Below are 72089 nucleotides of genomic sequence, written 5' to 3' on the forward strand. Positions count from 1 at the left end.
GACACTGTTTGCCTAAAAAGGAAACTTGAGAAACTGCGTATATGCATCTCACCATTTAACCTTTTACGAATTATTCAGAAACATACTATGCTAATTAGCTTATAAATATTTGTTTGAAAGAGTGAATTCCCCACTGTCATTCATTCATCCTTTCAATCAATTCATATTTATTTTGCACCTATAATGCTATAGGCATTGAACAAAGATTTTGGGACTGGAACAGGTATATATATATACAGCATAAGAAGGAATTATAGTTTAAATATATAATTACAAAATATTTACTTTCTAACTATAATAATGCTATGAAGGGACTTGGATATATACCCTGATGCTTCAAGAGCATGAAAAGGCAGTCATGGCTCATTAGATGCCCAGGAAGAACATATGTTCACTGGGTAGAAGAATGAGGAGGCATGAATTGGCCTCAGTGTTTATAGTCATAGATCCTCATCACCATTTATCATACTTAAAGTTTTGAGAGTGTCACTTCAAGCAAAAATATTTGATTATTGGATACACCTTTCATATTCTTCAATATATTCTAATATCCTGAACTTCTTTTTATAGAAAAACAGTAAATATTCTTAGCTATATCTTCTTAACTACTCTTCTCACTCATCATCTTCTAATATTATTAAGCTTTTTATACTTCTTTGACAATGTCATACTAGTGAAGGCTTTCATTGTTTGTGTTTTCTCTCATTATATCTACCTGAAAAATGAAAAATATTAACCTATTTCTCTAATATTAATTCAAAAGAAGCCTCAGTTTTGCATTTTTTCACTAATCATAGCAGACCATTATTTTCCACTGGGTTTTCACAATTTTATATATCTCTCTATTAAGAAAATGATTTTTATAAAAAATAATGAACATTTTTCTGCTGTTTCTTATAAGCTTATTGAGAAACTTAGTGTATTTTTTAAATAGTTATGCTTTCACACACCATATAGTATCTTAGAAACTCATTCAAATATATTCTAAATTAATTAATTTGAATTCTTATATCAAATATAATTTTAATTAAATATTAAAATATTTATTTTCTTATTTGATTAAAATATCTTTTCACATTCATAAAAGTTATAAAGGCTGTAATTTAATGTTAATAACTAGGAATATTATTTTTCCACATTTGAATTTTCATATAAATTTTATTTATTTCTCTTTTTATTCAGCTTACTTTTTAGAGACATTTATTTCTGTTGGATTAAACCATTCCATCCAGAATCTAAATAATAAAAAATACATGCATGAGTTAAGCAGAACATGTAAGCCAATTTAAAGTGAGAGATTTGTTTATGTATTAATGTGATTTGTAGATATTCTTTATCTTCTCTAGTACAAAAAGTAACCCCTCCTGCCCAAGAAGGATAGTACATCCTATATCCCTAATGAGGTGTCTAATATTTTGCAATTTTGAGCCAAATAGCAAGGTGATATAATTGTGTCATAGGAAAAATAACGAGGCTGGATTAAATATCTCTCCTAGTTGGATTCTTTTATTCTTTTTCTTTGCTTTCAATTCCCAATAGCTAACCTTATTTTAAGGAGTTTTGCTCTTTAATGATATCTGTTCATGAAACTTAACTGTTGGGGCTTAGACTTCTGTAAGTTTCTGAGCTGTACTGCAGCTTAGGGAATAGTGAGATATAGAAAATAATGAGACAAATTAATTTTCTGTTCCCAGAGGTCCTATATTCCCCATAGCTATCACTGAGTGGACAACCTCTTTTCTGAAAGATTGATATAAAAATAATTTATGTCAGACTAAGAGGCAGAGCAAATCTATCTGCCTGGAAAAGCACATAAATGCCTTTAAGAAAAGAGTAGTAGTTTGTAGAGACAGTGCTTCTTGGTAATTAGGGGTGTTTATTATCCTTGTCAGGCTTTAGCAATCAATTCTGGAGTTATATAATGAAAAAGATCTCAGCATTTAATATATAACTACACCATCCAAGTCCCTGTATAATTTAGCTTCAGATAATTCAAGGGTGCTCAGATAGTAAGCTAGAATATTTTTTCAGTTTAAAATGCTGCAATGATAATTAGGAAATATTGAAAATGAATATCTTACTAAGCTCAATGAAGTAATAGAATTCTATACCTTGAAGAGCTTAAATGAGGTCATGTAATTCATTCCCATGCTCTTAAGTAATAATTACACAAAACCAACCATTAAAAATTATAGTTAACTACATTTTATAATATTACAGACAACATATTCTATATTTTTATAGTGTAACCCCAAATGAAGAGATGCATTAAAAACCTCATTCTAATGTAGTTTATGTCTATGGTTTTGAAGAATATCACTAGCAGGAATATCACAGAAATTAAAGTGTCAACATCAAATGACTCCAAATGAAATAAAGATAAGCTAACAACAGGGCTCATTGTGAGTTACTTGAATTCATTTTTCTTCAAATTGAAGTAACTTTTCAAATAAGACTACTGGCATAGTTGAATATATAAAAATCTTTGCACCAAAATGTTTGGATTATTGTGTTGTAACATATTGTAAGTAATAATATTGATTTACTTTCACACATTGAGCCAGAGGTCTGTTCACTCATCCTGTGATATTGAACATATTTTCTGTAAATGCCCAGACTGTAGGAGTTAAAGATGAAGATATCTACAGACTACCTCTATATTAAAGCTCTGTTTAAAATGTTCTCGGCCGGGCGTGGTGGCTCATGCCTGTAATTCCAGCACTCTGGGAGGCTGAGGTGGGTAAATCACCTGAAGTCAGGAATTCGAGACCAGACTGACCAACATGGTGAAATCCCATCTCTACTGAAAAAACAAAATTATCTGGGCGTGGTGAGGTGTGCAGGTAATCCCAGCTGTTGGAAGACTGAGGCAGGAAAATTGGTTGAACACAGGAGGCAAAGGTTGCAGTGAGCTGAGATCATACCATAGCACTCCAGCCTAAGCAACAAGAGCAATCTCAAAAAAAAGTTCTTTTTTTTTTTGTTGGTCTAATGTTGTTAAATTTATTTTTAAGCTACATCTAATAGCCACAAAATACTATCTTAGGTTCTGAGCTTAACACTGTATAAATATAAATCTTATTATTTCAGCACCTTTGAAAGATTATGTAAAGCTGTTGTGCTAGTTGTCTAGATCTTAATTTATTACCAGGTTAACAGCATGTTCTTAACTAGCATAATTGAGTCATGTAGCAAGTGAAATCTGTATCCATATCTAAGTTTTCCAGTTTAGTTGGAGAGAAATACAACAACAACAACTACAGTCATCATGTAACAAAGCCTTCATGGTATTTGGGAAGAAGTTGTTACATGGGAGTTAAATACTAAATTTTAAAGTCTACTCTCTACTACTGTAATATTCCAAAGTATTTGCCCAATTTTACATTCCTCAGACATAATTTAATCCTTAACATTATAGGAAATTTTTACTGAATAATCTTTAAATTGTTTTCAAATTTAAGTTCTAATGAAATAACAAATCAACAGAATATTTTTGTATATAATTAAATATTATTTAAATTCGTTGCAATTTAACCAATGTTACTTGTAATGGTGCCAGCATATGAATTTATGTCCAGCTTTTGGTTAACTTCCTGTTACAAATATTAGTTCTACAATGAACAGTTTTACCAATATTCTGAGTTATTTTATACAAATTGGAAAAAGTGAATGTCTTTCTTAACATTTCTAAATATTGAGATGTCAGTATATTATTAGCTTTGCATATATGTTCTTAAATAAAACTAAGATCATCAAAACTTAAAACTATAGTAGCATTTTCCCACATTGCCAGATTTCTTAAAACACCAATATATGAGGAAGATAATAGTTTACATCCATATATATGTGCATACTGTATCAGCAAAACCTATTAAGCAAAATCCCATAATTTAAAAAAAAAGTTTGATTTGGAAATAATTTCCAATGTTGCTAAATCTTGTTGGGTGCCTACAAAATAAGACAAGTAATTATTATAATAGGGAATGATTGTCCTTTAAGTATGACTGAGGAGTTAAATACTTAAAAGCTGACTTAAGATATTGCAAATACATTACAGATATACATACACAATCAAGATCTTCCAAAAAAGAATCTAGTGAAGTTTAAGTGAAACTGAAAGCTGACATATACTAATGACCTTAAAAATAGACACAACTTAAAGCTCTGACTCCTGAGTGTCTCAGAAGTGTGATCATTCTACCCAATATTCTTTCACACAAAGAACAAGCTGACATGAATATTAGAACCCATATCTTTCTATGTAATACTCATTTAATTAAATGAAACCAGAGACTTTTGGCAAGTAACTAATTCCATATTGAAGCAGGTAAAAATCAACATATAAAAACTCTCCTGCTCCCAATGATTAATGATGATTGCAAAGGTCGGGAGTAGGATTGAGAAGACAATGGAGACAACTTATAAGGAATATTTTTGGTAAAAAGTGACAATTTGAGAATTAATTATAGAATAATAGATGTGTTTACTTGGATCAATGTCAATCACAAAAAATCATGTATCTATAATATCAAGTAAGGTGGAAAAAATATAAAATATAAACAAAGTCCATTGTCTAAAAAAATAGCTTGACTGTAACATAATATATAATGGGAATTGTTACATAAATATATAATTTATTTGCTATAAACGGGCCTTTATGGTGTAAATTTATATTGTTTATATATCTATATATCAAAGTGTATATTTATTCCAAGATATCAAGTAAATGCCAACTAAAATTATTATGAGATAGGATTATTTACCAACAAGAACAGTCTAAATTAGGACAGACTGTACCAAGTATTGGGAAGAATCTGGAATTATTAACAGCTGTTATACAGTACCAAGAGAAATGTAAATTATTGTAATCACTTTGCAAAATTGTTTGATCTGATCTACTGAAACTAAATATAGGTTTAACCCATGACAGAGCAATTTTGTTCCCTACATATATATTTAACAGAAATGTGTATATGTGAGTCAATATACAAGAATATGAATAGCTACATTTTAAAAATTATAAACTGGAAGCAACACAAATGTCCATCAATAAAACAATGAATGCATTAATTGTATTATATTCATACAATTTAGTATTATACACAATAAAAAGAAATTATACCATTACTACAACAGCAACGTGAAGGAATCCCATTAACATCACTTAGGCAAAAGTGATTATAAAAATGCTGCAAAAATGTCCACTATATTATTTTATTTCATTATTATGATTTTTTTTTGAGATGATAGAGTCTCACTGTATCACCCAGGCAGGAGTGCAGTGATGTGATCTCTGCTCACCACAACCTCCGCCTCCCGGCTCATGTGATTCTCCTGCCTCAGGCTCCAGAGTTGCTGGGATTACAGGTGCCCACAACCACGCCCGGCTATTTGTATTTTTAGTAGAGATAGAGTTTAACCACGTTGGCCAGGCTGGTTTCAAACTCTAATCTCAATTTATTCACCTGCCTCAGCGTCCCAAAGTGTTGGGATTACAGGTCTGAGCCACCGCTCTCAGCCTATAATTTTATTTTTATAAAGTTAAAAATATTTGGTGTGAGATATTAAGATAGTGATTACTTTGGGCTGGAAGAAGTATAGTAACTCAGATGAGATATAGGAAGCACTTCTGGGGTAAGGGTGCTGTTCTGTTTTTTGTTGGTTAGTTGGTTGATTTCTTTTTTTAATTTGGGTAAAGGGTTACATTGGTGTTCTTATATAAACACTGAGAAAATGTGCTGAGCTATTATTTCATGTTTTGTATATGAAATACATATGAAAAATGTGTGTCATATTTCAGTATAACAGTTAAAAAGTAAGAATATTGCCAGTAGATTAATCTTAGCGGTTGTGATATTCCAAAGTGTTATTATAGAATTTTAAAATTATATCTTTAAAAATTCAAAGTTTTGGTACCTGGATTATGTTTCCTCAGTTACCAATGAGTAGTTTTTTTTTTTATTTCGTGTCTGGTAGCATATTATTAACCTGAGTAGTTTGTTAAAGTAAGTATTATTATTATACAAAGAATTTGAAAAATATAGATAATATATTAAATCTCTGATATAGATATATAAGCATTGATTTATATAGTGTTTCACTTTTAATATTTCTTTTTGTACATAATATTAGTATTTTTTGTTTATGGATTTGAAGTATTTGGGAATATACCAAATACTTAAATTTGTATTGATATTCATAGTATCTAAGGAAATATGGTTAACTTTGTAATCACTGGTTTAAAAACATTTTTAGAAAGTTTTAAAGCCTTTTAACATCAGATATATTTAAAAATACAGTTCCTATTCAATAATTCAATATAACCGTATATGATAAAGTATTGTTTTCAAAGTTTTCAAAATGATCATGTTAAGAAAAGAATGCAACATTACAGAGGTGCAAATATCAGAAGGGGAGGCAAGGGAACACAATTTTAGATATTGTTGGTTTCTTTATTATATCAAATATGCTTTAGTTAACCCAAGAGCAACATATTCAGGAATCTCATTGTTCATTATTTTAACTTTCCCCACTAAAGCTTTGAAAGAGTCTAAGTGCTAAAACTAGAAGAAATTTCAACAGAAAAATAAGGATACCATTAAATGTCACTTCCAATCTTAGATTAAATTGCTGCAAATGCGAAGCTTAAGCAAAACGGAGACATTATATAATGGGGGTTGAATAGAGGCAAGGTCATATATAACAAGAGTTCCAATTAGTGCCTATTTAACCAATACCAAAAGGAAGCAGTTTTACAATGACTGCAGGTTATTTCCTAGCAAATGTTAAGAAATGCTATTTTCAGATATAAATGACATAGAAAAGATGTGCCATGAAAAACTTATTCTATTAAGTTTTGGCTCACAAAGGAAAACACTTAATTTAAAATATCTTTTTTAAAAAGAAAGAAAATGATATACAAAAATTCAAAATATTGATTTAAATAAGAAGCTATCTAGTTTAAAACCATTGTAAAAATAAATCCTCAAGGTATTGTTTGGAAGCAGAAGACAATGTACAAATTTTTTAAATGAGGAATTTTATGAAAATGAAATAACAGTGATGAAATTAAGTTCTGTTGTCTCTGACTCTGAGAGAGGGAGCTGATCAGGAGTGACGTGTCAGAGCAAGGGAAGTAGGTAGTTGGCAGTGGACAAGTTTTGGAACTGTCCAAGTGCTGAAAGTGCTGAAAATTAATGAGCTTCTAGCAGGTATTGTGTAGTTTTGCTAATGCTAAGCAGTTGTCCTCATCTTAAATTCCTACTCAACTAAGATTTTTATTTCACACTTTTGAAAAATTTTCTCTATACAGGAAATATTTAGGCAAAAATTTAAATAAATTTTGAATTATTATTTATTTGCTTTATGTATCATATAATTATCATAATTATAATGACATCTAATTTTTACATGAATAATTGATATAACATGTTTTCATAAATTGCATATTTGTTTGAATATGGTATCACACAAGCATAAACTATACAAAACAATAAGCAGGGATCCATTTAAACTTAGGAGAGAGAGAATGTAATGCAAGTTCATCTGGATACATGTGGTAATAAAACACTACTAATCAGAATGAATGCTTACATCTTCCAGTGAAGGGCACTAGTCTCAATGACAATGCTTTAAATTATTCCAGGTTGACTAAAAGCTGTAGATTAGAAAAGATGAATTGGCATTTAATTTAAAGATTTTACAGCCTAATTACATTTTGAAATCCATAGAAATTAATTTGGTATGAAAATAGAATTATGTGAAACTTATTTTTGATATGTAATAGAGACTACAGAAAGATTCTGTTCAGGCTTTTTTCTTCTTCCTCGTGAAAAATGATACCTATATATAATAAGAAAAAAATGTAACTTCTTTAGACATAGAGATTTAATTTGTATTCTTAAATTTTTCTTGGCTTCCATAGTTAAAACAATACATAATATTCAGTAGAATGAGCAATATAAATTCAATACCATTAGAAAACATTGTTGCTTTTCAAGGCAATAAGTCTGTGTGTTGGTCACCTTCTTTGTCCCACTCTACTGCATCCTCCAGTCCAATTCCACTACCCCATCTTTCAGATATAGGTTGCCTGGCCTTCTGACTTTCAGATGGATTTGTACAATGGAAAGTCCCGAAAATTGAATGAAGAGAGAGAAATAAGATTGACATATTTATTTCTGAGATTTCCATCTGAAAAGCCACTGCAGCATTGTGCTCAATTAAGCTCAGACAATGTTTAATTAGACACATTTCTACTAGAGTGACCTTTGACATTTCTGTCTTCCCCAGTTTGAAGTAACTGTTTTCTGTACCTGCTGCTTTAGACGTAGACATTGTTACTGCATCCTGCTAATAGTTATCATAACTGTGTTATCTCATGTGGCTTCCTAATACTATATATTTTATTAAATTTCATTTTTTAATATTCCTCAAATTATACACTAGGAGTGTACCATCTGTTTTTTGCTAGGATCCTGATGAATACAGCCAGTTACTATTATTCTTTGAACTAACATAAAATTTCTCTGTGAGGAGTAATCCACTTGCTAATGGTGCAGAAAGGTAGTTGTTAAGCAGTTCTTCAAATTTGGATAAATTGTATAGAAGGTAGTTGTTAATCAGTTCTTCAGATCTGGATAAATTGTATAGAAACCATGTTAGTATAACGTGCATTCCATTTTTAAAGTTCTCATTGGTTCTATAATGTCAAATAGAAATAGTTTATTAATCTTTTCTAAGTCCCATTAACTATATTTGAATATAGGCAGGACAGCTTATAATACCTCACAAGCCCAGTATGAACTTAACTGTACTGCTAATGGACATAAGTACATTCAAACCCCTCAACCTTTCCTGGGACACAAACTATCAAAAGAAAATGTAGCTTTCAATGAAATTTTTAAAGACTTTGCTCACTATACTAATTTTGAAAGCCTTGATTTTATGATATTATCAACTATAATCACTTAAGAAAATGAATATGAAGTCTGGGTGCCCTGGCTCACTCCTGTAATCCCAGCACTTTGGGAGGCCGAGGTGGTTGGATCACCTGAGGTCAGGAGTTTGAGACCAATCTGGCCAATATGGTGAAACTCCGCTTCTACTAAAAATACGAAAGTAAGCCAGGCATGGTGGCGGACACCTGTAATCCTAGCTACTTGGGAGACTGAGGCATGAGAATCTCTTCAACCCCAGAGGCAGAGGTTGCAGTGAGCTGAGATAGCGCCACTGCACTCTAGCCTGGGTGATGGAACAAAACTGTCTGAAAAACAAACGAACATAAAAAAGAAAATAAATATGAGGAGAACTTAGTAATGTATATTTCTGTAAAAGACAAACAGCAGTTTAGGGAGGAATTAAAGACAAACATTTGAGTCTAAAATGATGCATTTGAGAAGTTTATTATTTTAAACATATATATCTTGGTTTGAAAATGTTAGTTTTCTTGGGACAAAACCTCCAATATGCTTAGGGAAAAACTCTATATTAAATCTTTGAGTTATCATGAAACAAGGAACATCATTAATCCTTAGTTTAGGCATGCATATCTACTTATCTGCTTAATGTTCTTTGTTTACATGCTATCTCAAAAGGATATAACATACACCTGCTCAGTCCTACCATAGACCAGCATTTCTTTTTGCTTTTTTCCACACGTAATCAATATACAAGATAGATACAGCTAGATGCCATGACAGATTAACTTTGAAATACTGTTGCTTTATACAATAGAAATTTATTCTCAATGAAATAAATTCAAGTGGCAGCAGTAAATGGAATGTGGCAGTGTGAGCCTTGCTTTTCATAAAGCTGGGGCAGTGGTATAGTGATGGTGGTTATATATAGTGGTGGGCACTATTTCTATTCACACTCCCTGGGCTTAAACTCATTACTACAGCCACTCTAACAACAAGGGAAACTACAAAAATACACTCTAACTCCCTGACTAGAAAGCAGAGGAAATAGTTTTAAAGAAAAGCTTTCCAAATCTGACAAAATCAGTCATAGTTCAAACAGACTTTTATTATCTCTAGTTAACATTTAAATCTCCTAAATGTTCTCCCAGGTTTTAGTCTTCAGACAATGTCTTCTGCAATTCATATTTTAAGTTGTCATGTTTAAAAAAGATACATCATAACCTTCTTTCTTAAATCATGTAAAGATTTACCTTCCTCCACTGAACACTGAGATATCAAAACTCCTTAGTATGATATCTAAATAAGGCTTTACACTGAGCAAAAATGCCTGTGTATCTACATGTCAGAAATTATTAAATAATAGAGCAGAGATACACAAAAGAAAACTAAGCGTAAACCTGGGATAAGCAAATGATAGCCTACTGCACATTTTTAAAATAATGACTAGAATTTTCCAGGCAGAGAAGAAAAGAACATTCCTGGTAGAGAAAACACACACACACACACACACACACACACACACACACACACACACTGTAAATGTGGATAAAGTCAGGAAAAAAATTGCCCAGCACATGAAATTGTGGTGGTAGTGATAATGTTTCAATATAGTTTCCAAAGTTCTATACATTGTGATTAGGTTACACCATCAATTTTTTACTGGCACATAAGCTGCATTGAATTCATTTTTAAAATATTTTATTACATTGAAATATAAATTAATACTCATTATGAAGGCTATTAACAATAAACAGAAAATAACAAGACTTGGCTAGGATGTGGACAAATTGGAACACTTGTGTATTGCTGATGGGAATGGAATATCATGCATCTGCTATGGCAAATGAAATGGCAAGTCTTCAACAAAAGTAAACATAGGATGATCATATTATCTAGCAATTCCACTTCTGGATATATACCCAAGAACACAGGAACTCAGTCAGATATTTGTAACTAATTCATGTTCATAGCAGCGTTATTGATAGTAGCCAAAACTGTAGAAGCAACACAAGTGTCCATCCATGGATGAATGTTTAAACAAAATGTGGTATATGCATATCATAAAATATAATTCTGTTTTAAAAAAGAATTAAATTCTGTCACATACTACAAACATAGATGAATTTTAAGGAAATGCAAAGTGAGACAAGTCAATCACCTAAGGACAAATATTGTATGATTTCAATTATATATGGTATTTAGTTTACTAAAATTTATAGAACAAAAAGCAGAATGGTAATTGCTAATGCTAGTTAGAAAAGGAAGTGGAGAGTTAGTCTTTAACAGGTATAGAATTTAAGTTGGAAGAGATGAACAGTTCTGATGATGAATGGTGCTGATGGTTGCAATTTGAATGTACTTAATGCCATAGAACTTTGCACCTAAAAATGTTTAAAATAGTAAATTTTTGTTATATATATTTTACTACAATAAAAATATTTTGCTTTAAATGTGTCAATTACTTTACCTTAAATGTGTCAATAATACTGTTCCTGTCACTGAGTAAAAATAACATTTTCATTTCTTTAAATTTGGAAAATATGCATGCTGAAGAATATTTTAATTAATTCTACTTGAATGATGACTATGGATAATGTATGTTATTGTATATTCAACATTTTCAGCAATAGAGAAATAATCTTTCTCAAATCTGCATTGTGGTATCCAAAAGGAGCATGATTTTAGTAGCTTAGGTAAATGGAAGTTAATAAATTATCAAAAACAAAATACAAGTAAATAATAATAATATATTTGTAATTGGGGAGATAAATATATTTCAGCATATTCTATATGCCTTTTGCTTCGAGGCACTCCTAAAACTGATCTTCAGAAGATGCACTCTACAAATACTTTTTATTAAAATTATATTCATCATTGTGCTTTCAGATCTAGAAATAGAATCCCAAGCATGTATTCATGTAGACTTCCAGGATGTACTATGTCTTAATTTTATTCTGCACGTAATGAAGAAAAGGCTTAAGAAAATGGAAATCAGTTTTTCAGAATCTTACTTCATTTAGAAAGTTTTGAACTTATTATTTATTTGCATTTATCCCATATAAGAATTTTTAGAGAAGTTAAATTTCCAAAGACCTCTCAGACTTGTTTAGTGATACATAAATAGTAAAAAAAAAAAAAAGTTTAATTTTAATCTTTATTGTTTTTCAGTAAATAGCTCAGTTGCTCCCTAGTGAATATTGGCACTTCTCTTGGCCAGAGAAGACAAATTTTTAAAAGACTACAGAGAACACCACTTTCTTAATATATTATTCACAACTCCAACATGCCACATCACTTTCAGATATCTTAGTTAGAATCTTCATTGCTTACTGTCTATTAGCATTTTGCCATTTATATTATTCGTACCCTGAAAATATTTTTATGGGTTATAAATAATGATCATCTTTTTTTATTTGCTTAGATTACTCTTCTCAGAGTGGAATTTTCCATCAATAAGGGAGAAAAATTATGTTTTATAGTTATATAATAGAAAGATCCTACTGTACCTATCTATTGACTATCACATATGGTCATACAATTGTTGTTTTATGTAATCCAAGGATACACTTAATATATCAATTTTCTCAGCTCATTATTCCCATCTTTAAATTACTAGTACTTACAAAAAATACCTTTCTTGGAAAAAGAAGGTATTTGAGCATTTCTAGTATTTAGAACATTTTTTCATAAAAACCATTTAGTCAAAAAATAGATATTTAATGAACAGTCTTGGCCATTTAAAAAGAATGATTAAGAAAAGACAAGATCCAAATGGTAGGATAGAATGTATAAGGACTTACCCTCAATTATAACAGGGTTTTTGCAATGTAAAGAAAAGAGAGAGAGAGTGTGTGTGTGTGTGTGTGTGTGTGTATAGAACTGTAGTCTCACTATAGGCTAATACTGGACAGGATTTGGGAGGTTTTACTTGAAAAGATCTGGAGGTGGTGGAAGAGCTACTGGCTGGAAAGTGCCAAGGGCTAAGGGACATTTAAGAAGTCGAGAGGAATCTTCAAAAGATGATGTGAAAATACAAGTACATCAGATTAACTTCTGTTATTTTTGCCAGGGCTATATACAAACTCTAGGAGATAAATATACATCTAAAATTTGAATTTCAGTTCACGTATTTGATCAATTCAAGGAATGTTACCATGGGGATGGAGAGGGACTTTGTAAGTAAAAGTAAAACAGTGTTTTTTACTGCAGCCTATTTTTTTCCAGTCTTCCTTCCTCATGTGTACTTGTGTTCTGTCATTTGTTCCAGACCAACTTCATGTCACAATCCCACTTGGGTTTAGGTTGTAGCTGAGTCTTAATTACAAGTTAGTTCCTACAAAAATAGCATATGACAAAGCTTAAATATCAACCAGGATATTTGCACTTTTTTATAGGAGACTCAACTCTAGTAGGATTGATGTTTCTCATCAGGGTATCTCGTTGTTTTAGTGCACACATTAAGGAATTCCTACACTGTTTTCAATTGCAGGTATCTATTCTCTTTTAATTTTATTTATTGTTATATAAATTTATAGTTGTTCATTTAAAAAATAGAAGACAAATAGAAACAAAATGAAAATTTAAAGTATTAACCACATCTTACTACTAAGAAAAAAAACTATCAATTTCAAGACTTTTTCATGTCTATGTTTGAGTGCCTTGTACTATAAATGTATTTAGCCATATCTGTATACTAGTTTATACATAATGTTTTATTTAATGATAGCATATCATATTTACCCTATATCCTTTATGTAAATACATTTAACTTTATAGTATAGTTTGATATTGAGATGACATATAATAATGTTTGACTTCACCACACATTTCTAAATCAATGTGATTTTTGAGCAATATTTTATAAATATATTTATTTTATTTTATTTCTTTATTATACTATCATAATAATATTATATTATAACAATCATGTTATTTCTTATAAAAATAAAACTTTTAACTAATCCAGAGACTTGAGATACACACACACATATATATATATATATATATGTATGTATGTATGTATATATATATCTTTATTTCCTGAGGGAAAAAAAGTAGATTAATTTCTGAGACAAAAGCTATGTATCACTTAATGCATTTTATTCACGTTCTCAAAGTTTTCATTAGCAAAGATAGACACATTTATAAATCCCATAAGCAATGTTTGAGGGTAACTGTTCTTTACACTTGCTTGTCATATTTGAATAAAAACCTTTTTACTTTTTGGAAATAAAAAAATACCTTGGAAGGTATGAATAATTGAGGCAAGTTCTGCCTCACACTGTTGGTTTAAATAATTGTGTCAACACTCCAGCTTTGTTTGTATTAGGGAAATAATGTGATGTTATTTATTGGTTAATATTTTATAGGCTGAGTGAGATTATCCCAAAACACGCAAAGGCATTTCTTAGAAAATACAAGATCTTCAGGATGTTGTATTTAGCTATCTCAGTGGATGGTATTGATATAGTTTATGCCAGAGAACAGTGTAGTAGTTACTCTATTATACATCTATGGAACAAAATGTGGTATGCTAGAAAAGAACACCCAAATTTCCGAGATTATTTAATATGAAATAATTATTTCTCTTCATTAATTCAAATTAATGAAATTAATTTTGATATATTAATGTTTTCACTAGTAATTATTTTTGACTTTCAAAGAAATAGTAAATCCATGATGTCACTGCTCATTTTTAAAGCTTGCTTTTGAATAACTTATTTTTTACAATCATCTAATAAAATAGAGCATTTGATTTATTTTTAAAATTGGAGAGCTAGATGGAAAAGTTTCTAAATTGCTTAAATTATTTTGTATAATAAAGACTTGTCTTAGAAAAGAGGTTACTTCCTCAAGACTACAAAAAAAAAGTTCATATTTCGCACACATAAAATAACGTGTAGATCATTGAGCTAGTTGTTTGTAATAATTGCTTGGAAAATGCAAGAATTAAATGATCAATTTAAAGAGATATTACAAAATATATGAGCAAAACCATGGAAGATTAAACATTCACAATAGCACATATTGCAACCCACTCATGCTCATACAGGCATTCACCCAACTGTTGTTCTCATGTCTGTCACATAGGATTGTGATGCTCATCATGGCACTGTTTCCCATGAATAGGAACGTCGTGGGATGCAAGGATGGTGAACTAATTACAGGCATGGTCTGTCCTTTGAGTAATGACCCTATCTCCAGCCTCCAGGGCCTGTCACTATTTGTGGCACCACCTCTTAGTCTTGACAGTCCAAACATAACTTTTACTCAAAAAGACCTGCACCACCTCTCATTTTTAGAATGCTGGCACTTCAAATTTAGCAATTTTTGTCATCTCTGAAGAATCGACAGGGATAGTATCATGTTTTTTTATTACTCTGTTTAATGATTTTAATGTTGAATGTGAAACAACTGCATTTAAAATAAAAACGGAAGCCATATAATTATTTTTAATTAAAATTAGACTATTTTGCTACTTTATTTTTACTCATATAACAATTTATTCAACATTTGTTCATTTCAGGTAGATATACAGGAAATAACCTGGCAGTAGAGACACCCACATTTCTTATTTATTCATCAGTGCACACTATCACACACGCCCCTCCAGAGCTCTCAATCATAACTGATCAACAATGTAATACTACCTGTCATTTAAAATGAAGATTTCCAAGCTTTTCTTTTTCTTTGTGACTATACTGAAATAAAACTGTCACTTGAGAAATAGAACTTTATTTCTGTGTTATGGCCTATTGGCAATGAGACACTATGGACCCTAAAAAGCAGGATTCTATAATGTGAAACGGATAATGTTTCATGTGATCTCCCATATATTAAATGGACAATAATGTATATAATGTCGATTGCCTTGAATACATAATGTTCTGTAAAACTCCAAATAAAATGGCTTAGATTTAGGATCAAATGTAAGAAATAAATATATCTTAAACTGTCTGCAGTAAACAACTTATTTTTCAATAATATAAATTATTAAACTCTGAGTATTATTCCTTTAGGGCACTATCTTTTGGCCTTTTATAGTCTCTGCAGTACCAAACTGAAACTCTTAGAGCATGAACACTTTTTTCACCAGCACTACTAGTCCCATTGCCCCCCAAATCTTCTTCACCCTCATAAGGGTTCATGAGCCACTTTCTTGAGCCAAGTGACAGGACAGCTAAAGAGGACTAAGGAAATATTAAATTGAATGATTTTTTTATCTCTCATTGGCTAGACTGTATGTATTCTGATCTAGAGACGAATTTAAAAATTAGTCATTACATTTGGTGACAAAATCATTGGGCATAAGTACTTAGTGATTTGCCAGTAAAATAAGTATAAATTACTTTTGCAATATAAAACATTTAGGTCATACTTGCATAATAAAATTTTTCTCTTAAATTCTAATGTTTGCCCCATCAACTGATAAGCTCTATGTTCCATGTTCTAGCATAAACAAGAAATTCTAAAAAGCATTTTCTTAGTAGCTCATGAAAATCTTTCCTATGTGATGGAACTAATTACAGTTTCAACATATGTTCTTATAATCTTCAAAAATGCTGTAGGGCTATGTCCAATAAAAGGATTAGAGAGTATAGTTTAATAGATTTTATAAAACATCTGATAAAATATCTCAAAATATATCTAAGTAACAATATTACTAAATGGAGAAAATTCAGTATATTATGCTATCAGTGTACTCACATACATATATGGATTTGTTATTCTTTGCTCTGCATGTTATAAATGTGTTAGTATAGAGTTTTAACTAATCCAGAGACTTGAAAATTGGCAGAGGTTGCTGCAATAAAGTTAGTCTTAAAATAACTGAAACTTCACAGCTGCCCAAAATATACTGTTGTAAAACTATAATCAGGACTTAGAAGAGACTTAATGTTAGATTGAAATTATTTGTAAAAGAGATATTGATGAGTCCATAAATCTAAGTAAGCACTTCTGAAACTTGAATGAATTGTGCATTAAAAAATTATAGTGTGGTGATGTGAAGATCTTATTCTGTTTTAAGGGTTGTTATTTAATTTTAAAGCATGTAACAATTTGAAAGCATAATGTGGATCAAGGTAATGCCAGGACATCTTTTTCTGAGAAAGAGAAATAATTTAATATTTTACTGTTATTCCCCAAAGTTGTATTGAAACTGTATGTTCTAAAACAGTGCTACCTTAATCCAATAGCACTTGTCTACTTCTAATGTATATTTTTTCTCTCTGATAAATTTTCTGGTCTGTGCTATTTTCTTCATTTTTCCACTCTCTAGTTCTAATAAGAGACAAATAAAGGAATTACTATTTCTTACTTCACAGAAATAATTCAGCTGTTGAAATAATTGTAATATTTATATAATTTAGATAACAAAACGTAGTACAGCAAAAATGGCCTAGTAACAGGTTTTACAGATAAACTGGTTGACTGTATAATAATGAGCATTTAAGGCTGACAGAAAACAGGAGAGTAGATGAATCTAACATTTGTTGTTTAGTAATTTTATGGGTGTATAACCTAATATAAACATGAAAGAAAACAATCTAAGAAACTTAACAACAAACAGAGTATACAACTATCACAGTAAGGTCTTTCCTTTTGAATTTACTAATCTAAATTCAAGGTTGAGCATGTAAAAAACACATACACCAATTTCAGTAAAACTTTGAGAACAAAAAACTAAATTAGGACACTAAATAGTGTACAAAATATTTAAATCGAATTAGAGATGCTTCCCAAGTTATGATGGGATTATGGCCCAATAAGTCCACCATAAATGGAAAATACAATAAATTTTAAAATGCATTTAATATACCTAACCTATGGAACATCATAGTTTAACCTAGTATACCTTAAATATGCTCAGAACACTTACATTAGCCTACAGTTGGGCAAAATCATCTAACACAGAGCCTATTTTATAATATGGTGTTGAATATCACATAATTTATTGACTACTCTATATTACGTAAAAATTGTGATGATTTTGTACCAGGTAAGGTCAAAATGACTGTATGTTGAACCATCTAAACTGGACATCTGTATTTCAATGGAACTGAACTGTAACTTTTTGCTATTACTCTTGAGAAATCTTTTCTTCATACAACACACATTCTAGACTGGCTATATCAAACAGTAATAGGAAATTTTAGGAATGTAAGCTGAAACCATTTATTTTTGATTACTAGAAAGCCTAACAGATGTAATTGGCCCATATATATTTTGTCATCTAATTCCTGATCATTTCCAAATAAGCTGTCATACTCTACAAAAAGTTGAGAAAGAGGAATAAATAAAAAATATTATATCATCTAGCTAATAATACTTAAACAAGCACAAAAAAGATAATGGAACATAATCTTGCTTTTTTTTTATAAACAGCAATACAACAACAAAGCTGTTTTATTATAAATCTGTCTTTAGAAAGAATAATCTGGTTAGGAAGTAAAATTATTACCAAATGTAGATTTGAGAGTTAGTTATCCAAGGAAAGTCTGCATAGAGCCATTGTGGAATAATAAATTATACAAATATTGGGAGATATATTCTCCTAGCTTATAATTTTTTTAGTGTCTTACATCAATCACAAAGTTATTTTTACCTACTACATTTTATCAAATTAGAAAAATACAGGTTAATCACAATAATTACAATAATTCATAGAGAATTGTCTTTAGAACCAGCTAAGAGTTTTTGGTGAATTATTTACCTTAATTGACTTGTGAAATAGAAAAATTCTGGGAAAGATCTTTGTCTTCTGTATAAAAGAAGAAAAATAGAAAAGAAAAAAATAGCCAGATCAATAGGCATTGTCCTTTATTGCATTAATAGAATGAATAATATGGAGACATGGCAAAGAGAAGGTCTAAAATAGGATTCAATAAGGTCTCATGTCTGCATGTCTGTTTTGGGAAGAGGAACGTAAATAAAGATAATTTTGAGAAAGAGCAGCCAGAAATGTATATAAAATCCTGTGACGTCTAGTCTCAGAAAGCCTAGGAAACCCAAGTCTTTCCAGATTGAGACTATAAACAATGCCAAGTATGGAAGATACTCCGTGTAACATATTGGTGATATTGATGAAATCTGGTTTATGAAATGTTGTGGGTGGGAAACAGCTTGCAGTCACATAAAAAAGAGAGAAATGCTATTCAGGCAGTGAATGATTCAGTGTAATTAGGATGTAATAGTAATGAACATGGGCTACTCTTTCCAAAACTTTTTCTATAAATAGAAGAGTGAAGATAACGGTAAATTCATGGGAAAATGAAGTTTAAGAAAATATATTTTATTTTTGTTTTTTGTGACTGATGTTTGTACAATTACAGAGATTTGAAAACAATGTTCAAAGATTGAATGGAAATTTCCAGAAAGAGGAGAATCAAAAGGTATAGTCTATAGAAATAAACCTTTGGTAGAATTGCAAGAAGCTATACTGGGAAACCAGGGAGTTAAATGTATACAAAGGAGTTACAGTAATTTCAGTGTGTTTGAAATGAAAAGACAATAATATTTGTGGAAGCAGCTGAATTTGTATGTTCACTCACAAAAAGAGAAAATTTGTGAATTATATTTCCTTAGTAGACAAATTTCATCTATAAAGAGAGGAGTGGGTTGTCAGGTGAAGAGTTTAGGGCAATAAAGGTGGCATGAATTTGTTAAGGCGATGAATGAGTAGAAACCTAACTAAGGAAGCTAAGTCTCATAGAGAGAAATTTGTGAATGAAAGCATAGTACTGAAATATAATTGCTTCCTGTATTCCCTCTCTTCCAACAATTAAATCACAGAATGATGCTGCTTTCTGAATTATTTGTGGCTCTACTGAATTTTAAAACCTTATGAAATCAAATAATGTAATTATCTTTTATACTGACTGTGTATGAGACCCTCAGTAAAATGCTGGTACCTGGTGATTAATATATTCTTTTTAGATTAAAAATAAATGGGTTTATGTAAACTGTAGATCTCAATTAGTTTGAGAAACAATTCCAAATAAATGAGACACTTGTAATAATAGGAAACAGCAGTCGGAAAATGGATAACTTAAATCTGAAATTTCAGATGTAGTGCTTTTCTGGATTGATAACAAAGTCTAAGGAATGTCTTGTCAGTAAGTGGCTTATGTGAAGTAGAAGGGAAAGTGATTGTAGGTTAAGGTGGAAAGGAACTTGGCAAGCTGTATAGGCAGCAAGTGTCTTCTATGAATATATAATTTTACATACAAAAAAGTAGTTGGGAATACATGCAAAATTTATATAATATAGAGGGAGTTCATTGACTTATGTGATAAAATGTGGCATTTTTTTTCCATTGTAAAATATGTTTTACAAAAGTTAAAATCTATACTATTTTGGAAGGTAAGAAAAAACCATAATGGGTATTATGGATCCCTGAGGTAATTCTATTGACAGAGTAATAGAGAAGGGAAAAGAAAGAATAAGAAAAACAAAACAACAAGACATAAAACAGTAACGGATTGAAAGAAAATGAATTGTATATTTGAAAGACTGCAGAGCTCATCAAACTAAAGTAAACGTCAAGTATGAGGAAAGTATTTTGTAGAATAAATCACAAAGAAAGGGACTTTTGGGAATTTTAAAAATAATATTAGCTATTCTTTGTGCACCTTAAACATGTCAGATACCATGCTAAGAAATTTGAATTTGTTAAATAATGCAGTGGTTCCACAAATCCTCCGAACGGTATATTGCTTTTTAATATTTTACAGATAAGGTAACTAAGGTTTGTAGTAGGTAGTTGATTCTGCCAAAATCTTACAATAAGCATGTGGAAATATTGGGAACTCAACCTTGCTTGGCTCGCTTTAAAGCATATATCCTTAGCGTTACCCCTAGTAATTTGTCTATGATTACAATGCTATTCTCTTATTACTTAGGCTACAATACAGGATCAAATAAATAGGTAGTCAGATACTTGGCAAAAGAGCCATAATTACAAACTCTATAGTAAAATAAAGGAAAGGTTAATAAGGAAATTTGTTACTGAGGATGAAGTGTTGAAGACTAATAGCAAATGAGCAAGAACAAAAGTAATGGCATTTTACATAAAATGAAACTGAGAAATATCCATAATGTTCAAATTAAAAATCTAACAGATGTGATTATATTATTTTGAATTCCCAAGGAAGCAGATTCCAAGACAAAAATATGAGTGCAAATAATTTGCTTTGGAGATTTTCCCCATGAAATGCCAGCAGAGGAGTGCAGAAGTGAAAACAAAAATAAAGAAATGTAATAGAAAATATGTTATTGTGAGCAAGTAGAACTCAGTGCTCCTGGAGAATTCTGAAAAACCTTGTACAATCCGCACCTGAGAAGTTTGTTATCTGATGGGTTAGGGAGCTAAAACATAGGCATAGCCACTTTTACTTGTCTTTGATTAAAAGAGACTTCAAAGGAGTGTTAATTCCCTGGTACTTCTGGCCTGCCATGCATGCATGCTGAGTGAGTTCTGTCAGCCAGATTAAGTGGATGCTGACATTGCTATTTGGCTAAGTACATCTGAAATAGTAAACACTAAAGTGATATGACTAGAGCATCAACAGTATATACTACAGTGATATAGATCCCGAAAGTTTAAAACATGTAAAAAATTTAACTTTACATATGGTTCTAGAAAATCTAAAGATTATTTCTCATATTTGAAAATTGTATTATAATATTTCACCCATTCATTGAATGAGATAATGAAGTGTAGTGTAATACCACTGCAATTATAAGCAACACTTTTTAGTGAATTTATGCAATAGGATGTGTCTATTACAGAACATATTTTCTTGCCAAAATAAATTACACTCAAAACATCTGACCACTTTTAAAATGTCTTTTTTACACCTAAGAAGCACAATTCTTTACCATTTCAAGGTTGTCCTTGCTAGATCTAGATAAGTGAGCCAACACAAAGTACACATATGCAGAATTTGCGGTAACTTGTGATAAAACACATATGCTGTATAGTTCGTTGGATTAAATAAAAGTAAACCAATACCAACAACAGAATTAAGCAACATATGCTAAACATTGAGGAAATATTGAAACAAAAGCGTCTTTCTTAGCCACAAAAATTGGCACACACTTTGTCAAAACTTAATATTAATTTTTGAATCTTTAATTACAGAAAGAGGAATCCATTTCTCAGGAGAACAAAAGTTGAATTTCAGCAATACATCCCGATAATGCTCAATAACATATAGTTTCTTCAATAATAATTTTATTTCAAGTACTGAAGTTGAGTGGTTATACTCATTTATCGTAAGAGAGACTTTGATGAAAGTTAAGGGCATAACGACATTGCAACCCAGTGAAGAAGCTAATTGGTAAGGGAATAAAGGCTGTCTTCAAGTATGCTGTTGGTTTGTCTGTGTGTGTGGAAGGAAACACTGAAAACCTGGAACCATAAATGGATAGATACAATACATAAATATATGGTAGCACAAATATATAAAAGATCTTCCTGTCTTTCTCACCGATAATGACATGGGGTGCTGAAATGTCATATGCTCTGATATTCTAACATTATTCTTTGCATCTCTCAACCTGAAACTCATAATTTTAGCAGTACAATTTTCCATAGTTTAAGGAATCTCATGTTTGTTCATGCTTTAAAATCTTCATATGTGCTATCCTTTTGTCTGGTATACAATTTTATTCTCTTCTTCTATCTACAATGTCAGGTATCTGCTGAAACCTATCTCTTCCAATAAAAAGACAATGTTAGACATTTAAAAAAGTTGTTTTATTAACTCAAAGCTCACCTTGATAATATTTTGACATTCCACATAAAATAACTTTATAGTATTTCTCTATTACAAAATGATTTTTACATAATACCTATAAAATTCTGCTTAATTCCAACAAATATGGGAATTTATTATATTGTCTCTTGCAATAAAAATTTTAAAGTACTAAGCACTATAATATTTTTGCTTGTTGTATTCTGACATACCCTCAGAGAAAATTTTAAGTGTATCTTAAAGTATTACTATGTAAGTGATGTTGTACAGCAGATCTCATTTATCCTGAGTACCTGAAGCTTTGTACCCATCGTGGCAACTCCCCGTTATCCCCTCGCACACCTTGCCCTAGGTTCCATGTTTGACTATTTTTGATACCTCGTACAAGTGGAAACATATAATATTTGTCCTTCTCTGACTGGCTTATATCACTTAGCATAATGCATGATGTTGCATATTACAAGATTTTCTTCTTTTTAAAGGCTGGATAATATTCCATTGTATGTTTATACCCATGTAATCTTTATCCATTAATCTGTTTAACATTTACATTGTTTTCACATTTTAGCTGGTGTGAATAACGCTGCAATGAACAATAAAGTGCAAATACTTCTTTGACACTTTGATTTCAATACTTTTAGATAAGTATCAAGAAATGTTATGATAGTTCATTATTTTTTTAGAACCCCCATGCTATTTTGCATAATGTCTGAAACATGTTACATTCAAACCAACATGTAAATGGGGTCCCTTTTCTCTACATCCTCACCAACACTTTTTACCTTTTGTTTTATTAGTAATGCCTATTCTAACAAAAGATAATGTCTCATTGTGGTTTTGATTTGTATTTACCTGATGATTAGTGATGTCAGGCACTTTTACATATACCTGTTAGACACTTGTCTATCTTCTGTGGAGAAGTATCTGTTCAGGTATTTTGCCCAATTTTTAGTTGGATTATTAGATTTTTATAGGTTATCCAATTTGTTAAATATAATTGTTCATTGTAACTTCTTGTGATCCTTTTTATTCCTGTGGCATCAGTTGTAATATTTCCTCTTTCATTGCTTAATGTATTTGAGTCTTCTCTCTTTTCTTAATCATTTAAAGGTTTGTGAACTGTGTTTATCTTTCGAAAACATTAACTCAGTTTCATTCCTTTTTCTATTCTTTTAATTTTACATTTCATTTATTTCTTATTTAATCTTTATTTTATTCTTTGATAACTTTTGGCTTAGACTTCTCTTTCTTCTCTAGTTTTTTGATGATTAAAATTAGATTATTTGAGTTTTTTTTTAAGAAAGTGATTTATTTAAAGAGAGATTGAAACGGGAGAAGGAAAGAGAAAGAAACAGCTAACTCTCACACTGAGTGAGAGAATCCAGAAAGATGGAATCCTGGAGAGTAAAGCAGATTCCACGAGAGTGTTAGGAAATAGAGAGAGGTGGAGTTTAGGAGGAGAAGACAGGCTTCCACGAGAGTGTGGAAGGGTATTTTTTCTCTCTTTAAGAAGGGATTCATTGCTGTAACTTTCCTAGTTAGTGCTGCTTCTGCTGAATCCCATTGGTATTGGTATATTGTGCTTACATTTTCATCTGTCTCAAGATGTTTTCTAACCTCCCTTTTTATTTTTTCATTGACCCATTCCATATGGTCAGAGAATATACTTGATACAAAAGTCAATCAGCTTAAATCTGTTAACACCTGTTTTGTGGCTTAACATAGGCTCTATCCTGGATAATGTTCCAAGTGAACTTGAGAAAGGTATATATTCTGTTGTTGTGAGTTGGAAAATTCTGTTTATGGCAGTTAGATCTATTTGATGTACAGTCTTATGCAAATTTGCTGTTTTCTTTTTTTTGGTTTAGATTTCCTGTCATTATTAAGAATAGGTTATTCAAGGTTTTACTTATATTAACATCTAATACTTACTTCATTTCTATCAACGTTTGCTTTGTGTATTTAAATTATCTGATGTTGATTTCCGATATATTTATACTTCTTATATCTTCCTGAGTTAACCATTTTATCATAAAATTTAGTAACCTTAGTTATTTTTGTGATAATTTTAGACTTTGTCTATTTTTTTCTGAAAATAAGCATAGCCACTCCTGCTTTCTTGATTACCATTTGCACAAAATATCTTTTTCAACCCTATGCTTTCAGTCTATGTATGTTCTTAAGTCTATAGTGAATCTAATGTGAACAGCCTATAGTTGGATCTCAGGTTTCTTTTGTTGTTTGTTTTTATCCATTCAGTCACTCTATGTATATTGATGGGTAAGTTTAACCCATTTACATTTAAAGTAAATGCCAATTTTAGAGAACTTACCATTACCACTTTATAATTATTTTCTTTTTTGTTTCTTTTTGGTAGTTCTTTTGTACCTCTTTGGCTGTTTTGCTGTCTTTTGCCTTTTGCTGATTTTTTTTTTTTGTATTGATAAGCTCGTATTGTTTTCTCTTTCCTTTGTATTTTCTATAGTTATTTTCTTTGTGGTTACCATGGGGCTAATAAAATTATCTTATAGTTATGATTGTCTGTTTTAAACTGATAACCACTCAACTTGCATACAAAAAGTATATTTTTACATCCCCCAATACTTGATGTTATTTATGTCATAGTTTTTATCATTTTATATTATATACCATTAACATATTTTTTATTTGCAGTATTTTTAGTAATTTTTTTGTTTTAAATTTTGTACCAGAATTAAAAGCAATTTAACCACCACCATCAAATTATAATAATATTCTACATTTGTTTATATATTTACTTTTTCCAACAAGTAATTGAAATATATTGTTTCAATTATGTACTTTTATGTTTTTAGTTATTGCTTAGTGTCCTTCTATTTATACTTGAAGAAATCCTTTTGCATTTCTTTTAGGATAGGCCTAGTGGTAATAAATTCTTTCAGCTTTTGTCTGACTTGGAAAGCATCTTGTTTACATTTCTGCAGAACAAGTATTATCAATACAATATTCTTAATTGACAATTATTTTTCTTTTAACACTCTGAATAGATTACCCCACTTTCTTTTGGTTTGCAAGGTTTCAGTTATAAAATCCAAAGGTAATTATAAGAGGAATTTTATACATATATATATGTATATATATAAAATATAAAATATATTATATAATATATATTTATATAAATTTATATATTATATATACAATATATATGTATATATAATATGATATATGTTTACGTAAATATATATTATATATGTATTTTTATTTTTTATATAATATATGTATAATCACTTCTCTCTTAATCCTTTCAACATTCTCTGTCTTTGAATTTTAATAATTTGATTTGAATGTGTCTTGCTGTGTTTCTTTTGAGTCATTTCATTTGGGATTTGTCAGGTTTTCCATATCTTAGTGTCCATTTCCGTCACTAGAATTAGGAAGTTTTCTACCTTTATTTCCTCAGTTTTTATGTCACTTTCCTTTCATCTTTTTATTTTGCTTTTGGAATGCATATATTGTTCTGTTTGTGCCCCATAAATGCTTTATCTTTCTTCACTCTTTTTCAGTTTTTTTTCTTTTTGCTCCTCTGACTGGATAATTTCTTTTTTATTGTTATTATTTTTCTTTCTTTTTGACAGAGTCTCACTCTATCATCCAGGCTGTAGTTCAGTGGTATGATCTCGGCTCACTGCAACCTCCACCTGCCAAATTCAAGCAATTTTTGTGCCTCAGCCTCCTGAGTAGCTAGACGTACAGGTGTGTGCCACTACACCCAGGTAATTTTTGTATTTTTAGTAAAGACAGGGTTTTGCCATGTTGGCCAGGCTGGTGTTGAACTCCTGACCTCAAGTGATCCACCCACCTCAGCCTCCTAAAGTGCTGGGATTACAGGTATGCGCCACTGCACCCAGCCAGACTTGATAATTTCCAATGACTTGCCTCTAAGTTTGCTGATCTTTTCTTCTGCTAGATCAGTGTGCTATTCAATTTCTCCACTGAAAGTATTGTTTCAATTATTGTTTTCCTTATCTCCAAAATTTTTGTTTGGTACATTTTAAAATATTTTTTATTTCTATTAAAATTTTTATTTCCTTCATGCATTGTTTCCCTGACACCTTTGAGCATCTTTATGACAGTTATTTTAAAAGTTATATCTTGTAAATTATATATATCCATTTCATTAAGATTTTTTTTGAGACTTATTTTGTTCCTTTGTTTGGAATATGTTTCCCTGTTTCTTTATTTTTCTTGACATCTTATGTTGAAAAAATAAACAGTTGACAAAATAACACTATTTTCTCAGGGTTCATAGAGAAAGAAACCCATTGTAGAGGAGAAATCATTCACAAATTAGCTTGGCCAGAGATTTGGGTAGCCTCGTAAGCTTTTCTATGAGTACAACTGCCTTCTTTTTTTCTAGTGACCCTCCATTTGCCTGTTCCTGTTAGTGGTCTGAGACAGTAAGCCAGTTCCTTAGGAAGCCTCCAGAAAAGTTGGATTGTTAGACTCTGTCTAATATATTCCCTCCCCAGAGAAAACCTGATATATTATCTTCTCTCCTGTTCACTCTTTGCTAAACCAATGAGAGGGGCTATGGAAACTTGTTGCTTACTAGAAGAAACCACCATCTTTCTTTGCAGTGATCCTCTGGGGTCTAGAGTATTCCAGGCTCCAGCGTTCTGAAGCAGTCAAGACAGAAGCCATTCCTTTGGACAGCACCCAAAATACTTGAAGTATTGGATGCACAGTCCAACTCTTTGACTCTTAAGAGAGAAGCTGGGAGGTGGATTTTTTTTTTTTTTTTTTTTTTGGGTCTACTTACTCTGGGCTAAGTCTAAGGAGGGAAGTATGGTAATTGTTAGTCCAAACCACTGTCTTTGTTATTATAGGCCTGTAGGTGACTAGAGTATGTCAGGTCTCATCAGTACTACAATACAGAAGTCAGTGTTCTTGGCATCCTTGGAATAGTTGGCAAATTGATCTTTTGGGTTGTCAACTCGTTCCCTCCCCAGGAAGAAACTGGGAGATACTTTCTCCTTATCATATGATGCTGTGCTGGCAGTAAGAATCATGCCTAGATGTCTTTTATTTATCTATTGGCTTCAATGTGGCTTGGTATCCTTACTCAGGATGAAGGAGCCTCTCTAGTAGTTTTCTGGATTACTTACAAAGAGGATTTTTCTGTGTATTATTGCTGAATCCATGTGTTCATGAATGGAATGAGGGTCCAGGGATTCCTATTCCCCCATCTTGTTGACATCACCCCCTATATTATAATTTAAATCCTGTTAGAATCTCCAGTCCCTATGTTAAGATATTATGTGGAAGTTTCCAAATATTCTCTTCTAATTCATTTCATATATCTTCAAAATAAATATTAGTGTTTGAGACAACAACAAAATATAAATTTTAAAGTAACTGATTACCAAGTTATTAGAATAATATAAATTATTAGACTATTATGTTATAAATGACAATTTCAATGAGATTAATCTTACCACAAGGTTAAGCATATATATCCCTTTTTAAAATGTCACTCTTATTTTCTCCTTTTTTACTTTAAATAATGTTTAATTTAGTATGTGCTATTAGAGAAAATTTTTATTTTAACATTTAATTCAACAAATAGCAGGCCAAACTAGTTGGTATATTTCTCCGAAATGATGAAGTCTTTAACAGACAACTAAACTTGCTATCTTATCTATATGTTTGAGACATACTGGGGAGGCTGACCAGAAAACAAAGCAAAGCTGCTGTATTAACTTTAATTTATACTCTTGGTTAATCAATCTATTAAATTTTGTGACAAGTAATATTTACTATTGCATAACTTGTAAAACTGTGTACGACTATTGTAGAGTTTATTTTATAATTCTCTAAATGCTTAAAGGAAGTCATGTGAAGTATTTTTAGGTATTTCTTTTAAAAAATTAACTATATCTACTAATAAAGGGAAGTCAGGTGTACTAATCTTTAGTTGCTGAAACCATCTTAAGTGACCCAGAACTTTAGAAAACTTCTATTAGTATGGCTTACTTCTTCCCCACTTTTTTACTTAATAGCTTTGCTCTTAAGAATCTCATGCAAAATTCATTGGATATTATGGCAGAATGGATCATGTCAGCCTACTGTGCTGAAGCAGGAAGGAGAGTGAGAATGGGGCTTTTGCTTAATGCTTATGACACATTGCAAGTAGCACCTAGACACTTAGAGCTGGGAGAGATAAAAAGTAAAATTTCTGGGCTTTGCAAATGAGCAATATTTCTAGATGTCATATTTCATATATGTAAATGCTGATATTATTTAGTCCACTTTGTTATATAGTACTGAAGCAGAGCCAGTTCACGGGAAAACTCTCAGCCTCAGATTGGAACAGGTAGAATGTAAGACACATATCATTTACCTGGAAAAGTGATAGAATTACATTTAGAGGCTTAAGGGACACTGTTCCCTAAATGACATAAGACATTCAGTTAAATTTAAATTTTATCTGTTGCAGACCACAAAATATTTACTGTTTGATACCAAGTAAATCATAAAGTGAGATGCTTACAGAAGAATAATAAAAAAGAGTTTGATATATATTGGCTTATCCATAAAATTCATTTTAAATATTTTCATACAACTATCTGCATGATAAAAAATATATGTTCCAGGTGAAATTCTTCTAGTATTAAATAAAAAAAACAAAATAATCTCAAATTTTTGAAATTACACTTCATAAATATCAAAATAACATACTAAGTGATTTTAACACAGATATATTTGTTTAAAAAAATTGAGATATACTTTTGGAAAATGTAAAATATAGAAACAGCCACTTTAAATTTCTTTACTGAAAGTAATTTCGTTGTGTAAAAAGAAACATGGCTTGCACATACTGAAAAATCACAATTACTTTTTACTGTATTCTGAGTATTAATAAGAGTTACATAGATGTATTATTTTGAATCTATAAATCTAAACCTTTTTATATTAATACAATTTTTAATTATTATTTTCTTTTTCTTTCCATTAAAATAAGTCTCACAGTTTATCAATGACTCTCTAATCACTAAAACATTATTATCATCATTATTATTCTTTAATTTTCTTGATTATTTTACTCTATATCTTCTTTCCCTATTCAGTTTTGTTTTGCTTTTACTTTTAGTTACACTTCAGTCTTTATGGTTCATCTTTCACCTCTCTGATTAAACCTTCTATAATTCTTTTACTACATCCACTTTTATATGTCTCTATCCATTGGTTTATGTCAGTCTAAAGACAGCTGTTATTAAACCCTTTCTCTCCTCCAACTTCAAGTGCTGCCTCTCCGAAGAAAATTCACAACTTTTTTTTTCACATGTGCATTATTCACTGTTCCTTGATGGAAATAGTTATCAGTGGTTGAGTTACCCCTCCTTTCATCTACCTACCCAACAAAACTCTGTTGCAAAGCTTGAAAGATATTTGCTTGTATTTAGTTTAATTTTTTTCATATATATATATGCTTTTAATTTTTAAGGATTACTCAGAGATTGCACAAAGGGAGTGACAAGGAAAGTGAAAGAAGGAATCACTTTCAAGACACATTTATAAAGAAGTGCTCAAAACATCTAAATGATAATTTTTCATTCTTCTCTCCATAAGCCCCTTCTCCTGTCACTCTTATTTTCAATGATGCCTAGATTATCCTATTCTGGAGTTTAAACCTATAGAGTGAAGAGCAGTAAAATCTTTGTATTGTTGTCATACTCAAAAAACTAGGGTGACCTTCATTGGCATGCACACTACGCAGTAACACAATACCTTGTCCTCTGAAGTGCTTCATGCTTTTCTGCACTTGACCTTGTGAATTATGTATCTGGTATTGCCTGAACTCGTGTGCTGGAATGTATAGTGCCTATGACAGATTGCCTTTTCGAACAGACACCATCCTAGATAATGTTTTTAATCACTTCAACCTCAATTATATTAGAAGGCTTTTTGGTAGTATTTCTACTTGCACTTTTGCCATCCTTTACAATGCTGTTAACCTACATTTAAATTCAAATTCAATATAATATTAACTGTGAATTCTTTATCCTGGCATTTCAAACCACTCTTGTCTCCCATTGCTAATACACAGGAGGTATACACTTCAGAAAAGCATAACTACTCTGTTTTCCTTGAACATATTACCATGCTGCATTACTTCAGGTCTTCCTAGAAGCAAACACGAAGAAAGGATTAGACATACAAAAGATTTAATGGAAGAATTGCTTCAGTTTATAGCAATCCAACTTTCCAGGTAGTCATGATTTATTTTGGATTTGACTTTCTTTGTCCATTTATCCAACCTCTAAATAAGTGTGCCTGGACCAGTCCCTATATATGAGGCATTTTGGAAATTATGGGCATGCTACTGACTTAATGGATATATTCAGAGATACTAATTCTCCTGCCTCAGCCTCCCAAGTAGCTGGGATTACAGGTGCCCACCACCTGCCATGCTGAGGATGGTTTTTCTCAGTGAAGAATTTTCGGACGTTTCATACTACTTCCAAGTGTCCCACAATGCATTAGTTGACATGACAAAATGGCTAAATAGTTTTCTGAACATAGTATCTAATACTGCTAACATCAAAGCAAATTTTTTCACAGGTTTAAAATAGCCTCTTTTTTCTCAAAGTTAAATTACCATATTTACTAAATAAAAAGACTCTAATTTTTTGAAAATTGTAAAGCACTATTCAATATTTTAAAAATTATTTCACAAAAGGCACTGACATTTGTGATATGTCATATCCCAGTACAACACATTTGTGGCTGTTACATTTATGCTGCTACTATGCAGAGGTACAAGTGCCTGAATAATTCAGTGTTTTTCTATAAGGTTTAACCTAACCATTTGTACATTATTTTTCATTACATTTATACTAAGTTATATATTGTTATATTAATGAAATAAAACTAGTTTTCATTTTTCGTATAATTATAATGATGCATTAATGTTTTGTTATGTATATAAGCATGCTATTTTATGTTTGAAATTCATTTCACCATAGCAAAAATTACATTAGAAAAAAATTTTTTAAAGGAGGCTCTTAGTCTGATATGATTGTGAACTGTTATAAATATTACTCGTCACCAAGTGCAGTGGCTCACACCTGTGATCCCAGCACTTTGGGAGGCTGAGATAGGTGGATCACCTGAGGCCAGGATTTCGAGAACAGCCTGGCCAATATGGTAAAACCCCACCTTTACTAAAAATACAAAAAATTAGCCAAGTAAGATGGTGGGCTCCTGTAATCCCAGCTACTCAGGAGGCTGAGGCAGGAGAATCCCTTGAACCTGGGGTCAGAGGCTGCAGTGAGCTGAGATTGTGCCATTGAACTCCAGCCTGGGCAACAAGAATGAAACTCCTTCCCAAGAACAAAACTCTGTCTCAAAAGATAAATAAATTAAATAAATAAATATTACTCATTATTATAATTTTAAAGAATGTGCTACATGAGTTGTCTCTAGTTGTTTACAAACTAAATTTGTGCATGCCTTGATATTATATATCAAATGAGTATTTGTAAGCATGTCAAAACAGTGGAAACTAAATCTCCTGTTTGAAAACTGGGAAAACAAAAACAACAATAGCATTAGTTTACCATTATTGAGTATTTGCCATCTTCCAGAGAATATTTTCGGCAATTAGTATGTAAGTAACTCATTTATCCCTACAGAAACCTATATGGTGATACTTTTATTATCCTCACATTACTAATTAGTAAGACAAAGTGACAATAAATATTTTGGAGTCAACTGTACACATGGTTAACATAACAACTATCGTTAAAGAAAAAGTTTGTAAAAGGCTAGCTAGGTTCCATGATAATAAATTGGTTTTGTTTTTGTCTTGAAGAATCATGGTTACTCAGTGACCTAGTTGATTCTTACCAGGCCAGACCCCAGGGCTGCTTTTCTCCTTCTTACATCTCTTGAGATTCAATAAAAATGAATCCATTTCCTAAATTCTGAAATATAACTAGTAATATTCTAGTGTATGTGAGGAGTGTATGTGTGCGTTTGTTTGTTTGTGTATATAGTGAGAAAAGAGAAAGTTACTATGGCCTTTCAAAGGGAAAAGAATTCATAGACAACTAATATTGCAAAATGACTATGGAAAGTAATAACAATGATAGAACCTAATAGAGAATTGTGATCAAATATTCAGATGCACAAAAAGATATGATGATTTTCCTCTCCTTTTCTAGTTGCTCCTTTTTCATAAACAGTAAATTTGATTGTAATTTATACTATTTTACAGTTATTAATCTAATTATAAAAAATGAATTGAGTTTTCACAAGCATAAAATTAAATAGGTTTAAGAAAATTAACATTTATTTAATATTTATATAATTATTCCTATATATTTTACAAAATAAAATAAGAGGAAAAGTATCTAATACCCATAGATTATTAACATGTTTGAAGACAATTTAAGTGTCCAAAATTTAGAAAGTGGTCTTGGCTGTGAATGGTGGTTGCCTGTGTCTCAGTACTTTGGGAGGCTGAAGTGGGCCAATTACCTGAGGACAAGTGTTTAAGACCAGCCTACCCAACATAGTGAAACCCCATCTCTACTAAAAATACAAAAATTAGCCATGTGTGGTGGTACATGCCTGTAATTCCAGCTATTTGGGAAACTGATGTAAGAAAACCAAGATTGTGCCATTAAACTCCAGCCTGGATGACAGAGTAGACTCTGTCTCAAAAAATAAATAAAAAAAAAGTGGTCTTACTCCAACTATTATTGTATAGTATGGATAATTATTACCAACTAAGTTTTGAGGATAAAAACACAAATCAACTCAAGGCCTGTTACCCAATTTGTGGGTCAACTACAATAGAAATGTAATCCAGTGCTGATTTTTCTCTTATAAAATAAAAGTTTTGATCAATCATGGTTTTAGAAAAGAAATATTATTATAATTTTAAAATTATCATAATTAACACATATTTAGGAAAGTAACTCTGCAGTTAAAATATTTATGTCACACACCAGGGCCTGTTTGGTGGTGGGGGACTAGGGGAGGAATAGCACAGGGTCGGGGGATTGGGGAGGGATAGCATTAGGAGAAATATCTAATGATAGTTGACAGGGGGATGGAGGCAGTAAACCACCATGGCACATGTCCAAATGTAACGAACCAGCATGTTCTGCACGTGTACCCCAGAACTTAAAAGTATAATTAAAAAATGATTAAAATACAGCTCATCCGGCCAGCTGCCATTTATAAAAGCAATGAGTTCTTGGGGTTAGGTGAAATATCACTCACCTTTTTATTGTAATTTAACACAAGAGATAAATGAATAGTAGCAGAATTTCTGAATGTTAAGGTAGAAATAGATTTAATTACAGCCTCATTGGGTTTTAAGAACAAAGAATATCTAAATGGTTAGAATGGCTAATGTTGTTGAAACTTTTGGAGAGTTCACATAAAAAAGAAAATTATAAATTATAATTCAATCTCAAAATTCCAAGAAATATCTGGAAGAATATGGACTGAGAAAAAGCACCTCTTCACCCAGTCTGTCACAACTACCTTCCACACCAACACGAACCACTTGGGACACAGAGGTTTGTTCCACCTATATTAATGCTATCACTTATGCCACACCTGCTTTGCAAAGACTGGAGAATCCATCTGCTTTCCCAGCTCACTTCTGCCATTGCTAGCACCTGATTAAGCCTTCAGGAGGCCCAAGAATTCGCCTGTCTGAACTTCCTAACACCAGTGCAAGTGTATGCTGCCCTGGGGACCAAAAACAGGAACACTTGGCCCCACTACTGCTACCATATTGGGACTAGAAGACTGGCCCAGAAGCCATCCCAGTCTTCAGTAAAATTTTACCACAACCTCTACTAACAACCACACTCTAACCCGCTGAGGAGATTATAAGTCACTGACACTATTTATAGCAGAAGAAATCATCTAGAGACTACAGGACCTAAACAATTCAGAGCAAAAAAAAAAAACAGAACTGGAGGCATCACACTATCTGACTCCAAAATGTATTATAAAGCTGTGGTAACCAAAACAGAATAGTATTTGTGTAAAAACAGACACATAGACCAAAGGAACAGAATAGAGAGCCCACTTAAGCAATAACGCCATATACTTAACAGTCAACTGATCTTTGACAAAGTCTTCAAGAGCATACCTCAGGGAAAGAACATCCTGTTCAATAAATAGTGCTGAGAAAATTGAAGATCCATATGCAGAAGAAAGAAATTGGGCTCCTATCTCTTTGACTATAAAAATCAACTTAAGATAAATGAAAAACTTAAATATAACACCCAAAACTATGAAACTACTAGAAGAAAACATGGAAAAACACTTTAGGACTTTGGTTTACACATTGACTAAAACATAAAAAGCACAGTAACAAAAAATAAAAATAGACAAAGGAGGCTATACTAAAATTTTTCTGCATAATGAAGAAAAAAATCAACAGAGTGAGGAGATAAACTTTCAAATGGGATAAAATATCTGTAAAGGATTCATCTGACAAAAGACTAATATTCAGAATACACAAGAAACAAACAGCTCAAGAGTAAAATCAACAACAACAACAACTGGGATAAGGGTGTGAATAGATAATTCTTAAGAGAACACATATAAATGGCAAACAGGTATATGAAAAATGCTCATTAATCATCAGGAAGATGCAAATTAGAACCAATATCAAATATCATGTCATTCTACTTAGGATAGCCATTATTAAAAAGACAAAAATACAGATGTTGGCAAGGATGCAAAGAAAAAGGGAACTTTTACAGACTGTTGGTGGAAATGTAAATTACTACAGCCACTATGAAAAACAGTACAGATATTTCTTAAAATACTAAAATTAGAACTACCATATGATCCAGAAATTCTGCTTTCAGTTATTTATCCAAAAGAAAAGAAACCAGTATATCAAAGGAATACCTGTTCTCATGTGTTTATTGCAGCACTATTCACATTAGCAAAGATATGAAATCAACCTAAGTGTCTATCCATGGATAAAAGAATAAAGAAAATATGTCATATATGCGCAATGAAATGGGATACTATTCTGCCATAAAACAGAATGAAATCCTACCACTTGCAAGAACATGGATGAAGCTCAAAGTCATTATGTTAAATGAAATAAGACAGGCACAGACAGACAAAGATTGAATTTTCTCATTCATATGTGGAAACTATGAAAGTTGATCTCATGGAGATGGAGAGGAGAAAAGTAGATAACAAAAGCTAGGAAACTATGTTTGAGTGGGAGAAGGGGATTGAAGAAAGGTTGATTAATGGGTAGAAATATATATTTAGATAGAATGTGTAAGTTTTAATGTTCAACCGCGAAGTATGGTGACTATAGTTAACAACAATGTATTATATTTCAAAATAGGTAACAGCTAGGACTTGAAATTTTCCCAACACATAAAAATGATAAATTCTCAAGGTGATGGATACCCTAAATACTCTGACTTGATCATAACACATTCTATGCATGTAACAAAATAGCAAAGGTACCTCATAAATATGTAAAATATTTTGGATCAATAAAAAAGCTCCTCTTTATCTTGCACTTGTTTCATTAATCTTTTACAAATGCATAATCCCTTACCATCTCCAACAGACATGGAACCCCATTTTTAACTCCTGTGTCTCAAGCAGCCTTTATAGTCACATTCAGTCTTCTTTCAACCTGAGGCTGTTTTAGTGTGTAGTGAAGAATTTGACTGGTTTTTGTCCCTGGTTCCTGAGAGATATTGTTTAAATCTTTGGAATTTGTCCAGTAATAGGCATTTATTTGTTATTCATGGTGAGTCTCTTATACCACACCTGATAGTTTATGCTAAATAGGTGACTCAAGGTGGGCCTCTAGATAGTTTATGCTAATGATATAATTAAACATGGGGCTGGCCACACTAGGAAGACTAACCATATGATTAGAGAATTTGGACTTTAAGCCATGTGATATCAACCTGACCCCTGTGGAGGAAAGGGAAGATTGAGATTCAGTTTGACCACATGTCTATTAATTTAGTCAATTATGCTTATTTAATGAAGCTGCATGAAAAGCATAAACAGTGAAACTTGGGTAACCTCCCTGGTTGGCTATACTCTGCTTATTGTTACACATTGATGTGCTGGGAGGGTAATAGATCTCTGAGGTTGACAGAAACTTTATGTTTTGGGTACTCTCAGACCTTGCTTTCTGTGTCTCTCTTTGAATGGTTCTGATTTATATCTTTTCCTATAATAAACTTGTAATAATAAGTATAAAGTGTTCTGAGTTTTGTAAGTCATTCTAGCAAATTTTCTAACTTGAAAGGATAGAAACCTCCAAAATTTTAGCCCCCTGTTCAGAAGTATAAGTGGGCTAGGAACCCCAAACTTGTGGCTTGTGTCTGCAGTAAGTGGCCGACTGTGGATGCTTTGTGGAGAAATATTCTTTCAGTCTGTGATGTTTGGTCCAATACTAGGTAGTCGGAGTCAGAAGTATTTGCACCTGGGATGCTACATACCTGTGTCTTAGTTCAGGCCACTAAAACAAAATGTCATAGACTAAGAAACAAACATTTATTTTTCACAGTTTTAGAAGCTGGAAGATTCAAAATCAAGGTGCTGGCGGACTCAGTGTCTGGTCAGGGCCCTCTTCTTGGCCTGCAGATGGCTATCTTCTTACTGCATTCTTGCCTGGAGGAAAGAGAGATCCTGTATCTGTTTTACAAAGTCATTAATACTATCATAAGGACCTCACCCTCATGAACTACTCTAACCATAATTACCTCTCAAAGACTCCACCTACAAATATCATCACATTGGAGGCTAGAGCTTCAACATGTGAATTTGGGGGACAGAAATGTTCAGTCACTAAAATTGTCCAAAGAGTAAATCATATTGAAACAAGATTTTTCCTCTGACCCTCACTTCATGGGCAGAAACTGGAGAGGCTCATTTCATTCAGCCCACCACTGGCCACTCCTTGCAACAGGGAGCATGCGAGTAAACCATTGCGGGAGCCAGAGGGAATGAACTCTGAAACCAGCTGGCCACTCCTCTCTGGCCAGAGCAGGCTCTGCGTGCATCCCACAACACCGTCCAAGCCCCTGCCCTCTGGGCCCTTGGGTTTTGTTCTGCATCCAGGAAGAATCAAGTCACATGAATGGATTAAAAGGTACTGTAGGTAGAGGATTTTATTGGGTGATGGCTCTCAGTGGGATGGGAGTTGGAAAGGGGATGGTGTGGGAAGAAAGTGGTTTCTCCCTGCAGAACCACCTGAAGTTAGTCGCCTCTATGAGTAGTCTTTGAAGCTCAGCCTCTTGCACCCTCAACTGCTTGCATCTGCTGTTTGCGTTGTTCTGCCAGCTGAAGTATTTTTATGGGCACAGGATAGGGGCATGGCAGGCCAAAAATACAACATTTGGGTAGAAAACCAGGGTCAGCTGTTTTCACGTAGGACTGTGGTTCCAGGCTTATGGGTGGGGTTTAGTTGGAAGCCCAGCCGTTTTGTATTATTTCCCCCCTCTGAAGAGGCACATCTAACTGCCATTAGAATATGGATAATGACCTCTCTTAGTTACTTCCTGCTGAAAAGGAGCCTTGGATGGGAGTTGGAAAGGGGATGGTGTAGGAAGAAGGTGATCTTTCCCTGAAGCCACATCATCTGAAGTTAGCTGCATCTATCTATAGTCTTTGATACTCAGCCACTTGTATACTGACATTCAGCGGCTTGTATCCCCACCGCTCTGCTGCTTGGATCCCCAACCACGTGCATCAGCTGCTTGTGTTGCTGTGACAGCTGAAGGCTTTTTATGGGCAGAGAATAGAGGCATGGCAGGCCAAAATAGCAACATTTGGGTGGAAAAACAGGGTCAGCTGTTTTCACTTGGGGTCCGCGGTTCTAGGCTTGAGGGTGGAGTTTAGCCAGAAGCCCAGGTGTTCTGTATCAATATCTCAAATCAAATATTCAGTATCAACAAGCTTTATTTCTATGAATAATTTCTGGACTTTATGAAAGTTCCTCTGCAAATTTTATTCATGGAACATAAAACCCACCACAACTGCTAATTAACGATTATCATTTCTCATGGAAACGACATGGGACTATGATTATTTTCTACTGTCTTTAAAGCAAAGTGCTTTAAGAATATATTCCCCATTCTAGGAGACACTAAAAAATGTGTGACATAAATATTTTTCAAATTTCTTGCAATATGTTTTTTTGTTTAGAAATGACACTAATAAGCTTTTAATATCTTAGTATAATTTATTGGTTAAATGTATAATCTCTAGTGCCAGATTGCTGTTGAATTGCAGGGATATATTTTCATTTTTTTCCATGATCAAAGCTCTCTGAGTAGGGAAAATTGATATAAAGCTGAAGAACATCTCTTTTTCTTCATAGATACTTGCTCTTTGCATTCTAAGGTGATAGATGACTCAGACTCATGTGCTTACTTGCTAAAAGGGGATTAAACCCATAGCCATTGTTTTACTCTCCCAAGGGTTGTGAACATCAAAGGAACTTCTTTTCTCCAAAATATGAATTATTTACATTAGAAAATTAAGGTCCTTTCTCTTTTTTTCTCTCAGGAAAGGCTATTGTGGAACATTCCTGTATAAGTTCTAAAATCCATATTTTGGAGGGGTTCTATTTTTGTTTTGCAAGAACTTGCTTTTGCACATGTAGGATCTGTTTCTCTTCATCTGCTCATTTACACCATGAGAGGAGAGAATTGGACATAAGAAACTTAAACAATTTTATTGTGCTTAGTAATAAAACCTATGATCTCTGATATAGGAAACTCATGTTTGATATCAAGAAAAAATAAATCAATAAAGATATTAAAAACATATTAACTGCATAGCTTAAATGTTCAGCTATGAATGTTTTCTTCTTATAGATGTATGCAAGTTTCTTAATCTTTCTGTGCTTCAGTGTCCATTATAGATTGGAAGCCACAATTCTGCTTACCTAAGAGGGTTTTGTTAGCTTTAAACACATTATATAATGTATTTAGAGAAGTGACTGAAACCTTGTAATATTAGATCATCACTTATGCTACATTTACTATACAACAGGTACAATATTAATTGCCTTAACAAATAGTAAATCCTATGACAACTTTAGAGGGTAGATAATATTATTATTTACATTTTAAAAATTGGAAAACTGGAGCACAGAGATACTCTACAACTTTCCTAAGGTTATGTTTCTCAGTGGGCAGGTCTGTGTAAGCCTACCTCAAAGCCCAAGGAAGCTGAGATGCTGAAGAAAGAGGCTGACAATCCAGTTTCTTATGAACAAACATTTAATAGGGACTTATGAACAGAAACTACATCTCTGTTTATGGCAGCGGAGAGATGACATGGTTGATTACTGCTCAATTACCCTGCAGACCCAGGGCTTATATACCATAGGGAAGGGATAATTTGGAAGGGATATCTAGGACAATTGAAGTACAAGAACATCAAGGTCATTAAGTCTAAAGGCAGGATTTACAGTAAGTACCTGTTCTTACACAAGGAACAATAGATAAACTGGAAATCTTAGCAGCATTTTTACAACTGGGGTTAATCAGAAACCAACGTATCAGAGTAGCATCCAAGATGAAATTGCATTAGCCTCCACAGGTTACACAGCAGATAGGAGAAAGAGCTAAAATTTGAATACAGGTAGCCTAGTTTCAAGGTCAAACTAAGTAAACATTTTTAACATTAGCTCAATAAATAGTAGTTGTCATTATTACCAAGGTTTTAAAAAAAAAAAAACAAAGAAAAGAAGACCATCAATTTTCTTCAAATGCCTGAAGACAGGTGATAAAAGGGTTCAGAGTATTTCCATGACATATTTAGGTTGCCTTACTCATCCTAAGTAACTCATGTATACTTCTTCAATGAAATGACTGCGAACTCTGTTGAAGCATGTCTACTTTTGAATCCAAAAATCATTAAACCACTTTCCAGCAGAAATCTGAACCCTGTCCAAACCTAAGAAGCCCCTTAGCTTCTGTTCTATTTTATGCCTCATATTTTCTCTGAGTTAATGAGCAGACAGCTAAAGATTTGTAAGAGTCAGTGTGTGAGGGAAGGAAAAAATTGAGACAACAATTGACTTGTAAATAACACTAAAAAACACTATCTCTTTTCACCTTGGTGTTTTTTAAAATAAATTTCCTTTTCTCTTTATTATTGATGATAAATAAACAATTAATTTTGTTCTTCCTAAGTGTGGGGATAACTACTGGTCATATTTTAACAAATACACCTATAAATATTAAATCTACCTTACTGAAATACTTATATATTTCTGGCATAGTACTAGAATTATTGACATAGGTCCCAATGCTTTAAAAATGACTTTTCATTCCACCTTTTTCCTATCACTTATGCCATTTTCTTATGTTGATATATGGTAAAGGACTGACTGTTACAGTACATGTGATTCTCAGCAGTACTTTGCCTCTAGCTTTTACTGTCTCTGTGGGCTTGGTATTGGAAACAAGAACTCGATCATTCCTTGTGTACTGACTGCAGCACTAAACTTTCTAGAGAGATCAATCTACTTGCAATTTGCAGTTGTGGCTGGCACTTTATTTAATGCCTTTTGGTGACAGAAAATGGAGTAACACTTGTTCTAAAATGTTTTGTGCTTTTGTACTGCTCCCTTGTTGTTAGCAAAAAGCATAGTTATTCTTCCATTTCAGAAACATGTTAGCAAGTGTGTAAGAATAACTATTTATAGCTACATAACTAAATTATAAATTCATTAAGGTCACCATTTATATGTAATATTTTATTAAAAAGCAACTTGAAATTCAATTTTCTTTCTCCTGCTTTCAGCCACATTACCATGAACACTGTTTTAAAGAATCTGGAGAGTTATTTAGATAACCTGGAACAATGCAATTAAGATTTCGATTTCTGAACCCAATACAGATAAATGAAAAAGAAAACAACAAAACACACACACAAAAAGCATACTTCTTGAGTAAAGTAATAAGAAGTCAGAGCATCACTAAAACATGGTCCCCTACTTCGGCCACTTAAATTGTCCCCTGTCACTCAGTTTAAATGCTGTTAGTCACTCACCCACAGAATCAATTTCTTAACAGTGTGAAATCAGGAGGGTAATTGAGACTTTAAATATATCTTTTTATCTTAAAAATTTTTGAATGGAATATCTGTGTAAAATAATCAGGAATGATAATTAAACTATAGAAAACCCTCTACAATTAATTCATCATAAAGACTTCCAAAGACAAAAAAGAACAAAGAGAAACATTCCTAGTTGATTATATGAATCAATAATGATTATATGAATATTTCTTATAATTTTTATGACTATGGTACAGGATAACTTTTACTTATGCATAATTTATTGAGAGATTACACCTTACAAAGAGTTCTTATGGTTTTTAAAATTATAATTGTTAGTAGTATTCCTATTGAAACAAAAAGACTGCATTTCTGGTTTTAAGAGTTTTTTATTTTTTATTTTCTACATGTCTTTGAAGACCACATGTTATCTTAAAGTATACATAACTGCTAAGGAATTTCATATAACTCATTGTTTCATATAACTCATATAACTTCAGGTTCCAGTGAAGTTATAACACCTGAAATTCCACTTATTTTCTTTTTCTTCAGGAATAGATAACAGTAGAAAAGTAAAATTTATTAATGTAACTTGGCCAGAATTTTGGCCTGAAAAATTTTGATACAGACTGTAAGCTGAATGCTCAGAAATGCAGAAAAATACATGTTTATGAAGTAAATAAATATACACATTTTATTTGGGAAATAATACATACTCCTTTATACATTTTTAGTATGCCCTGAAAAAATTGTCAATACACAAGATTGATTTACAAATTAACCCCAATTTTAAGAGAATGTTTTCTTCAATTTTATGGTCTGTATTAATTGAGACATCTAAATTCAAGTTGAGCAGTAAGAGTGGTTCAAACATGCATAATGCCCAATTTTATTGTTCACATATAAAGATTTTTCTAAACTTAGATTACTAACACATGAAACTTATTTTTATCACTTAAAACTTAAGTTAAAAACTGCCACTTTGTTTAAGTGTTCTCATTATTTTTTCTTAAGCATATATTGTGTTATTGTAAATGGATGTTATTATAAATGGAAAAAATGCTTGTTCAGGAATTCAAACAATAAACTTTTTCTTAGTCCATCCATCCTACTCACCTGGGATTGCTTATGGCAATTGTTTATCCTATATAATCTTATTCATTTTTTAAATATTATACTAATAATTATTTACATTACTTGGAAACTTAATCAAAGGGTCTGAAGAAAATTTAAATCAGTCCCTTTTCTATATACAGGCATATCTTGGATATATTGTGGGTTTAGTTGCAGACAACTTCAATAAAACAAATGTCACAATAAAACAAGTCACAGTTTTTCTTTCCCAACGCATATAAATATTTACACTGCATGGTAGTCTGTATGCAATAGCATTTGTCTAAAAAATAATGCACATGCCTTAATTTAAAAACAGGCAAACCACCATGGCACGTGTATACCTATGTAACAAACCTGCATATTCTGCACCTGTATTCCAGAATTTAAAGTATATGTATACATATATAAATGTTGTCACTAAAAAATGCTAATGATTATCTGAGCCTTCAGGTTATAATCTTTTTGCTGGTGGAGGGTCTTGCATGGATATTGATGGCTGCTGACTGGGGGTTGATGAAAACAGGTGCCTGTGGCCATTGCTCAAAATAAGAAATTAATAAATTTTGTTGCATCAATGAACTTTATTTTTCATAAAAGATTTCTCTGTACCATGTGATACTCTTTGCTAACTTTTTAACCACAGTAGAAATTCTTTCAAAATTGGAGTCAATCCTATTAAAACCTGCCACTGCTTTCTCATCTAAGTTTAGGTAATATTCTAAATATGTTGTCATTTTAACAATGTTTACAGTATCTTCACTTTCAGTAAATTCCATCTCCAGAAATCACTTCCTTTGCTCATTCATAAGAACCAATTACTCATCCACTGAAGTTTTATCATGAGACTGCAGAAACTCAGTAACCTCTTCAGACTTCACTTCTAATTCTAATTTTCATTCTATTTCCATCACATCTGCAGTTACTTCTGCCACTGAAGTCCTAAAGCTTTTAATGTAATAAATGAGAGTTGGAATCAACTTATTCTAAACTCCTGTTAATGATGATATTTTGACCTCCTTCCATGAAGTAGGACATTTATCAATTACATTCACTGTCATATGAGCAGATTGGGGCACCCCAAAACAATTATGATAATATCATCAAAGACCTATAATAGTGATCACAGATCATCATAATATATAGTAATTAAAAGCTTAAAATATTGTGAGAATTATTAAAATGTGACACACACAAAGTGAGCACATGTGTTGAAAATATGCCATTGATATATATGCTAGATGCAGGGATGACACAAACCTTCAATGTGTAAAAGTGTCATATCTGCAAAATACAATAAAGTGAAATGAAATAAGATGAGGTATGCCTGTATCAGCAATGAACAAGGATGCCTTTCTACAAAGGATACTAGAACAATTGGATATTCTTTTTTGTTTGTTTTTTGTTTTGTTTTGTTTGTTTGTTTTGTTTTTGAGATGGAGTTTTGCTCTTGATTCCCAGGCTGGAGTGCAATGGTGTGATCTCAGCTCACCACAACCTCTGCCTCCCAGGTTCAAGCAATTCCCCTACCTCAGCTTCCCAAGTAACTGGTGGTATGTGCTACCACACCCAGCTAACAAGTAGAATTTCAAATTATACTTGATACATTGGTATTCCCCAAAATTGAAATACTTAGATATAGACCTAGCAAAATATGCACAAGTTCTATATTAGGAAAACTACAGAAGTTTGATCAAAAAATCAAAAAACTAAATAAATGTGGAGGTAGATCATGTTCATGGATAGGAATATTTAATACTGTCAAGATGTCTGCTTTGTTCTGAATATTTGTGTTCTTTCAATTTTATATGTTGAAATATAATCTCCAATGCAATCATACTAAGAAGTGTGGCCTTTTCAGAAGTGATTAAGTCATGAGGGTAAGGCCTTCATAAGTCAAATGAATGCCTTATGAAAAGAGACTTGAAAAACTTTGTTTGCTTCATCCAACATACAGACACAACTTGAAGGCACCATCCATGAAGCAGACACCAAATATACTGTTGCTCTGATCTTGTGCTTCTCAGCTTCCAGAACTGTGAACAATTCATTTCTGTTATTTATATGTTACTCAGATATTTTGTTATTACAATCTGAATGGACTGAGAGAATGATTGTTCATCATAATTTCATCTATAGATTAAATACAGTCTCAGCAAACTGACACAAGAACACAAAACCAAACACCACATGTTCTCACTCATAGGAGGGTGTTGAACAAGGAGAACACATGGACACAGGGAGGGGAGCACTATACATGGGGGTCTGCTGCAGGGGAGTAGGGGGGACAGCGGTGGGGGGAGTTGGGGAGGGATAGCATGGGGAGAAATGCCAGATATGGGTGAGGGGGAGGGAGGCAGCAAATCACACTGCCATGAATGCACCTATGCAACAACTTTGCATGTTTTTCACATGTACCCCAAAACCTAAAATGCAATAAAAAAAATAAATAAATAAAAATAAATAAATAAATAAATAAAATAAATAAATAAAAATAAATAAATAAATAAATAAATAAATACAGTCTCAAACAAATTAAGTTATTTTGTGGATATCAACAAACTTATGGTAAAATTTTTAGGAAACAGGCAAAGACTCAGAATCACCAAAACAATATTGAATATGAAAAAAAAAAATTGGAAGAATAATACCACTCAACCTCAAGACTTAATGCAAAGTAACTAATATCAACAGTGTGATATTAGTAAAAGAATAGGCAAATAAATCAGTGAAACAGGATAAAGCATCCAGAAACAGACTCATGTTTCTGACCTTTGTCAAAGATTGACAGGTAATCTAATGAAGCAGATATGCCTTTCTGCAAAGGATACTAGAACAATTGGATATTCTTTTTTGTTTGTTTTTTGTTTTGTTTTGTTTGTTTATTTTGTTTTTGAGATGGAGTTTTGCTCTTGATTCCCAGGCTGGAGTGCAATGGTGCGATCTCAGTTCACCACAACCTCTGCCTCCCAGGTTCAAGCAATTCCCCTGCTTCTGCTTCCCAAGTAACTGGTGGTATGTGCTACCACACCCAGCTAATTTTGTATTTTTAGTAGAGATGGGATCTCTCCATGTTGATCAGGCTGGTCTTTAACTCCCATCCTCAGGTGATTCACCCACCTCAGCCTCCCAAAGTGCTGGGATTGCAGATGTGAGCCACTGTGCCCAGCCAACTATTGGATATTCCACTGTAAAAACAAATAAATACATCTAGACACATGTTACTTTACAAAAATTAACCCAAAATAGATGACAGAGCTAAATATAAAAGGCAAATTTGTAAAACTCTTAGAAGATAACATAGGAGAAAACCTAGATGACCTTGAGTATGGTAATAATTTTAAAAATTATTTTAAAAATTTAAAATTCTAAATTTAAAAAATTTGTAACCAAAGAAGTGATTCATTAAAAAATTGATAAGCTGTACTTCATTAAAATTAAAACTTTCTCTCCACAAAAGAAAATATTAAGAAAATGATAAGATAAGCAACCAACTGAGAAAACATATTTACAAAAGATACCTGATAAAGAACCTATCCAAAATGTACAAAGGACTCTTAAAATTCAATAAAGGAAAGCAAATACCTTGATTAAAATATGAACAAAAGACCTTCACAGATATATTATCAAAGAAAATATAAAGATGGTAAAGAAACAAAAGATGCTCCACAGAATATTTTATTAAGGAAATGCAAATCAAAACATCAATGACATATTAATATACCTGTCAAAATTACTGAAATCCCAAACACTGACAACATCAAATGCTGATGAGGATGTAGAGAAAGAGAAATGCTTATTTGTTGCTACTGTAAATGCAACCGGATACAGCCACTTTGGAAGACAGTCTGGAGATTTTTTATAAACTTAAATTCCTACCACACTATCCAGCAGTCACATTCCTTGATATTTACCCAAAGGAGTTGAAACTTGTATCCAGACTAAAAGCTGCACAAAGATATTTATGAAAGCCTTATCTAGACTTGCCAAAATGTGGAGATAACCTAGATATCCTTCAGTAGATGAATGAGAAATAAATAATGATACATCCAGACAATGAAATATAGTTCAGAACTAAAATGAAATTTGCTGAATTTCATTTTATTAAACCATGAAAAGACATAGAGTAATCTTAAATGCATATTATTAAGTGAAAAAAGCCAATCTGAAAAGGCTACATAATGTATAATTTAAACTAGATGACATTTTAAAGAAAAGGCAAAACAATGAAAATGGTAAAAAGATCAGTGGTTTCCAGGGTTGATATAAAAGTGAGCTCTCTCTTTTATGGGCTCTTTCACCTTCTACTATGGAATAATGCAGCAAGGAGGTCACTGCAGGGAACTGACAACATCCTCTTGGGCTTCCCAGATACTGGAACTGTGAGCCAATTAAGCCTCATTTTTTAAAAGCAATTACCCATATGCAGATAATCTATTATAACAGTGGAAATCAGACTAAGATCAGCAGAAATGAAACAACCAACAGTTACTGAGCTCTTACCATGTGCTAATTACCTCTCAGAGATCTTTATTTGTATAAACTTACGTAATACTCATATCAATCTTATGAACAAGTTATGTTATAATCCCCATTCTACCCAAGAGGAATTTGAGGCACAGAGAGACTTGGTAAACTTCTAAATAGCATCTCAACAAAATGGTAGATCCAGGCTTTAAACCTGGGTACTCTAGCTTCAGTGTCTGTGCCCTCCTAACGACTCTTATTAACACTATTTAAATAAAGAGATAGAAACTTATTGAATCACTCAGGGATTTATTCTGTTAAAAATTGACCAGTTGTAATCAAGACCTGTTTTTACTTTTTAAGATTAACTTTATATTTGCTTTAGATTCACTAATCATATGCAAATTCTTACCAATCTTTGTAATAGTATTATTATGTGTACAAAGACTAATTTTCTTAAGGAATTTTGTGGTTGATTATTCAGATTTACCTTTGCTGATGTTACTGTTATAAATACCTTTTTTATTTAGCATAGGATTCTTTCTTTTTTTGCTTAAATATGATTTTTAAAAATTGGTCTTCCTTCTAAATAGGTCTGAAATAATTATAAATGATGAGTTTGGTTTTGGCAGGCCTTCATTACAGGCCTAAGTAAAGCAATAAATAACTCATCATCTATCAGCTAATGTCAAAACTATTTTTAATTTAAAAAATACAGGCCTCCAGAAGGTCTCTTCAGTTCTCCACTGGAATTTCCTTACTGGCCAAAGCATATATTAATGCTTGAGGCTGAATAAGATGAACATATGTGTACCTATTTTCATACTGTTCCACTTGACTACCTTCCATTGACATTGTTATGCTTAGTATCACATAATACTCTCTTAGCAGCAGTAGAATAAACTTCATATTGCAAATGTTCAGTGATGTACACAGGTGTGTATTGGCCTCTGTGCTGTTTACCTGAGGATCTGTAAATATGTTTCTAATATTTCCCTCTACACTCATACATGCTAGAGTTTCTGGTGCCATCTACAACTAAAACAGACTGTGATAAATAATCCACCTACCTGTCAAAAGTTGACATCTTATTCCACAGAACTTGTGAATATGTGACCTTCCGTATAAAAAGACTTTCAAATTAAATTAAAGGTTTTGAAATGGGGAGATTATGCCAAGTTAGCTGGATGCACTCAATGTAATCACGATGGCAGTAAAAAATTAAAAGAAAGTAGTGGGAGAGGCAGAGGAAATATAATGGTAGAATTAAAGATAAGAGGAAAAGTGAGATTTAAAGGTGCTATTCTGCTGTCTTCAAAGATGAAAGAAGAGTTGTGAGCCTAAGAATGTAAATAGTCTTTGGAAGGTGGAAAAGGCAAGAGGATGAATTCTCCCAGAGTCACCAGAAGAAATGCAGCGAAGGAGAAGCTCTGATTTTACTTCAGTGAAACCCATTTTGAGCTTCTAACCCAGGAAATACAAGATTTTACATGTGTTTTGCTTTAAGCTACTAAATGTATGACAAAAAATGTTAGAGCAGCCATAGAAAATTAATACACTAGCCAATGTAGTTTGATGTTTTATAGAAATTACATAGATTGAAAGACAGGTAAACAGAGAGATTAAAAAACATTTGTAAGAAATAGAAATCATTCTACCATAAAGACACTTGCACATGAATCTTCATTGCAGCACTGTTCACAACAGCAAAGACATGGAATCAACCTAACTGCTTATCAATGACAGATTGAATAAAGATAATGTGGTACATACATGCTATGGAATAATATGTAGCCATAAAAAGAATGAGACCATGTCTTTGTTGGCAAAATGGATGGAGCTGGAGGCTATTATGCTTAGCAGTCTAATGCAGAAACAGAAAATCAAATACCACATGTTCTCACTTATATGTGGGAGCTAAATATTAAAAATTTAGGAACACAAAGAAGGAAGCAACAGACACTGGGATCTGCATGAGGTGGGAGGGTGGCAGGAGGGAGAGGAGCAGAAAAGGTAACTATTGGGTACTGGGCTTAATACCTGAGTGATGAAATAATCTGTACAACACCCCCCATGACATTTCTTTACCTATGTAACAAACCTTTATATGTAACTCCAATCCTAAAGTAAAAGTTAAGAAAATTTTAAAAAATTATTTGCAATACATCAGTTGATATATAGTACAGATATTTAAAAATCATATAAAGCACAAATTGGGAGTAAATTACAATTGTAGTCCAAGTGAAACAATTCTTTTACTTTGTGTGCTTTTTTTCTCTTTTTATCATACCAAGTGGCAAATAATAAAGTGACAAAAATCCTACAAACCATATTTTTCATCATTGCAGTCTTCCTTCCTATTGGTCACATTTTGTCCTTCCAACAGCAATCACTGTAAGCTTTTTAGTGCAATATTCTGATATATAAATCCATGTCTCTAAAAAGCATGCTAACGTTACAATTTCCTAATCTATTCTTTTTAGGCATTATTTGGAAGATTTATCATTAAGAAAAGGAAAATCTCTGGCTTTCTTTCACCCATGACTTACTTTTTACATGCCCCCTGTTCTTTGTCTTCCAAACATAGTTTTATCATAATCTTGGCTCAAACAATTGTGGGTATTTTGTAAGGATTTCTTTATTCTTTTTTGCACATTCACATTTCTTTTTTGCTTCCAGAGATAGTAATTTTCTTGATTTATCATTTTTAATTATGTTTTTTAAAATAAATATACTATGGCTAATTCAAAACCTCATTCCTCAGTGCTTGCTAAAATCTGACAATCATATGTAGGAGGTATTCTAAGATATCCATATTTTAAAATATCTTAATGTCTTCAATCTTGTACTAATGTAGAAGCGTAACTGTCTGGGTCTAGTACTTATCTGTTCTCTTGGGGTATCCATTTACTTCTACATGACAATGCCCTCCCATGATCAACTATGCTAGACCTCAAATTTTGTATATATGCCTTTTTCTTACTTAATTCATTTCCTGTATTTGGAGGAGTTCATCATCCAATTGATTTCTGAGAGTAATTACTAGAAAATAAACTTTTAAAGTATTTTATGTCTGAATATATATTTATTCTACATACTTAATAGATAGTATTGTTCTGAATATAATTATAGAATGGAAATTTTTTTTAAGTTTTTAAATTGTTAAATGAAAGTTGTATGCATTTTATGACCTACAACATATTTTAAAATTTGTGTACATTGTTAAATGGCTAACTCAAACTAACATTTGCCTTACATCACATGCTTGTTGTTTTGTAGTGATACACAAATTCTACTCTTAGTAATTTTTATATGTCCAATGCATTGTTATTACCTATAGTTACCATGTTATGCAATAGACTTCTTGAACATATTCCTTTTGTCTAACTGAAATTAGCTATTCTTGATCAAACATCTCCCCAGTCCCCCTCCCCACCGAACACACACACACACACACACACACACACACCACACACACACACACACAGACACCTGGTAACCTCTTTTCTACTCTCTGCTTCTATGAGTTTGGCTCAGTACATTATGCTATAATGATTATAGGAGTGCAGATAACACTGATCCTTTTATTTGATTTCCTTTGGATATACACAGAAAGATAATTGCTACATCAAATGGAGTTCTATTTTTAATTCTGGGGGAAATTTTCATACTGTTATCCATTTATACTTTTCTAATTTATATTCCCACAAATAGTGTATCAGCGTTTCTTTTCTCCACATCCTCACCAACACTGTTCTTTTGTCTTTGATAATAGCCATTTAACAAGTATGAGGTGATATATCATTGTATTTTCAGTTTATATATTCCTACTAGTGATTTTGAGCATTATTTTATATATCTGTTGACTATATGTATGTCTTCTTTTGAGGAATGTCTATTGAGTTATTTTGCTTATTTTTTTTTAATTGGGTTGTTTTCTTGCTATCGAGCTGTTTGAGTTTCTTACATATTTTGAATATTAATGTCTTATAAGATATATGGTTTGCGAATGTTTTCTCCCATTCCATAAATTGTCTTCTTTGTTTCTATTTGTTTGTTTGTTTTTCGAGAAAGAGTCTCACTCTGTTGCCCACGCCAGAGTACAGTGACACAATCTTGGCTCACTGCAACCTCTGCCTCCTGGGTTCAAGTTATTCTCCTGCCTCACCCTCCCAAGTAGCTGGTATTACAGGCTTGCACCACCATGCCCAGCGATTTTTTGAATTTTTAGTAGAGACGAGGTTTCATAGTGTTGGCGAGGTTGGTCTCAAACTCCTGGCCTCAAGTGATATGCCCACCTCAGCCTCCCAAAGTGTTGGGATTACAGGTGTGAGCCACTGTGTCCAGCTATATATTGTCTTTTCATGTTGCTAGTTGTTTCCTTGGCTGTGCAGAGCTTTTTGTTTGATGCAGTACCATTTGTCTATTTTCCTTTGTTGCCTGTGCTTTTTGGTTCTTATCTAAAAACTTACTGCCTAGATCAATGGTATGGAGTTTTTCTCCTATGTTTTCATACAGTAGTTTTACAGTTTCAAATCTTACGTTTAAGTCTTTAATACATTTTGAGTCAATTTTTTACATATGGTGTGAAATAAGGGTCTAATTTCATTCTGCATATGGAATCCATTCCCAATATTATTTATTGAAGAGACTGTTTTTTACCCCATAGTATGTTGTTGACATCTTTGTAGAAAATCAATTGGCCATAAGGGTGTGGATTTATTTCTAGGCTCTCTATTCTGTTCCATTGGTCTGTGTGTCTGTTTGTATGTCAGTAACGTGATGTTGGATTATTATAGCTTTGTAGTAGATTTTGAAATCAGATTTCCTGTGCCTCTGGTTATGTTATTGTTGGCAAAAATTTATTTTCTATTCAGGCTCTTTTTTGGTTTTATACCAATTATAGAATTACTTTTTCTAATCCTGTGTAAAATATTATTGAATTTTTAGACTAAGATTGCATTGAATCTGTAGATTGCTTTGGGTAATTTGGACGCTTTAACAATATTAATTCTTCTAATTCATGAGTAAAGGTTATCTTTCCATTTCTCTGTGTAGTCTTCACTTTCTGTCATTAACATTTTACAGTTTTCAGTACATAGATCTTTCACCTTGTCTGTTAAACTAATTTGTAAGTATGTATGCATTTTTGCTACTATTGTAAATTGGATTTTTTATTTTTGAATTCTTCTTTTGGATAGTTTGTTGTTATTGTATAGAAACACTACTAATTTTTCTATGTTGATATTGTACCTTGCAACTTTACTGAATTTGTTATTAGGTCTAACAGTTTTTTAAATGGAGTTTTTGGGTTCTCTCTATATAAGATATGTTGTCTGCAAACAACAACAATTTAACATGTTCCTTTTCATTTTGAAAACTTTTTTCTTTCCCTTGTTTAATTGCTCTCGCTAGGATTTTCTGTACTATGTTGAATAACAGTCAAAATGGACATTCTTGTCTTTCTCTGATCTTACAAAAAAAATATTTTCCACTATTTACTACTGAATATGATGTGGTTTATGGCCTTTATTGTGTTGAGGTATATTTCTTTTATAGCTAATTTGTTGAGAGTCTTTTATCAGAAGAGGATGTTAAATTTATCTTTTTCTATTTCCATCTATTGAGATGATAGTATGTTTTTTGTCTTTCATTGGGCTAATATGGTTGTTTTAGTTCCTGTGTGTTTTTATAACAAAATGCCAAAGACTCGTCAATTAAAAGGACATAGATCTTTTTTTTCTCACACTTCTGCAAGTTGAGAATTCGAAGATCAAAATACTAGCACGTTTATTGAGTGGTGAGTGCCTGTTCTCTGCTTCTAAGATCGTGCCTGTTGCTGCATCCCCTGAAAAAGAAGAAAGCCATGGCCTCTCATGAGGAATAAACAGAATGGCCAGGCAAACTCTTCCCTTCAAGCCCTTTTATAAGGTTACCTACCCCCATGAGGTGTAGCCCTCATAACTCAGTCATCTTCTAAAGGACACACCTCTTAATATTGTTTCATTGGGGATTAAATTTCAACATGCATTTTAGAGTGATCACATATTTAATTGTAGCAGTGGTATATCATACATACTGATTTGCATGTTAGGCTTTTAGGAAAATAAGATTTTAAAGCCCCTAAAATTGTAGAATGAAGAAAAAATACATGTGCAAAAATCAATTAAGTAATAAGAATAAGTGATGATGAACAAAGCAAGAAAATATGTTTTTTAAAAAATATGTGAAGCATGTATTGAGAAAAATAATAAAAAAATATATTCCAAATAATATGAAGAATAGATAATGCTAGTAGAAATTAAATACATTAAAATAATAAACTTTATACCATTAAAAATTTATTTAAAACTTAAACATTTCATGCCAATAAAATTAAAAAGATTAAATATATGGATAATTACACATACTAAAATTGAATAAAAAAATAGAAAACTTTAATAATTTCTTAGCAATAAAAGAAATTGAGTTAATGATAAAAATACTTAAACTAAGGAAAATAAAATCCTAGAGGTTTGTGATGTTTAAGTTCTATCAGATTTTCAATAAACAAGTAATTATAATTTTAAGAAAATTTTTCCAGATAATAGAAAATTTTGGAGTACATAGTCTATGATATTTACCAAACAAGAATATTACAAGAAAAAAATTGTGTGTATGTATATATATGTGTATATGTGTGTGTATATACATACACATGCATGCATACACACATGTAAATATATACACATATGTACATACATATATGTATGTGTATACATGCATGTATGTATATATACATGTATAAGTGTGTATACACATACATATATACATATATGTATATCATATAATGTATATGTGTATATGTATGTATAATGTATAATAATATATACACATATGTATATATGTATGTATACCTATATACATGTATACATATATATATAAATACACATATATACATATACATCTAACCCTTTCTCATTTAATAAACTTTTAGCCAACTTCATGTTAAAACTCATGTAATTGAAGAAAACTTTCTTAATCTGCTAATGGCTATAATTGTTGCTGTCCGGTGCAATCCAGAGTCTTCCCTCAGAACAAAGTTTCTCAATTTCTCAGCTTACATGAGTATTAACTGCGATGACCCACACCTGATTTCTTCTATAGCAACTGCCTGTAGGAGAAGAGTAGTGCCTTGTCCACTGCTTTTCTCCCTTCATAGGATAAGTCCTCATCAATAACTCATCAATATGAAAATAGTCCCACCTCATTTAAAAATAATTTAAAAGACCCCCCGATTTTTTAGCTCCCTGTGAAATCAGCTAAGGCCCATGTTGCAAGAACTTTAACTTTTTTCCAAGATAATTTCTCAATAAACATTTTGTACACAAATCTCTTTCCATTAGAATTAGCTAGAAGATTTGGAATGTTCCCAACACAATAAAATGATAAATGTTTTAGGTAATGGATATCTCAGTTACCCTGATTCATTACACATTGTATGCTTGTATCAAAATATCACATATACCGCATGTATATGTGCAACTCTTATGTAACAATAATAAACAATTAAAAACAGTAACAAAAATGAATCATTGAAATTTTACCTGATTTTTGGTTGGCGTGGTGCTACCAGAAGACATACAAGGAAGAAATCTTTGAGGGTGTGTTTTTGGAAATAAATTGCCTATCTTCCTCAAGTGTACTGGTAATGAAGATCGTATTAATGCTGGCAAGTAAATTACATAGAACCCCTAGCAGATTATAGCAATAATAATTAAAAGATTCTGCTAGGTGTGGTGGCTCATGCCTGTAATCCCAGCACTTTGGGAGGCCAAGGTGGACAGATCACTTGAGGTCAGGAATTCGAGATCAGCCTGACCAACATGGAGAAATCCCATCTCAACTGAAAATACAAAATTAGCCAGGCATGGTAGTGTATGCCTGTAGTCCTAGCTACTTAAGAGGCTGAAGCAGGATAATATCTTGAACCTGGGTGGCGGAGGTTGCAATGAGCTGAGATCTCGCCATTAGGCTCCAGCCTGGGCAACCAGAGGGAAATGCTGTCTCAAAAAAAATAGTTAAAAGATTCCAAGTAGTGAGCTGGAATGGAATATTAGTGTAAGGGAACTCATTGTGGCATTAGGGTGAGGCATTTTAATGGTTTGAGAAAGGTAGCAATTAGAGGAACAATGAAATCAAATGACTATTGCTGAATGTTATTGATGAATTGGTGAGAAACTGACTTGCAGCTGTTCTCTGTAGGTCAGGACTGATTGATGGTAGAAGAATATTTTTATAGAACTAAAATCATTTGTAGCAATTGGGATAATTGAATCCTGAAAATACTAGTAGTCCTGTGGTAGTGCTTAAGTGTCAGAAGCAAGATAGGTAAAATTATTATCATGAGCAACAACCTTGTGTAGCAACCAGGGAGGCCACAGTTGTAGTATACTATTAAGTTGTTAATATTTCACAGTGTCCCAGACACAAGATAAGTTTACAATCTACAATAATACTGCTCAATCCAGACAAGGAAAAAGAAAAAAACTCAGGGGACATCTGCCTCAAAGAGTTACAAATCCTCATCCAGTTTCTGCCAGTTTCTGCACCAGGGGTATGTTGAATCTTCTGCTCTTTGCCATAACCTAATCAAAAGGATTTAAACTCAACATTTTAAAGAACATTGTATTGATTTATTTGGATAAGTAGAACTAAATAAGCAGAAAACATTTTAGTGCTTGGCAAGACGTGCAATCCAGAGGGTAGGAGATAAACTTTATGAGGATTCAAGGACTCTAACATCCCAAAGTTTTAGCATCTAGTTATCTGGAATATGTTGGGATAGTTACCCAAAGCAGGTGCATGCCACACCAGCTACCACTAAAAAGGTACACCTCTTAGGACTTTTGGGTTTGTGGAGGCAACATATCCCATTCTTGGAAATATTACTCCAAGCCATTTATCATCAAGGGACTTAGAAAGCTGACAGCTTTGAAGCCCAGAGCAAAAAACTGGGTTTGCAGCAGGTTCAGGCCTAAGTATAAGTAGTCCCACAGTTTGGACTATACAACATAACATACTCTATTCTGCTAAAATTATTTTTGTTCTGAAAATTCCCAGTAAAATTATGATTTATGAGTTCTGATTGGAAGATAACAATGTATGTCCCTAAGGTCAATATGCCTGATGCATGTAAATTATCTATTGGGAAAACAGCTCTTGATGTGCTACTGGATCTTAGTAAATGCAGAATATCTGACTGTGTTATCTCAAGTGATCATGTGAATTATCTTAATCTGGATACCGTGAGAATTACTAAATCATAAAAGTAGGCTGCGCAACAACCCATCATCACTGAAAATAGTATATTCATAATTGGGCACCAGCCACAGGGCCCATGAATAAGCTTCATAAACTGGTGTCCCAAGTTTGTATGCCATCCACCTTTGCAACACTATACCTGTCAAGGGATCCTTCAGTTCACATAACAAAGGAATCTAAAAGCTAAGGCTGTTTCATAAAGGGATCAGCCCAGTTTCTGGGTGAAAGCCAAAAACTGCCATTCTGTTCCATTGGTCTCTATGTCTGTTTTTGCCCCAGTACCATGCTGTTTTCATTACTGTAGCCCTATAGTATAGTTTGAAGTTGGATAGCATGATACCTCCAGCTTTGCTCTTTTTTCTTAGAGTTGCCTTGGCTATTTGGGCTCCTTTTTGATTCTATATGAATTTTAAAATATTTTTACCTAGTTCTGTGAAGAATTTCATTTGTATAGAAATAGCATTGAATCTAAAAACTCCTTTGGGTAGAATGGCCATTTTAAAGGTGTTGATTCTTCCTATCCATGACCATGGGATGTTTTTCCATTTTTTTTGTCATCTCTGGTTTTTTTAACAGTCTTTTGTAATTCTCCTTCTTGAGATCTTTGACCTCCCTGGTTAGCTACATTCCTAGATATTTTATTCTTCTTGTGGCAATTGTGAATGGTATTGTGTTACTGAGTTGGCTCTTGGTTTGACTGTTGTTGGTGTATAGGAGTGCTAGTGATTTTTGTACATTGATTTCATATCCTGAGAGTTGGCTGAAGTTGTTTATAAGCCTAAGGAACTTTTGGGCCATCACTATAGGGTTTTTTAGATAAAGGATCATACCATCAGCAAACAGGGATAGTTTGACTTCCTCTTCTCTAATGTGTATGCCCTTTATTTCTTTCTCTTGCCTGATTCTCCTGGCTAGGACTTCTAATACTATATTGAATAGTAATGGGGACAGAGGGTATCCTTGTCTTATGCCAGTTTCAAGGGGAATGCATCTATGTTTTATCCATTCATTATGATGTTGGCTGTGGGTTTGTCATATATGGCTCATATTATTTTGAGATATGTTCCTTCAATATCTAATTTATTGAGAGCTTTTAACATAAATGGATACTGAATTTTGACAAAAGCTTTCTTTGCATCTATTCTAATAATCGTGGTTTTTATCTTTAGTTTTGTTTATATGATAAATCATATGTTTTGATTTGTGTATGTCAAACCACCCTTGCATCCCAGGAATAAAGCCTACTTAATCATAGTGTATAAGCTTTTTGATGTGCTGCTGGATTTGGATTGCCAGTATTTTGTTGAGGATTTTTGCATCGATGTTCATCAATGATGTAGGCTTGAAGTTTTCTTTTTTGGTTGTATCTCTGCCGGATTTTGATATAAGATTGATGCTGGCTTCATAAAATGAGTTAGGGAAGAATCCCTCCTCTTTAAATTTTTAGAATAGTAGCAGTATGAATGATACTAGCTCTTCTTTGTACATCTGGTAGAGTTTGGCTGTGAATAAGCTCAATTTCCAATGAAGGAAAAGGCAATACTTTTGATGCAAGTCACTAAGAAAAGACATTAAACAATATAATATATGTGATGAGGTTTATAAAAATAAAAAAACTTTTTTAGAAACTATACAGGAATTAATTTTTATTTGATTTATTTATCATTTAGGGAAAGTAATAACCTCAGGCACTTATTTCTATCCTAGCATTCCTTAAAAGAATAAAGTTTGATTTAGGTGATATCATTGCCACAGAATAAACCCAACTGTTAAAACTTTGATATTTGAACTTTAAGTGATTTATTTTTATTATCATGACCTTTTAAAACTTTCTATGAAGCCTTACAATAAACATGAGACTAAAACAACTTCAAATGAACTATGTACAAGAAAATAACATATTAGTTCAAATGGGGACAAGATGTTAATTGTTTTCTTGAAAGGGAATGCCAATCATTTTTTAAAGATAATTTTATATGGGTAGACATATAGAATTATAGAATTATGAAAAGAAGGGCAGTAACTGTTGGGAAGCTAAAAGTTGCTTTAGCCCCCGAAAAGCTACTGCCCTTCTTTAGATTACCTCTTTCTGTATTTCTTGGAAGGAGTTTATCTGTTTTCCAACAAGATGCTTATGTTTGGCTTCTCCTCCTCCAGCCAATGTGTAGATTCACAATACAGGCAAGTCCCAAGATCTTTGAATCTTTGCTCTTGTATGCAATTATGAGTAAAATGTAAAAGTCTGAAGCTGATTTCTTTCAGCAGTAATGTCACCAAAATATAAGTAACTTGTAGTACCTAAAATATTGGAACTGTCCATTCCTATTCTATATGAAATTGGTTCTTCAGTTATTTTTATTATGTAAATTCCCAATTTTTATCTAATTAACTGATATTTTATTAAGATATATAGCATTATTTACTGGTGTTTGCAATCAAACAATCCAGGCATAATAAAGACAAAATAGACATTGTAACACATTTATGTAGATAATGTTATTTTATTGAATAATAGAACAAAGCAGAAATTCATTTGTGTTAAGATATATTTGACTTTACAAAACACAAGATAACTCTGAACATTGCTCTTATACAATCTTACCATGAAAGCTATCAGAATATGAAAAGAATCAAAACTAGTGCAATGAGAAAATTCGTAATGTGCTTTATTATAATCTGATTGCCCCAAATTTTCTCTGACTCTTTCCTCAACTCTGACCTCACCAGGAAAATTGTTTCTAAGATTGATATTATATATACTACTAAAATGGTCTATCTATGTTCATAGGGAATATAAAAAAATACTAAAATTTTAAGATTATTTTCCCTCCCAAGATAATATAATTTTAAATAAACTAAAAAACTGATAATTTTTAAGAATTTGGCAAAGGAAAGCAATGGTGTAATAAGTATTATTAGCACTGCTATATAATGACAGAAAATTTTTCTGGGTAATTACACGAATAGAAACTTGCCTGTTTTACTTATATTAAGGGCTTCTAGGGAAAATACCTTTAGAGAAAAGAATTTCTAACTTTATATTGATTATTAAAATTATCATTGCATCTTTATTAATGTATTGTTCTACACAGAATGATGCTAACTACAAAAAATGCAGTCATAAAGAAGTTAACAATGTGAAGGTTTTGAAGGTAATAAGTAAGAATACCCATATAACATAATTGAAACTTTGCCTTCTCTTCCATCTGCAGTAAAAATTAAAGAAAAATCTAGTGCAAGGAACTCAATGCTTAAACCAAATGATCCTACTAGGAATAAATAAGAAAGCACAGTTTAATATATATTAAAAATCCAAGATCTAGAATAACAACTTTCAAACAAGATTTGTTTTAAATGCATTTTCTTTCACTATACTTACAGAGACAATGGAAAAAAATGTATTTCTCTATGTTCTCAAAAGAACTGAAAAAATACAGTCTCTTTAAAGGAGGATTATAGAAGAAAAAAGGCATAGAATCTTTCTCAAAATATTTAATTTGAGTATACTAGATTTTGTTAATCTTCTTACAATACATTCAAGAACCTGTCAGAAAAATACCAGTTTGTCTTTAATGAAAGATTTCAACTTTGGGTCCTTCCTTTTTCTTGTCAAAAGGGCAGCTAGACAAGTTTTGATTAGAGCTAATTTCCATATTATTTACATGTTAGAGGGCTCAACATATTTCGTGAGTTAAAACTCTAGATTTTTAATTTTAGATTCTATTTGACTAAGGGAACTGAGTTCTCTAATTCTCAGGTTAATGAAGTTCAGGGACTGTGTTAAGGAAAAAAAGCTTCTTTTCCCGGGTTCACTAGGGGTGGGCGTGGTTTCAAAGGCAGAAGCTTCCCAGTGCCAGGCCTCCATCCATGTCCCATCCAGGAACCTAAAGTTATTTAACTTTCCCAAGCCCAGGCTAGGTGGAAAATCCAGGTGAGCTTCTTTGTTCAAAAGAGAGAGAGAGAAAGAGAGAGGAGAGAGAGAGCTAACTTCAGACGGTGTGGCTTCAGGGAAAGATCACCTTCTCTCTCTCTCTGTCTCTCTCTCTGTCTCTCTCTCTCTGCCTAATAAATTGCTCTCTGCTAAACTCTTTGGGTCCACAATATTTATTCGAATGGTAAGCTCACTGCTCCTCCGGGGTCCCTTTCCCCGTTCTTGGGGTTAGAGAGGCCAAGAACCTTGAAATCAGAACCAGGAGGGAGCTGAGTATGCAGCCCCACCCTGGTTACAAAGTGACTTTATAAGATAATACCATTCTTCTCAATTTGAACTGTAAGTGATTTATTTATATTTAAAGTATTCACAAAAAGTGAATATCTGAAAACAATAAAATATATTTGATGAGAGATAAACCCTCATAGGTAAACACTTTCAAGAAGATAATCAAGAAATGTTTTATTGATCAATTATGTAAAAATAGAAAAAATAGCATTAAAGGAAGTTGTCTGAGAAATTTCTTACAAGCCTTAGAGGTCTTATTGATTGTATAAATATGGCTGAAAATTAATAAGCTCAATTTTCAAATAAACAAATCATCAGAACTCATGTTATGAATCTGAGAGTAGATAACAGGGAAAGAGGTGATAATAGTGGAAGGGTAAGAGAGAAGAAAACAACACCACCAACAACCTCAGAAATGGGAAGTTAAATTGTTAAATTGGAAATAGAGTAGTTAAATTTTAAATTAAAAAACAAAGACATTTGGTAATATTTTTATGAATTATACATAAAGCATTAACTAGAAACACAGACAACAAATCAGAGCTGAAAAAATTGGCTTAGCTCAATGATAAATACGTTGTGTTGTGGTGGCGTGCATAAAAATGTATAAAATGTATAAAAATATACATGGCAAACCAAACAGTTGTAAAGTATATAAGGAAACATTGACAGCTGAATGGGAAAACAGGCAATTCTGCAAAAATAGATGGAGATTTCAATACCTTATTTTTCATAATGAAAAGAATATCTAAACAGAAGGTGAATATTAAGGAAGGACTTAAAGTATAAACCAACTAAACCTAACAGACATACACAGAATACTCTACAACAGGAGAATACACGTTCCTCTCAAGTACACATGGAATGTTTGCTAGGCTAGATCATGTATTAGGCCACAAAAAAATATTAATAAATTTTAAAGACTGAAATCAGGTGAAATATCTTTACCAACCAAAATGAAATGAAGCTAGAAATCAATTACAGAAGGAAAGCTAGAAAATTCACAAGTATATAGGTAACAACTAATACTTAAGCAATCAATAAGTTAAAGAAGAAATGAGGATAATTAGAAAATATTTAGATATGAATAAAGAATGTACAACGAATCAAAACTTGTGGGATACTGTGATAATAGTTCTCAGAAGAAATTTCATGAGTAAAAGAAGATTTCAAAGAACCCAAATGTACATCTTAAGAAACTAAAAATAGGAGAATAAACTTGTGCCTAAAGTTAGAAGACAGAAAGATATAGTGAAAATGACAGTGGATAAAAATTAGTACATAACAGAAAAACAATAAAGATAATTTATACAAATTGGTTCTTGAAGTGGTCAATGAAATTGACAAACCTTCTAAAATGACAAAAAGGAAAGGAGATGCAAATAAATAAAATCAGCACTGACCTTAGAGATTATATGTATTGTTAATTCTAAAGGATACTATATCATTAATTTCAAAGTAGTCCAAAAGATACTGTGCAGAGGTATTTATTATCCTGCATAGTATTGTAATGGGATCTTTGGGGTGTCAATTTTCTTCTTGGAAACCTCTGTGGCTGGTGGCACCTTTGCCCAAGTTCTTGCCCTGTGTCCCACCTTTGCCTGCGTTCTTGCCCGGTGTCTAGGAAGAATGAGGTAAGCAGACAGCTGAAGCTTGAAGAAGACAAGAGCTTCATTTACTGTTAGAATAGCTCAGAGGAAACCTGCAGTGGGTAGGTATTCTCTGAGGCAGTTGGTCCCAGTGATTGTTCAGCTCTGGGCAGAGAGTATACCCTGGAGAGGGTAGCTCCCTTCTAGCCACTGATCATCTTAATATATGCTGCTCTCCGCAGAGAGGAGACCCTGGAGAGGGTGGCATCTCTCTGCAGGCAGATGGTTCAGACATTTCTGTAGGTCTCTGAAGCTCTCAGTGGAGAAGGTAGCTCCTCTCTGCAGCTAGTTGTCCCATCATCCCTGCATCTTCTGCATCCTCTCCCCTGCTTTGGGAAGCCCAAGGCTTTTATGGACCTCGGAGGGGAGGAAGTGCATGCTGACTTGTCCATGGGTGGTCATGGGCCGGCCAGGAAGAGGCACCATGAGTCTCCACTCTGGTCTTTGTACTGGCAGGCCAGCCTTCAGGCCCTCCCTGGCATGAAGCTGAGACCTTACTGGAGACCCACCTCCTTCAACCCAGGAATCTGACTCCCACTGCCATTCAGGGCCACATGGATTGGCCCCAACCCCACTCCAAGATCAGAGCCAGCACTGGGAGCAGAGAGAGGCCAGGCAGAGGGAGCAGACATCCCCAAGCCTGTAAGGATGGAGTGGGGGTTGTTTTGGGCCCTGAGGGTGCAGGCTGCAGAGATGCCCATGTCCTGTGCCTGGGAGGACTGCCATAGCTACACCCAGGGAGCTCCTGCCTGCCAACATAGAAGGGGTAGGGATCCCATTAGTCCCTAGCTCTTGCCTGCTCCGTGGAGTATGAGGCCCAGGTCTGTAGCCATGGGTCAGGTAGCTACACCTGGGAGGGCAGATCCTGCCTGCTCCCAAGGCCCCATCAAGAGCACAGGGAAGCTTGGATCCACGGCACAGTTTTGGTGGCTGTAGCCCTGCCCTCCTGGCTGCTCCATAGAGCAGGAGACCTGGGTCTGCAGCCATGGTTTGGGCGGCTACAGTGGAACTGCACCTGGCACCCAGGGAGCTCGTATCCCAACTTGGAAGGGGTAGGGCTCCCACCAGCTCCATGGAGTGTGCAGACCCTGCTGCAGCCTGCATGATGGCAGCAGCCACTGTTACCAGTATCCTTTGGAAGAGACTCAGGACAGGTTCTCAAAATGTCATGTTCTCTATTCTCTGGTTCATAACCTTGGGAAACTTAAAAATCTTTTCATCTTCAAAGAAAGGAGATATTTAATTCATGATAAAGTTCTAACACTTTGTGGAACTTTTTACTATTTTAAGAAAATCCAGTTCTCTTCTCCTACTGGCTAATCTAGGCTTTTATTTTTTTTCCAGTTGTATTTAGACACCTAGCATTTTCAACCAAGCCACCATTTAACATCTCTCAGTGTTTTACTTCTTTGGAAAAAATAAAATGCTTTAGAGTGTGTTCCTCCCATCCTCATTTTGTTTTTACAGCCTAACCATATTTTGTAATAATTATTCAATATTATTTATATTTTCTGAAATATTTTTAGAAACACACAGAAGCAACTAATTTGTGTGTATGCTTTCACAAATCAGCATAGTTTAGAAAACATACTCTCATTGTGAATTCCAGTTACAGTGCAAAGTTACATAATATGGACATAGTTTTTTTAAATTATAAACAGAAATATATTAGGAACTGTGTATTTGTTTGTTATACATTAAATTAAATGTAATCATGGTCCTCAACAGCCATTATGTTGCCTAATTTTTATAAAGTTTATTATATTTAACATCATCACTAAAAATACATTTGTGATGAACACTTATCTTAATATATCATATTTAATTCTAGAATCATATCATTTTAACTGCTACTACTGATGACATTTTTCCCAGCTTCCTTATTTTATAAAAGAGACTTTATGACACATTTTTTTCATTCTGATGGTTACATTAATAAAGAATGAAGAAGTATTATTAGAGAGACTTTTAGTGTAGAGAGGCATTATTGAACTGATTTTAGACAAGATTAACTATGAAATCTAAGAAGCTTTTTTGCTTGCTTAGTTATAAATTAGTATTAAATAAAAAAAACAGCATTATTGAAATTATAACATAGTGAAAATTCTGGTAAACATTTTCTTTAAAGAGTCAGATAGTAAATATTTTTATGCTTTATAGGCCTGTCTCTAATGCAGGATGGCAACTCTGACATTATAGCATAAAAGCAGTCATAGACATACACAAATAGATGAGTTTGACTGTATTCCAATTAAAATGTAAATAATAGAAAGAAAGTGAGTTGGATTTTGTCAATGGGCCATAGTTTGTTGACTCTTAATCTAGTGTTCTATAAGATAATTATTATTTACGTTCCTAGAAAACTCTTTACCTTCTTAAGTCCATAGAATTAACATAATTCATTTTGTTGAACTGACATTAGATAAATTCAAATTAAAACTGTTTGGGCACAAATTTAATAAAGACTTTTAAATACATTATCTTGATTGAGCCCAAGGCAAAGTCTATGCTTCAAAATTATTAAACAATACTTATTAACTCATTTAAGATTTATTTTGCTTATTTTAATTTTAACTATGTTCAAGTTTCTCCTTCATGCAAACTTACTAAAAACACTTCCGTTCTAAGGTAAATAGGAGTCACTGGCTTATTTTTTGTTTGTTTTGTAATTTTAGACTTAGCTCTCTTTGAAAACTGATGACTGAGACTGATTTATTGGTATGGACAATGCAATAGCTAACCACTCAATTCCTTCACATCTTAGGAGATCATCTTTGGATTAGAGGGGCCAGAAGATCAGTATACAATTTGTGTAAGGTTATTATTCTAAACATATTTTTGAATAACTATTGTGTGTTAGGTGCTGAGGCAGACATAAGGATAAATGAAGATATATTTTCCCTTGTACAGTACAGTAATTTTTGAATTCCAGCTGTTATTAGTACTGGTGTATGGCTCTTACGGAAGTAACCTCTGGTTCTGTACACATAACTGAAGCTCATTCGCTACTGATATATTAACATCACGCACCTGATATTCCTTCTGTCCTGGAGGATTTCCATGGTAGCCAGCATGCTACTACTGAGAATTTTTTCTTCTCCATTTCTCAACCTTAACGAAAGAATGGTGAGTGTTTACTAGGATCTGCCCTTATCACCTGATAGATCTTCTGGTAAAAGCCACTTTTAATTCATTTTCTTTGTTTATTTATTTTTCTTCTTTTTCTTCTCCTGACTTCTCCCCTCTTTATTTTTATTCTTTTTGTGAAAATGTTTGATTTATTATAGCTATTAAAATAATATAGCTATTTCCTCCTAGGGATATCACCAAAAAAGAAACAGAAAGAAATGGTTAGGAAAAATAACTATACACATTACATAAAATTAGAACTTTTTATAAATGACTACTTTACATATTATTTATTGTTACATAAAATGAAACAGCAATTTTCACTTCTATGCCTATTAGACTATGAATAATATATTGATGTTTGCTTACAAAGATGAATGATCTAAACTAAAACATTAGCTGTCTTCTGTATTGTCATTTTCAAGCTAAACCAACCTTTATTTTTAGTTTGAAATTTTGCAATAAACTTTAAAAATGTGATATTTATCATCTATTATAGAATATCGTAAACTAATAGGTTACTTAATATAAACCAGTGAAGTGGCAGAATATTTCAAGTTATTTATGCTTCTTTGCTTTTATGAGGAACTAAATTGTGAGGTTTCTTGATCTTGGACTTCCTAGACTCTGGAACTGTGAGAAATAAATATCTCTTGTTTAAGACATCAGTCTATGATATTTTGTCGTAGTAGCCTTAAGAGACTAACACAGTTGGAATACAGGCAACGGAGATCAGAGGAGAACATTCTATTTGATCTGAATGAATTTTTCAGTAATATTAAACCCCCAAACTCATAAATACTTAAAATGTGCTAAATGCTATTCTGACTACTTAGTTACTGGGTAATTTAATAATTATAACCACCCTATTTTAGTTTTCCAGGGCGGCTATAACAAATCACCACAAACTATATTGCTTATAACAACAGAAATTCATTTTCTCACTGTTTGGGAAGCTGAACATTTGAAATCAAGGTATGAGCTGAGATGTCTTCTCTGGAAGATTCTAGGGGTGAATCTATCCCATACCTTTCTCCTAGTTACAGTATCACCATCAATCTCTGGCAATCCTTGACTAGCAGCTGCATAATTCCCATCTTGCCTCCATTGTCCCATGATATTCTCTGTACATTTCAGTCTTCACATGATGTTTTCTGTTTTTATAAAGAGAGCAGTCATGATGAGTTGTAACCTGCATTAATGACCACATCTTTATTGATTATATCTGCAAAGCTTATTTATTTTATTTTATTTTATTTTTAGACAAAGTCTTGTTCCTTCGCCAGGCTGGAGTGCAGTGCACGATCTCGGCTCACTGCAACCTCTGCCTCCCGGGTTCAAGTAATTCTCCTGCCTCAGCCTCCCGAGTAGCTGGGGCTACAGGCGTGCGCCGCCACGCTCAGCTAATTTTTTGTATTTTAACAGAGACGGGGTTTCACCATGTTGGTCAGGATGGTCTCAATCTCTTAACCGCAAAGCTTATTTTTAAGTACAGTCATATTCACAGATATAATTGAGACTCCAAGATAACTTTTGGAGGACACAATTTAACCCACAACACAGGCTATGAGAGAAAAATATTTTTTAAAACAATTGTTATTATCCACATTTTATAGATGAGGAAATTTGAGTCTCGAGCATTCAAATGATTTACCAGAGTCATATATTTAGTAAGTGGCAAAGCTATACTTTGAAGCCAGAAAGCTGGGCTCAAAATTTATTGTCTTAATCTTGAGCCAAATTGCCCAATCCTAGGAAGTATAAAACGTATCTTCATACAATAATATTAAATTTTCATTCTTTGCCTCTCTTTTTAATCTAGACAAAATAGTTCCATAAATCACAATGAAAATGATCTGGAATAAACCTCCTTAAACACAAATATGCTCTTAAATACAAACGTGTTGTGGAAGTATATTTAAAAAACATACTTTCTGGCTGGGCGCCGTGGCTCACGCCTATAATCCCAGGACTTTGGGAGGAAAGGCGGGAGGATCACAAGTTCAGGAGTTCAAGCCCAGTCTGGCCAAAATGGTGAAAACCCGTCTCTACTAAAAATACAAAAAATTAGCCAGATTTGGTGGTATGCATCTGTAAACCCAGCTACTTGGGAGGCTGAGGCAGGAGAACTGCGTGAACTTGGGAGACAGAGCATTGAACTCGTGTCATTGCACTCCAGCCAGCGTGACACAGTGTGAGACTACATCGCAAAAAAAAAAAAAAAAAAAAAAAAAAAAAAAAAATACTTTATACTTTCCCTCCATTTTTGCAAGTATTGTCACCTTGGAACTTGCATACCAAGGAACAAAGAGAGCCTGATGACTTTGAACAGTACTGTTGTATGTTATTTCACCCTTTGAAAATGGGCTCATAGAACACTGCCCATTATTTACCAGTGTTGGTGCGACAGATTGTAGCAGTTTGAAATGATTTGTATCAGTTTCAGGAAATCAAATAGAAATGTTGTAAGTTCTTCCCCATGAAACATACTTCCAGGTATGGAATTTTATTTCAATCATGCTGGAGGAAGATTTTTTTTCAGCATTTTTTCTTTGAAATAGGTAAATAACAAAAATATATTTTTAAAATGTATAATGCATCCAAATTCAACAAATACATAGTGAACACCAAGAAGGGATGTTTATAAACAATGCACAAGCTTCATGAAGGCAGGTTTATGTTGAATTATATATAGCATTACCTCCTAGCATATTGCCTGAGGAAAAAGCTATTATTTGCATGAGTGAAAGATGAGTAGATACTGTTTCTTCTCTTCAGGAGCTCTGATTTTAAAAATCGAGGTAAACTGTTTATAAATAGGGTTAGACTAAATAACAAATAAATATAATTCAGAGTATTATAATGAGATGGTGGAAAAATAACATTTTTTAAAAATCCAGAAAAATAATAGGTCATATCCATATCAGAAAAAGTTAAGGTTTAGAAAGTTTAGCTATAATTTGAAAATAAGGGAGTAATATTTAGGATTAGAAAAAATAACCATTATTTGAATCTCTTAGACACAAATATTTGTAAAATTTTTAAATCATGCTATCCCCCCCATGTCTCCACATTTCATCCATCAGCAACATCTTCTGTTCTACTTGAAATGTGTATTCAAAATTTGATCATATCCCACCTCTTTCTCTGCAACTACCTGTGTCCAAGATACATCATGTCTCACCTACGTTATTGAAATAGCCCTGTAACTCATCCTTCTATTTTCATTCTTGCCTCCATTCATCTATTCTGAATATAGCAACTAAAATGATTCTCTTCTAAAATTTAAGATAGATTGCATCATTTCCCTACTCAGCTCTCCAGTGACTTTTCATCACATTCAGGTTAAAAGCCAGTTCTTATAATGCATACAAAGCCTTCTGACCTTTCCTTCTTTCTGCTTGGCTATTCCATTCCATTCACACTGACCTCAGTATTTCTCAAAGAGTATAAAAATGGTCCTACTTCAAAATTATTGCACTTGTTCTCTCTGCCTATTTTACTTTTTTTGGAAAACATCTGCTCCACTTGCCCACTCAGTTTTTCCAAGAGTTCAACAAATGTCTCCTTCTATGTGTGCCTTTTCTGGCTATCCTATATATAAATATTTATCTTATATATACATTTATGGTTTTTATTTAGTCTTCATCATCACCTCATCATCTAACTATATATATGTAATATATATATTTTATATAAAATTATGTACATTTACATTTTTTTGAGACACAGTCTTGCTCTGTTTCCCAAGCTGGAGTGTGGTGGTACCATCTTAGCTCACTGCAATCCCACCTTCTGGGCTCAAAAGATCCTCCCACATCAGTCTCTGGAGTAGCTGGAATTGCAGGAACATGCCACCACATCTGGGTAACTTTTCTATTTTATTTTTTGGTAGAGATGAGGTCTTGTTAAGTTGGCCAGGCTGGTGTTGATCCCTTGGGCTCAAGCAATCCTCCTGCTTTGTTTGACCTCTCAAAGTGCTGGCATTACAGGTGTGAGCCACTGCACCTGGCCCTCTAATTATATTATACATTTCCAATCTTTCTTTTTCATTTTTAGTCTGTCTTTACTGATTGGTAACCTCCATGATCCCAGGAATTTAACTCTTTTTTTCAACTACTCTATGTCTATTTTCAAGATCTATAGCTGGAACAAATAATATACCCAGAGATTTTTGTTTGTTTGTTTAATGATTGAGTAACTGACACTTGATATTTTGAACCCAAAAATATATTGTATTATGTATTGTATCATAATTCAATAAAAGAGTTTGGAAGACACCTTTTTTTAAATTCAATTGTCATTTTTTTTCTTAGTATTAGAACCCTAATTTAATGAATATGTTACACAATGATATGCTTCATAGGCATCTTCCCCAGCAATCCTGCCGATCAGTAAATGACAGTCACTTTGCCAGTAGTCTGCTTAGGCATGAGAATCTGATTCCTCTAAATAATAACTCATAAAGGGAAATCTTTTTTATGGGCTCATGAGAAAGTTTATGTTCCTACTATTAAAAAGAGAAATGTCCTTCCTGTCTTTTTTTATGTCATTGTGTGAGTATACAATCATTGATGTGTAGCTATCATGAATTAAGAAGGAGAAAGTCAAAGGAATTCCTGAAATGCTGCACTGAAATCCTGATGATGTCGAAACAGCAAAAGAACAATACAAATAAACACAAACAAATAAAAAAAACTATATCATTTCACTGACCCTTAGCTACTTGTAATGTGAGACAATAAAACTCTTATTCCTTCAGGCCATTATATTTGGATTTTCACTGCTTTCGTACTGAAACTATCTTATTCAAATTATGCCCGTGGTTGATGAAATAGGTAATTCAGGAGAAGGAGATTCTCATTCTCTTTGTCTTGGATTTTAAATTTATGTATATATTTTTAAATTTATGTTTCATGTCTACCAAAATAAGATTTAAAACAACCTACCAAGACATATATTTAATACAACAGAAGCAATATATATGCTATATGATTTACACAGGACAAAAAACAAGACAGCAAAAATAAAGGTAATTGTAAATTACATCTTAAGATGCACAACTGAATAATTTAAGCTAAACTATTATTTATTTCTGAATTCTTAAATAGCCAAATCAGAAGCAAATACAATAAATTATGAGAAGTTCAGCATCCATATTGTGAAATTTGTCTTACAGTTATTCAGGAGAAGCACAGATGTTCCTGGTACTAAGACCCATGGAAAACAATTTTTATGATTCCTTGTTAGCAACATCCTCAGCAACACACCTGGACAATTAAAAAGTTCCTAATTAGCATTTTTGCCCACCCCCATGACACTACCTCATACAACACCAGTATTTTATCTCATCATTCTGACTAGACAACTGTTCTATTTTATTTCCTTGAGTCTAGCTTTACCCCCTGATACATATAATTAAATCCTATTATAGAATGCCAAGATAGTTCAGATAAAAAAGTAAAAATGTAGATATTGTCTTAACTCTAAAGTAATTTACAGTCTAGACAGTGAATGTATGTAACGAACATGACAGGACACTTCTGGCTTTATGGAGGGGTAGCTTATGGAAGATGAAAACTCTAAACCAGAACAACAGCAATAAAAAAGCAAATCTGCTAAAATATATAACAATATTAAAAGTATAAAGAAAATCTTCCAAAGAAATAATAACTTGAAGCTAAGATCCCAGAAAAAAAAAAAACACAGAGTTGAACCAACAATCATCGGGGCATTTTTTTTTCCTTGGAACATTTGCCAATTAATGACATGGAACAAAGGCCAGTAAACCAAAAATTTGCCAAGAATGAAAAAGGATGGCAGATTTTATTCTTATAATCATACAGTGCTTGGGAGATTGAGGCTGAAATGATAAGAAGGTGAAAAAGAGTTAGTAGCTAAGTTATCAGTGAGAAGAGGCTCAGTGATGTTAACTTTTCATTTAATTGTTTGTCTCCAAGTCAAGGACAGTGTAAGAGGCACTCTCACCATATGGAGGAGAAAAAAATTGGAGTCATCCACATTTTCAGTCATGATCCTTGGAGGGCTTTATCCTAGAAATGAAGACAAATCCCATGTATGCAAACCTTAGAAAACAAAAAACAAAAACCTGCAGCATTACCGCACAGCCTTGAACAAATTCATGAAATATGCCCTAAGTGTATCTGTCTACAAGTGAATAGGATGATTAAAGAAAAAAAATCGTTTAGAGCCTCTTACATGTTTCATAGTCAATGTCCAGTGTTAAAACATCAAGGATTAAGAAGGAAAAAAAATGATGAAAATAGACCAAAAGATGGCTAAGTTACTGAAATTAGCAGCAATTGACTCTAAATACAAAATGACTCACATGTCAAAAAAAAAAAAAATAGATGTATGGTAGAGAGTCATGCTAGAAAACTAATCTAAAAGGCAAAATCAAATAAGAAATATGGTATTCAGAAAA

Source organism: Aotus nancymaae, unplaced genomic scaffold (assembly GCF_030222135.1).
Source record: "Aotus nancymaae isolate 86718 unplaced genomic scaffold, 86718_ANA_hifiasm-v0.15.2.pri h1tg000088l, whole genome shotgun sequence".
In the NCBI taxonomy this organism is placed as follows: domain Eukaryota; kingdom Metazoa; phylum Chordata; class Mammalia; order Primates; family Aotidae; genus Aotus; species Aotus nancymaae.